This window comes from Ambystoma mexicanum, chromosome 2p, assembly GCF_040938575.1.
Source record: "Ambystoma mexicanum isolate Mex_15411 chromosome 2p, UKY_AmexF1_1, whole genome shotgun sequence".
Classification (NCBI taxonomy): domain Eukaryota; kingdom Metazoa; phylum Chordata; class Amphibia; order Caudata; family Ambystomatidae; genus Ambystoma; species Ambystoma mexicanum.
In genome coordinates this window covers 5463763-5535851 of record NC_090923.1, presented here as the reverse complement: position 1 = coordinate 5535851, position 72089 = coordinate 5463763, and positions in this window count along the sequence as shown.

Genomic DNA, 72089 nt, shown 5'->3' with positions numbered 1-72089 from the left:
CACTGAGAAATGCTCGCCATCAGACCAAGAGCCACTAAGACATGCATGCCATGAGACAAGGAGCCATTGAGACATGCCCAACATGAGACCAGGAGCCACTGAGACATGCACACCATGAGACCAGGAGCCACTGAGACATGCACGCCCTGAAACCAGGAGCCACTGAGACATTCACGCATGAGACCAGGAGCCACTAAGACATGCACGCCATGATACCAGGAGTCACTAAGACATGCATGCCATGAAACCAGGAGCCACTAAGACATGCACGCCATGAGACCAGGAGCCACTAAGACATGCACCCCATGAAACCAGGAGCCAACAAGACATGCATGCCGTGAAAAAAGGAGCAACTAAAACAGGTATGCCATGAGACAAGAAGCCACTAAGTCATACACTCCATGAGACCAGGAGTCACTGAGACATGCACGCCATGAGACCAGGAGCCACTGTGACATGCTCGCCATCAGACCGAGCGCCACTAAGACATGAATGCCATGAGTCCAGGAGCCACTAAGACATGCATGCCATGAGACTAGGAGTCATTGAGACATGCCCACCATGAGACCAGGAGCCACTGAGACATGCACGCCATGAGACCAGAAGCCACTGAGACATTCATGCCATGAGACCAGGAGCCACTAAGACATGCATGCCATGAGACCAGGAGCCACTAAGACATGCATGCCATGAGACCAGAAGCCACTAAGTCATGTATGCCACGAGACCAGGAGTCACAGAGACATGCACGCCATGAGACCAGGAGCCACTGGCACATGCTCGCCATCAGACCTAAAGCCAATAAGACATGCTTGCCGTGAGACCAGGAGTCATTGAGACATGCCCACCATGAAACCAGTAGCCACTGAGACATGCACGCCATGAGACCTGGAGCCGTTGAGACATGCATGCCATGAGACCAAGAGCCACTAAGACATGCACGCCATGAAACCAGGAGACACTAGGACATGCACGCCATGATACCAGGAGCCACTGAGACATTCACGCCATGAGAACAGGAGCCACTAAGACATGCACACCATGAGACCAGGAGCCACTGAGACATGCACACCATGAGATCAGGAGCCACTGAGACATGCACCCCATGAGACCAGGAGCCGACAAGTCATGCATGCCGTGAAACCAGGAGCCACTAAGACATGCACGCCATGAGACCAGAAGCCACTGAGTCATGCACGACATGAGACCAGGAGTCACTGAGAAATGCACGCCATGAGACCAGGAGCCACTGTGACATGCTCGCCATCAGGTCAAGAGCCACTAAGACATGCATGCCATGTGACCAGGAGTCATTGAGACATGCCCGCCATGAGAACAGGAGCCACTGAGACATGCACACGATGAGACCAGGAGCCACTGAGACATGCACGCCATGAGACCAGGAGCCACTGAGACTTGCACACCATGAGATCAGGAGCCACTGAGACATGCACGCCATGAGACCAGGTGCAGCTAAGACATGAATGACATGAAACCAGGAGCTACTAAGACATGCATGCCATGAGACCAGGAGCCACTGAGACATTCATGCCATGAGACCAGGAGCCACTAAGGCATGCACGCCATTAGACCAGGAGCCACCAAGACATGCACACCATGAGACCGAAAGCCACTAAAACATGTACGCCAGGAACCACTAAGACATGCACACTGTGAGACCATGAGCCACTAAGACATGCACGCCATGAGACCAGGAGCAACTAAGACATGCATGCCATGAGACCAGGAGCCACTAAGACATGCACGCCATGAGACCAGGGGCCACTAAGACATGCACTCCATGAGATCAGGAGCCACTAAGACATGCACGCCATGAGACCAGGAGCCACTAAGACATGCACCCCATTAGTCCAGGAGCCACTAAGACATGCACGCCATGAGACCAGGAGCCACTAAGACAAGCACGCCATGAGACCAGGAGCCACTAAGACTTGCATGCCATGAGACCAGGAGCCACTAAAACATGTACATCGTGAGAGCAGGAGCCACTGAGAAATGCACACCATGGGACCAGGAGCCACTGAGACATGCACACCATGAGACCAGGAGCCACTGAGACATGCGCGGCATGAGACCAGGAGCCACTGAGACATGTACGCCATGAGACCAGGCGCCACTTAGACATGCACACCATGAGACCAGGAGCCACTAAGACATGAACGCTGTGAGACCAGAGCCACTAAGACATGCATGCCATGAGACCAGGAGCCACTTGGACAAGCACGCCATGAGACCAGGAACCACTAAGACATGCACGCCATGGGACCAGGAGCCACTGAGACATGCGCACCATGAGACCAGGAGCCACTGAGACATGCACACCATGAGACCAGGAGCCACTGAGACATGCACGCCATGAAACCAGGAGCCACTAAGACATGCATACCATGAGAGCAGGAGCCACTGAGACATGCACACCATGAGACCAGGAGCCACTGAGACATGCACGCCATGAGACCAGGCGCCACTAAGATATGCACGCCATGAGACCAGGAGCCACTAAGACATGAACGCCAAGAGACCAGGAGCCACTAAGATATGCACGGCTTGAGACCAGGAGCCACTAGGACATGCACCCCATTAGACCAGGAGTCACTAAGACAAGCATGCCATGAGACCCAGAGTCACTAAGACATACACGCCATAGGACCAGGAGCCACTGAGACATGCGCACCATGAGACCAGGAGCCACTGAGAAATGCGCACCATGAGACCAGGAGCAACTGAGCATGCATGCCATGAGACCAGGCGCCACGAAGACATGCACACCATGAGACCAGGAGCCACTAAGACATGAATGCCATGAGACCAGGAGCCACTAAAACATGCACGGCTTGAGACCAGGAGCCACTAGGACATGCACCCCATTAGACCAAGAGCCACTAAGACAAGCATGCCATGAGACCCGGAGCCACTAAGACATACACGCCATAGGACCAGGAGCCACTGAGACATGCGCACCATGAGACCAGGAGCCAACAAGACATGCATGCCGTGAAACCAGGAGCAACTAAAACAGGTATGCCATGAGACAAGAAGCCACTAAGTCATGCACTGCATGAGACCAGGAGTCACTGAGACATGCACGCCATGAGACTAGGAGTCATTGAGACATGCCCACCATGAGACCAGGAGCCACTGAGACATGCACGCCATCAGACCGAGCGCCACTAAGACATGAATGCCATGAGTCCAGGAGCCACTAAGACATGCATGCCATGAGACTAGGAGTCATTGAGACATGCCCACCATGAGACCAGGAGCCACTGAGACATGCACGCCATGAGACCAGGAGCCACTGAGACATTCATGCCATGAGACCAGGAGCCACTAAGACATGCATGCCATGAGACCAGGAGCCACTAAGACATGCATGCCATGAGACCAGAAGCCACTAAGTCATGTATGCCATGAGACCAGGAGTCACAGAGACATGCATGCCATGAGACCAGGAGCCACTGGCACATGCTCGCCATCAGACCTAAAGCCACTAAGACATGCTTGCCGTGAGACCAGGAGTCATTGAGACATGCCCACCATGAAACCAGTAGCCACTGAGACATGCACGCCATGAGACCTGGAGCCACTGAGACATGCATGCCATGAGACCAAGAGCCACTAAGACATGCACGCCATGAAACCAGGAGACACTAGGACATGCACGCCATGATACCAGGAGCCACTGAGACATTCAAGCCATGAGAACAGGAGCCACTAAGACATGCACACCATGAGACCAGGAGCCACTGAGACATGCACACCATGAGATCAGGAGCCACTGAGACATGCACCCCATGAGACCAGGAGCCAACAAGTCATGCATGCCGTGAAACCAGGAGCCACTAAGACATGCACGCCACGAGACCAGAAGCCACTGAGTCATGCACGACATGAGACCAGGAGTCACTGAGAAATGCACGCCATGAGACCAGGATCCACTGTGACATGCACGCCATGAGACCAGGAGTCACTGAGAAATGCTCGCCATCAGACCAAGAGCCACTAAGACATGCATGCCATGAGACAAGGAGCCATTGAGACATGGCCAACATGAGACCAGGAGCCACTGAGACATGCACACCATGAGACCAGGAGCCACTGAGACATGCACGCCCTGAAACCAGGAGCCACTGAGACATTCACGCATGAGACCAGGAGCCACTAAGACATGCACGCCATGATACCAGGAGTCACTAAGACATGCATGCCATGAAACCAGGAGCCACTAAGACATGCACGCCATGAGACCAGGAGCCACTAAGACATGCACCCCATGAAACCAGGAGCCAACAAGACATGCATGCCATGAAAAAAGGAGCAACTAAAACAGGTATGCCATGAGACAAGAAGCCACTAAGTCATACACTCCATGAGACCAGGAGTCACTGAGACATGCACGCCATGAGACCAGGAGCCACTGTGACATGCTCGCCATCAGACCGAGCGCCACTAAGACATGAATGCCATGAGACCAGGAGCCACTAAGACATGCATGCCATGAGACCAGGAGCCACTAAGACATGCACGCCATGAGACCAGGAGCCACTGAGACATGCACGCCATGAGACCAGGAGCCACTGAGACATTCATGCCATGAGACCAGGAGCCACTAAGACATGCATGCCATGAGACCAGGAGCCTCTAAGACATGCATGCCATGAGACCAGAAGCCACTAAGTCATGTATGCCATGAGACCAGGAGTCACAGAGACATGCACGCCATGAGACCAGGAGCCACTGGCACATGCTCGCCATCAGACCTAAAGCCAATAAGACTTGCTTGCCGTGAGACCAGGAGTCATTGAGACATGCCCACCATGAAACCAGTAGCCACTGAGACATGCACGCCATGAGACCTGGAGCCGTTGAGACATGCATGCCATGAGACCAAGAGCCACTAAGACATGCACGCCATGAAACCAGGAGACACTAGGACATGCACGCCATGATACCAGGAGCCACTGAGACATTCACGCCATGAGAACAGGAGCCACTAAGACATGCACACCATGAGACCAGGAGCCACTATGGCATGCACACCATGAGATCAGGAGCCACTGAGACATGCACCCCATGAGACCAGGAGCCGACAAGTCATGCATGCCGTGAAACCAGGAGCCACTAAGACATGCACGCCATGAGACCAGAAGCCACTGAGTCATGCACGACATGAGACCAGGAGTCACTGAGAAATGCACGCCATGAGACCAGGAGCCACTGTGACATGCTCGCCATCAGGTCAAGAGCCACTAAGACATGCATGCCATGTGACCAGGAGTCATTGAGACATGCCCGGCATGAGAACAGGAGCCACTGAGACATGCACACCATGAGACCAGGAGCCACTGAGACATTCACGCCATGAGAACAGGAGCCACTTAGACATGCACACCATGAGACCAGGAGCCACTGAGACTTGCACACCATGAGATCAGGAGCCACTGAGACATGCACGCCATGAGACCAGGTGCAGCTAAGACATGAATGACATGAAACCAGGAGCTACTAAGACATGCATGCCATGAGACCAGGAGCCACTGAGACATTCATGCCATGAGACCAGGAGCCACTAAGGCATGCACGCCATTAGACCAGGAGCCACCAAGACATGCACACCATGAGACCGAAAGCCACTAAAACATGTACGCCAGGAACCACTAAGACATGCACACTGTGAGACCATGAGCCACTAAGACATGCACGCCATGAGACCAGGAGCAACTAAGACATGCATGCCATGAGACCAGGAGCCACTAAGACATGCACGCCATGAGACCAGGGGCCACTAAGACATGCACTCCATGAGATCAGGAGCCACTAAGACATGCACGCCATGAGACCAGGAGCCACTAAGACATGCACCCCATTAGTCCAGGAGCCACTAAGACATGCACGCCATGAGACCAGGAGCCACTAAGACAAGCACGCCATGAGACCAGGAGCCACTAAGACTTGCATGCCATGAGACCAGGAGCCACTAAAACATGCACACCGTGAGAGCAGGAGCCACTGAGAAATGCACACCATGGGACCAGGAGCCACTGAGACATGCACACCATGAGACCAGGAGCCACTGAGACATGCGCGCCATGAGACCAGGAGCCACTGAGACATGTACGCCATGAGACCAGGCGCCACTTAGACATGCACACCATGAGACCAGGAGCCACTAAGACATGAACGCTGTGAGACCAGAGCCACTAAGACATGCATGCCATGAGACCAGGAGCCACTTGGACAAGCACGCCATGAGACCAGGAACCACTAAGACATGCACGCCATGGGACCAGGAGCCACTGAGACATGCACACCATGAGACCAGGAGCCACTGAGACATGCACGCCATGAAACCAGGAGCCACTAAGACATGCATACCATGAGAGCAGGAGCCACTGAGACATGCACACCATGAGACCAGGAGCCACTGAAACATGCACGCCATGAGACCAGGCGCCACTAAGATATGCACGCCATGAGACCAGGAGCCACTAAGACATGAACGCCAAGAGACCAGGAGCCACTAAGATATGCACGGCTTGAGACCAGGAGCCACTAGGACATGCACCCCATTAGACCAGGAGTCACTAAGACAAGCATGCCATGAGACCCAGAGTCACTAAGACATACACGCCATAGGACCAGGAGCCACTGAGACATGCGCACCATGAGACCAGGAGCCACTGAGAAATGCGCACCATGAGACCAGGAGCAACTGAGCATGCATGCCATGAGACCAGGCGCCACGAAGACATGCACACCATGAGACCAGGAGCCACTAAGACATGAATGCCATGAGACCAGGAGCCACTAAGACATGCACGGCTTGAGACCAGGAGCCACTAGGACATGCACCCCATTAGACCAAGAGCCACTAAGACAAGCATGCCATGAGACCCGGAGCCACTAAGACATACACGCCATAGGACCAGGAGCCACTGAGACATGCGCACCATGAGACCAGGAGCCACGGAGACGTGCACACCATGAGACCAGGAGCCACTGAGCATGCATGCCATTAGACCAGGAGCCACTAAGACATGCTCGCCATGAGACCAGGAGCCACTGAGACATGCACACCATGAGACCAGGAGCCACTGAGGCATGCACACCATGAGACCAGGAGCCACTGAGACATGCACCCCATTAGACCAGGAGCCACTAAGACAAGCACACCATGAGACCAGGAGCCACTAAGACACGCACGCCATGAGACCAGGAGCCACTAAGACATGCACGCCATGAGACCAGGAGCCACTGAGACATGCACACCATGAGACCAGGAGCCACTGAGACATGCATGCCATGAGACCAGGAGTCATTGAGACATGCCCACCATGAGACCAGGAGCCACTGAGACATGCACGCCATGAGACAAGGAGCCACTTAGACATTCACGCCATTAGACCAGGAGCCACTAAGACATTCATGGCATGAGACCAGGAGCCACTGAGATATGCGCACCATGAGACCAGGAGCCACTAAGACATTCACGATATGAGACCAGGAGCCAGTAAGACATGCACGCCATGAGAGCAGGAGCCACTAAGAAATTCACGCAATGAGACCAGGAGCCACTAATACATGCACGCCATGAGACCAGGAGCCACTAAGACATGCACGCTATGAGACCAGGAGCCACTGAGACATGCACACCATGAGACCAGGAGCCACTGAGACATGCATGCCATGAGACCAGGAGTCATTTGGACATGCCCACCATGAGACCAGGAACCACTGAGACATGCACGCCATGAGACAAGGAGCCACTGAGACATTCACGCCATTAGACTAGGAACCACTAAGACATTCATGGCATGAGACCAGGAGCCACTGAGATGTGCGCACCATGAGACCAGGAGCTACTAAGACATTCACGCTATGAGACCAGGAGCCACTAAGACATGCACGCCATGAGAGCAGGAGCCACTAAGACATTCACGCAATGAGACCAGGAGCCACTAATACATGCACGCCATGAAACCAGGAGCCACTAAGACATGCACGCCATGAAAGCAGGAGCCACTAAGATATGCATGCCATGAAACCAGGAGCTACTAAGACATTCACGCCATGGGACCAGGAGCTACTAAGACATGCACGCCATGAGACCAGGAGCCACTGAGACATTCACGCATGAGACCAGGAGCCACTAAGACATGCACGCCATGAAACCAGTAGTCACTAAGACATGCACACCATGAGACCAGGAGCCAACAAGACATGCATGCCGTGAAACCAGGAGCAACTAAAACAGGTACGTCATGAGACAAGAAGCCACTAAGTCAAGCACGCCATGAGACCAGGAGTCACTGAGACATGCACGCCATGAGACCAGAAGCCACTGTGACATGCTCGCCATCAGACCGAGCGCCACTAAGACATGCATGCCATGAGACTAGGAGGCATTGAGACATGCCCACCATGAGACCAGGAGCCACTGAGACATGCACGCCATGAGACCAGGAGCCAATAAGACATTCATGCCATGAGACTAGGAGCCACTAAGACATGCATGCCATGAGGCCCGGAGCCACTAAGTCATGTATGCCATGAGACCAGGAGTCACAGAGACATGCACGCCATGAGACCAGGACCCACTGGGAAATGCTCGCCATCAGACCAAAAGCCACTAAGACATGCTTGCCGTGAGACCAGGAGTCATTGAGACATGCCCACCATGAGACCAGGAGCCACTGAGACATGCACGCCATGAGACCTGGAGCCACTGAGACATGCATGCCATGAGACCAGGAGCCACTAAGACATGCACGCCATGAAACCAGGAGCCACTAGGACATGCACGCCATGAGACCAGGAGCCACTGAGACATTCACGCCATGAGAACAGGAGCCACTTAGACATGCACACCATGAGACCAGGAGCCACTGAGACATGCACACCATGAGACCAGGAGCCACTGAGACATGCAACCCATGAGACCAGGAGCCAACAAGTCATGCATGCAGTGAAACCAGGAGCCACTAAGACATGCACGCCATGAGACCAGAAGCCACTAAGTCATGCACGACATGAGACCAGGAGTCACTGAGAAATGCACGCCATGAGACCAGGAGCCACTGTGACATGCTTGCCATCAGTTCAAGAGCCACTAAGACATGCATGCCATGAGACCAGGAGTCATTGAGACATGCCCGCCATGAGACCAGGAGCCACTGAGACATGCACACCATGAGACCAGGAGCCACTGAGACATGCACGCCATGACACCAGGAGCCACTGAGACATGCACACCATGAGACCAGGAGCCACTGAGACATGCATGCCATGAGACCAGGAGTCATTGAGACATGCCCACCATGAGACCAGGAGCCACTGAGACATGCACGCCATGAGACAAGGAGCCACTGAGACATTCACGCCATTAGACTAGGAACCACTAAGACATTCATGGCATGAGACCAGGAGCCACTGAGATGTGCGCACCATGAGACCAGGAGCCACTAAGACATTCACGCTATGAGACCAGGAGCCACTAAGACATGCACGCCATGAGAGCAGGAGCCACTAAGACATTCACGCAATGAGACCAGGAGCCATTTAGACATGCACACCATGAGACCAGGAGCCACTGAGACATGCACACCATGAGACCAGGAGCCACTGAGACATGCATGCCATGAGACCAGGAGCCACTAAGACATGCATGCCATGAGACCAGAAGCCACTAAGTCATGTATGCCATGAGACCAGGAGTCACAGAGACATGCACGCCATGAGACCAGGAGCCACTGGCACATGCTCGCCATCAGACCTAAAGCCAATAAAACATGCTTGCCGTGAGACCAGGAGTCATTGAGACATGCCCACCATGAAACCAGTAACCACTGAGACATGCACGCCATGAGACCTGGAGCCGTTGAGACATGCATGCCATGAGACCAAGAGCCACTAAGACATGCACGCCATGAAACCAGGAGACACTAGGACATGCACGCCATGATACCAGGAGCCACTGAGACATTCACACCATGAGAACAGGAGCCACTAAGACATGCACACCATGAGACCAGGAGCCACTGAGACATGCACACCATGAGATCAGGAGCCACTGAGACATGCACCCCATGAGACCAGGAGCCAACAAGTCATGCATGCCGTGAAACCAGGAGCCACTAAGACATGCATGCCATGAGACCAGAAGCCACTGAGTCATGCACGACATGAGACCAGGAGTCACTGAGAAATGCACGACATGAGACCAGGAGCCACTGTGACATGCTCGCCATCAGGTCAAGAGCCACTAAGACATGCATGCCATGTGACCAGGAGTCATTGAGACATGCCCGCCATGAGAACAGGAGCCACTGAGACATGCACACCATGAGACCAGGAGCCACTGAGACATGCACGCCATGAGACCAGGAGCCACTGAGACATTCACGCCATGAGAACAGGAGCCACTTAGACATGCACACCATGAGACCAGGAGCCACTGAGACATGCACACCATGAGACCAGGAGCCACTGAGACATGCATGCCATGAGACCAGGAGCCACTAAGACATGCATGCCATGAGACCAGAAGCCACTAAGTCATGTATGCCATGAGACCAGGAGTCACAGAGACATGCACGCCATGAGACCAGGAGCCACTGGGACATGCTCGCCATCAGACCTAAAGCCAATAAGACATGCTTGCCGTGAGACCAGGAGTCATTGAGACATGCCCACCATGAAACCAGTAGCCACTGAGACATGCACGCCATGAGACCTGGAGCCGTTGAGACATGCATGCCATGAGACCAAGAGCCACTAAGACATGCACGCCATGAAACCAGGAGACACTAGGACATGCACGCCATGATACCAGGAGCCACTGAGACATTCACGCCATGAGAACAGGAGCCACTAAGACATGCACACCATGAGACCAGGAGCCACTGAGACATGCACACCATGAGATCAGGAGCCACTGAGACATGCACCCCATGAGACCAGGAGCCAACAAGTCATGCATGCCGTGAAACCAGGAGCCACTAAGACATGCACGCCATGAGACCAGAAGCCACTGAGTCATGCACGACATGAGACCAGGAGTCACTGAGAAATGCACGCCAAGAGACCAGGAGCCACTGTGACATGCTCGCCATCAGGTCAAGAGCCACTAAGACATGCATGCCATGTGACCAGGAGTCATTGAGACATGCCCGCCATGAGAACAGGAGCCACTGAGACATGCACACCATGAGACCAGGAGCCACTGAGACATGCACGCCATGAGACCAGGAGCCACTGAGACTTGCACACCATGAGATCAGGAGCCACTGAGACATGCACGCCATGAGACCAGGTGCAGCTAAGACATGAATGACATGAAACCAGGAGCTACTAAGACATGCATGCCATGAGACCAGGAGCCACTGAGACATTCATGCCATGAGACCAGGAGCCACTAAGGCATGCACGCCATTAGACCAGGAGCCACCAAGACATGCACACCATGAGAGCGAAAGCCACTAAAACATGTACGCCAGGAACCACTAAGACATGCACACTGTGAGACCATGAGCCACTAAGACATGCACGCCATGAGACCAGGAGCAACTAAGACATGCATGCCATGAGACCAGGAGCCACTAAGACATGCACGCCATGAGACCAGGGGCCACTAAGACATGCACTCCATGAGATCAGGAGCCACTAAGACATGCACGCCATGAGACCAGGAGCCACTAAGACATGCACCCCATTAGTCCAGGAGCCACTAAGACATGCACGCCATGAGACCAGGAGCCACTAAGACAAGCACGCCATGAGACCAGGAGCCACTAAGACTTGCACGCCATGAGACCAGGAGCCACTAAAACATGCACACCATGAGAGCAAGAGCCACTGAGAAATGCACACCATGAGACCAGGAGCCACTGAGACATGCACACCATGAGACCAGGAGCCACTGAGACATGCGCGCCATGAGACCAGGAGCCACTGAGACATGTACGCCATGAGACCAGGCGCCACTTAGACATGCACACCATGAGACCAGGAGCCACTAAGACATGAACGCTGTGAGACCAGAGCCACTAAGACATGCATGCCATGAGACCAGGAGCCACTTGGACAAGCACGTCATGAGACCTGGAACCACTAAGACATGCACGCCATGGGACCAGGAGCCACTGAGACATGCGCACCATGAGACCAGGAGCCACTGAGACATGCACACCATGAGACCAGGAGCCACTGAGACATGCACGCCATGAAACCAGGAGCCACTAAGACATGCATACCATGAGAGCAGGAGCCACTGAGACATGCACACCATGAGACCAGGAGCCACTGAGACATGCACGCCATGAGACCAGGCGCCACTAAGATATGCACGCCATGAGACCAGGAGCCACTAAGACATGAACGCCAAGAGACCAGGAGCCACTAAGATATGCACGGCTTGAGACCAGGAGCCACTAGGACATGCACCCCATTAGACCAGGAGTCACTAAGACAAGCATGCCATGAGACCCAGAGTCATTAAGACATACACGCCATAGGACCAGGAGCCACTGAGACATGCGCACCATGAGACCAGGAGCCACTGAGAAATGCGCACCATGAGACCAGGAGCAACTGAGCATGCATGCCATGAGACCAGGCGCCACGAAGACATGCACACCATGAGACCAGGAGCCACTAAGACATGAATGCCATGAGACCAGGAGCCACTAAGACATGCACGGCTTGAGACCAGGAGCCACTAGGACATGCACCCCGTTAGACCAAGAGCCACTAAGACAAGCATGCCATGGGACCCGGAGCCACTAAGACATACACGCCATAGGACCAGGAGCCACTGAGACATGCGCACCATGAGACCAGGAGCCACGGAGACGTGCACACCATGAGACCAGGAGCCACTGAGCATGCATGCCATTAGACCAGGAGCCACTAAGACATGCTCGCCATGAGACCAGGAGCCACTGAGACATGCACAACATGAGACCAGGAGCCACTGAGGCATGCACACCATGAGACCAGGAGCCACTGAGACATGCACCCCATTAGACCAGGAGCCACTAAGACAAGCACACCATGAGACCAGGAGCCACTAAGACATGCACGCCATGAGACCAGGAGCCACTAAGACATGCACGTCATGAGACCATGAACCATTGAGACATGCACACCGTGAGACCAGGAGCCACTGAGACATGCATGCCATGAGACCAGGAGTCATTGAGACATGCCCACCATGAGACCAGGAGCCACTGAGACATGCACGCCATGAGACAAGGAGCCACTTAGACATTCACGCCATTAGACCAGGAGCCACTAAGACATTCATGGCATGAGACCAGGAGCCACTGAGATATGCGCACCATGAGACCAGGAGCCACTAAGACATTCACGCTATGAGACCAGGAGCCAGTAAGACATGCACGCCATGAGAGCAGGAGCCACTAAGACATTCACGCAATGAGACCAGGAGCCACTAATACATGCACGCCATGAGACCAGGAGCCACTAAGAGCTGCACGCTATGAGACCAGGAGCCACTGAGACATGCACACCATGAGACCAGGAGCCACTGAGACATGCATGCCATGAGACCAGGAGTCATTGAGACATGCCCACCATGAGACCAGGAGCCACTGAGACATGCACGCCATGAGACAAGGAGCCACTGACACATTCACGCCATTAGACTAGGAACCACTAAGACATTCATGGCATGAGACCAGGAGCCACTGAGATGTGCGCACCATGAGACCAGGAGCCACTAAGACATTCACGCTATGAGACCAGGAGCCACTAAGACATGCACGCCATGAGACCAGGAGCAACTAAGACATGCATGCCATGAGACCAGGAGCCACTAAGACATGCACGCCATGAGACCAGGGGCCACTAAGACATGCACTCCATGAGATCAGGAGCCACTAAGACATGCACGCCATGAGACCAGGAGCCACTAAGACATGCACCCCATTAGTCCAGGAGCCACTAAGACATGCACGCCATGAGACCAGGAGCCACTAAGACAAGCACGCCATGAGACCAGGAGCCACTAAGACTTGCACGCCATGAGACCAGGAGCCACTAAAACATGCACACCATGAGAGCAGGAGCCACTGAGAAATGCACACCATGAGACCAGGAGCCACTGAGACATGCACACCATGAGACCAGGAGCCACTGAGACATGCGCGCCATGAGACCAGGAGCCACTGAGACATGTACGCCATGAGACCAGGCGCCACTTAGACATGCACACCATGAGACCAGGAGCCACTAAGACATGAACGCTGTGAGACCAGAGCCACTAAGACATGCATGCCATGAGACCAGGAGCCACTTGGACAAGCACGCCATGAGACCTGGAACCACTAAGACATGCACGCCATGGGACCAGGAGCCACTGAGACATGCGCACCATGAGACCAGGAGCCACTGAGACATGCACACCATGAGACCAGGAGCCACTGAGACATGCACGCCATGAAACCAGGAGCCACTAAGACATGCATACCATGAGAGCAGGAGCCACTGAGACATGCACACCATGAGACCAGGAGCCACTGAGACATGCACGCCATGAGACCAGGCGCCACTAAGATATGCACGCCATGAGACCAGGAGCCACTAAGACATGAACGCCAAGAGACCAGGAGCCACTAAGATATGCACGGCTTGAGACCAGGAGCCACTAGGACATGCACCCCATTAGACCAGGAGTCACTAAGACAAGCATGCCATGAGACCCAGAGTCACTAAGACATACACGCCATAGGACCAGGAGCCACTGAGACATGCGCACCATGAGACCAGGAGCCACTGAGAAATGCGCACCATGAGACCAGGAGCAACTGAGCATGCATGCCATGAGACCAGGCGCCACGAAGACATGCACACCATGAGACCAGGAGCCACTAAGACATGAATGCCATGAGACCAGGAGCCACTAAGACATGCACGGCTTGAGACCAGGAGCCACTAGGACATGCACCCCGTTAGACCAAGAGCCACTAAGACAAGCATGCCATGAGACCCGGAGCCACTAAGACATACACGCCATAGGACCAGGAGCCACTGAGACATGCCCACCATGAGACCAGGAGCCACGGAGACGTGCACACCATGAGACCAGGAGCCACTGAGCATGCATGCCATTAGACCAGGAGCCACTAAGACATGCTCGCCATGAGACCAGGAGCCACTGAGACATGCACACCATGAGACCAGGAGCCACTGAGGCATGCACACCATGAGACCAGGAGCCACTGAGACATGCACCCCATTAGACCAGGAGCCACTAAGACAAGCACACCATGAGACCAGGAGCCACTAAGACATGCACGCCATGAGACCAGGAGCCACTAAGACATGCACGCCATGAGACCAGGAGCCACTGAGACATGCACACCATGAGACCAGGAGCCACTGAGACATGCATGCCATGAGACCAGGAGTCATTGAGACATGCCCACCATGAGACCAGGAGCCACTGAGACATGCACGCCATGAGACAAGGAGCCACTTAGACATTCACGCCATTAGACCAGGAGCCACTAAGACATTCATGGCATGAGACCAGGAGCCACTGAGATATGCGCACCATGAGACCAGGAGCCACTAAGACATTCACGCTATGAGACCAGGAGCCAGTAAGACATGCACGCCATGAGAGCAGGAGCCACTAAGACATTCACGCAATGAGACCAGGAGCCACTAATACATGCACGCCATGAGACCAGGAGCCACTAAGACATGCACGCTATGAGACCAGGAGCCACTGAGACATGCACACCATGAGACCAGGAGCCACTGAGACATGCATGCCATGAGACCAGGAGTCATTGAGACATGCCCACCATGAGACCAGGAGCCACTGAGACATGCATGCCATGAGACAAGGAGCCACTGAGACATTCACGCCATTAGACTAGGAACCACTAAGACATTTATGGCATGAGACCAGGAGCCACTGAGATGTGCGCACCATGAGACCAGGAGCCACTAAGACATTCACGCTATGAGACCAGGAGCCACTAAGACATGCACGCCATGAGAGCAGGAGCCACTAAGACATTCACGCAATGAGACCAGGAGCCACTAATACATGCACGCCATGAAACCAGGAGCCACTAAGACATGCACGCCATGAAAGCAGGAGCCACTAAGATATGCATGCCATGAAACCAGGAGCTACTAAGACATTCACGCCATGGGACCAGGAGCTACTAAGACATGCACGCCATGAGACCAGGAGCCACTGAGACATTCACGCATGAGACCAGGAGCCACTAAGACATGCACGCCATGAAACCAGTAGTCACTAAGACATGCACACCATGAGACCAGGAGCCAACAAGACATGCATGCCGTGAAACCAGGAGCAACTAAAACAGGTACGTCATGAGACAAGAAGCCACTAAGTCAAGCACGCCATGAGACCAGGAGTCACTGAGACATGCACGCCATGAGACCAGAAGCCACTGTGACATGCTCGCCATCAGACCGAGCGCCACTAAGACATGTACGCCATGAGTCCAGGAGCCACTAAGACATGCATGCCATGAGACTAGGAGGCATTGAGACATGCCCACCATGAGACCAGGAGCCACTGAGACATGCACGCCATGAGACCAGGAGCCAATAAGACATTCATGCCATGAGACTAGGAGCCACTAAGACATGCATGCCATGAGGCCAGGAGCCACTAAGTCATGTATGCCATGAGACCAGGAGTCACAGAGACATGCACGCCATGAGACCAGGAGCCACTGGGAAATGCTCGCCATCAGACCAAAAGCCACTAAGACATGCTTGCCGTGAGACCAGGAGTCATTGAGACATGCCCACCATGAGACCAGGAGCCACTGAGACATGCACGCCATGAGACCTGGAGCCACTGAGACATGCATGCCATGAGACCAGGAGCCACTAAGACATGCACGCCATGAAACCAGGAGCCACTAGGACATGCACGCCATGAGACCAGGAGCCACTGAGACATTCACGCCATGAGAACAGGAGCCACTTAGACATGCACATCATGAGACCAGGAGCCACTGAGACATGCACACCATGAGACCAGGAGCCACTGAGACATGCACCCCATGAGACCAGGAGCCAACAAGTCATGCATGCAGTGAAACCAGGAGCCACTAAGACATGCACGCCATGAGACCAGAAGCCACTAAGTCATGCACGACATGAGACCAGGAGTCACTGAGAAATGCACGCCATGAGACCAGGAGCCACTGTGACATGCTCGCCATCAGTTCAAGAGCCACTAAGACATGCATGCCATGAGACCAGGAGTCATTGAGACATGCCCGCCATGAGACCAGGAGCCACTGAGACATGCACACCATGAGACCACGAGCCACTGAGACATGCACGCCATGACACCAGGAGCCACTGAGACATGCACACCATGAGACCAGGAGCCACTGAGACATGCATGCCATGAGACCAGGAGTCATTGAGACATGCCCACCATGAGACCAGGAGCCACTGAGACATGCACGCCATGAGACAAGGAGCCACTGAGACATTCACGCCATTAGACTAGGAACCACTAAGACATTCATGGCATGAGACCAGGAGCCACTGAGATGTGCGCACCATGAGACCAGGAGCCACTAAGACATTCACGCTATGAGACCAGGAGCCACTAAGACATGCACGCCATGAGAGCAGGAGCCACTAAGACATTCACGCAATGAGACCAGGAGCCACTAATACATGCATGCCATGAAACCAGGAGCCACTAAGACATGCACGCCATGAAAGCAGGAGCCACTAAGATATGCATGCCATGAAACCAGGAGCTACTAAGACATTCACGCATGAGACCAGGAGCCACTAAGACATGCACGCCATGAAACCAGTAGTCACTAAGACATGCACACCATGAGACCAGGAGCCAACAAGACATGCATGCCGTGAAACCAGGAGCAACTAAAACAGGTACGTCATGAGACAAGAAGCCACTAAGTCAAGCACGCCATGAGACCAGGAGTCACTGAGACATGCACGCCATGAGACCAGAAGCCACTGTGACATGCTCGCCATCAGACCAAGCGCCACTAAGACATGTACGCCATGAGTCCAGGAGCCACTAAGACATGCATGCCATGAGACTAGGAGGCATTGAGACATGCCCACCATGAGACCAGGAGCCACTGAGACATGCATGCCATGAGACCAGGAGCCAATAAGACATTCATGCCATGAGACTAGGAGCCACTAAGACATGCATGCCATGAGGCCAGGAGCCACTAAGTCATGTATGCCATGAGACCAGGAGTCACAGAGACATGCACGCCATGAGACCAGGAGCCACTGGGAAATGCTCGCCATCAGACCAAAAGCCACTAAGACATGCTTGCCGTGAGACCAGGAGTCATTGAGACATGCCCACCATGAGACCAGGAGCCACTGAGACATGCACGCCATGAGACCTGGAGCCACTGAGACATGCATGCCATGAGACCAGGAGCCACTAAGACATGCACGCCATGAAACCAGGAGCCACTAGGACATGCACGCCATGAGACCAGGAGCCACTGAGACATTCACGCCATGAGAACAGGAGCCACTTAGACATGCACATCATGAGACCAGGAGCCACTGAGACATGCACACCATGAGACCAGGAGCCACTGAGACATGCACCCCATGAGACCAGGAGCCAACAAGTCATGCATGCAGTGAAACCAGGAGCCACTAAGACATGCAGGCCATGAGACCAGAAGCCACTAAGTCATGCACGACATGAGACCAGGAGTCACTGAGAAATGCACGCCATGAGACCAGGAGCCACTGTGACATGCTCGCCATCAGTTCAAGAGCCACTAAGACATGCATGCCATGAGACCAGGAGTCATTGAGACATGCCCGCCATGAGACCAGGAGCCACTGAGACATGCACACCATGAGACCACGAGCCACTGAGACATGCACGCCATGACACCAGGAGCCACTGAGACATGCACACCATGAGACCAGGAGCCACTGAGACATGCATGCCATGAGACCAGGAGTCATTGAGACATGCCCACCATGAGACCAGGAGCCACTGAGACATGCACGCCATGAGACAAGGAGCCACTGAGACATTCACGCCATTAGACTAGGAACCACTAAGACATTCATGGCATGAGACCAGGAGCCACTGAGATGTGCGCACCATGAGACCAGGAGCCACTAAGACATTCACGCTATGAGACCAGGAGCCACTAAGACATGCACGCCATGAGAGCAGGAGCCACTAAGACATTCACGCAATGAGACCAGGAGCCACTAATACATGCACGCCATGAAACCAGGAGCCACTAAGACATGCACGCCATGAAAGCAGGAGCCACTAAGATATGCATGCCATGAAACCAGGAGCTACTAAGACATTCACGCCATGGGACCAGGAGCTACTAAGACATGCACGCCATGAGACCAGGAGCCACTGAGACATTCACGCATGAGACCAGGAGCCACTAAGACATGCACGCCAAGAAACCAGTAGTCACTAAGACATGCACACCATGAGACCAGGAGCCAACAAGACATGCATGCCGTGAAACCAGGAGCAACTAAAACAGGTACGTCATGAGACAAGAAGCCACTAAGTCAAGCACGCCATGAGACCAGGAGTCACTGAGACATGCACGCCATGAGACCAGAAGCCACTGTGACATGCTCGCCATCAGACCGAGCGCCACTAAGACATGTACGCCATGAGTCCAGGAGCCACTAAGACATGCATGCCATGAGACTAGGAGGCATTGAGACATGCCCACCATGAGACCAGGAGCCACTGAGACATGCACGCCATGAGACCAGGAGCCAATAAGACATTCATGCCATGAGACTAGGAGCCACTAAGACATGCATGCCATGAGGCCAGGAGCCACTAAGTCATGTATGCCATGAGACCAGGAGTCACAGAGACATGCACGCCATGAGACCAGGAGCCACTGGGAAATGCTCGCCATCAGACCAAAAGCCACTAAGACATGCTTGCCGTGAGACCAGGAGTCATTGAGACATGCCCACCATGAGACCAGGAGCCACTGAGACATGCACGCCATGAGACCTGGAGCCACTGAGACATGCATGCCATGAGACCAGGAGCCACTAAGACATGCACGCCATGAAACCAGGAGCCACTAGGACATGCACGCCATGAGACCAGGAGCCACTGAGACATTCACGCCATGAGAACAGGAGCCACTTAGACATGCACACCATGAGACCAGGAGCCACTGAGACATGCACACCATGAGACCAGGAGCCACTGAGACATGCACCCCATGAGACCAGGAGCCAACAAGTCATGCATGCAGTGAAACCAGGAGCCACTAAGACATGCACGCCATGAGACCAAAAGCCACTAAGTCATGCACAACATGAGACCAGGAGTCACTGAGAAATGCACGCCATGAGACCAGGAACCACTGTGACATGCTCGCCATCAGTTCAAGAGCCACTAAGACATGCATGCCATGAGACCAGGAGTCATTGAGACATGCCCGCCATGAGACCAGGAGCCACTGAGACATGCACACCATGAGACCAGGAGCCACTGAGACATGCACGCCATGACACCAGGAGCCACTGAGACATGCACACCATGAGATCAGGAGCCACTGAGACATGCACGCCATGAGACCAGGAGCCGCTAAGACATGCATGCCATGAAACCAGGAGCTACAAAGACATGCATGCCATGAGACCAGGAGCCACTAAGGCATGCAAGCCATGAGACCAGGAGCCGCTAAGACATGCATGCCATGAAACCAGGAGCTACAAAGACATTCACGCCATGAGACCAGGAGCCACTAAGGCATGCAAGCCATTAGACCAGGAGCCACCAAGACATGCACGCCATGAGACCAGGAGCCACTGAGACATGCACGCCATGAGACCAGGAGCCGCTAAGACATGCATGCCATGAAACCAGGAGCTACAAAGACATTCACGCCATGAGACCAGGAGCCACTAAGGCATGCAAGCCATTAGACCAGGAGCCACCAAGACATGCACGCCATGAGACCAGGAGCCACTAAGACATGCACAGGATGAAACCAGGAGCCACTAAGACATGCACGCCATGAGACCAGGAGCCACTAAGAAATTCACACCATGAGACCAGAAGCAACTAAGACATGCACACCATGAGACCAGGAGCCACCAGGAGCAACTAAGACATGCACACCATGAGACCGAAAGCCACTAAAAAATGTACACCAGGAACCACTAAGACATGCACACCGTGAGACCATGAGCCACTAAGACATGCACGCCATGAGACCATGAGCAACTAAGACATTCATGCCATGAGACCAGGAGCCACTAAGACATGCACGCCATGAGACCAGGGGCCACTAAGACATGCACTCCATGAGATCAGGAGCCACTAAGACATGCACGCCATGAGACCAGGAGCCACTAAGACATGCACCCCATTAGACCAGGAGCCACTAAGACATGCACGCCATGAGACCAGGAGCCACTAAGACAAGCACGCCATGAGACCAGGAGCCACTAAGATTTGCACGCCATGAGACCAGGAGCCACTAGAACATGCACCCCATGAGAGCAGGAGCCACTGAGAAATGCACACCATGAGACCAGGAGCCACTGAGACATGCACACCATGAGACCAGGAGCCACTGAGACATGCGCGCCATGAGACCAGGAGCCACTGAGACATGTACGCCATGAGACCAGGCACCACTAAGACATGCACACCATGAGACCAGGAGCCACTAAGACATGAACGCTGTGAGACCAAGAGCCACTAAGACATGCATGCCATGAGAACAGGAGCCACTAGGACATGCACCCCATTAGACCAGGAGCCACTAAAACAAGCACGCCATAAGACCAGGAGCCATTGAGACATGCGCACCATGAGACCAGGAGCCACTGAGACATGCACACCATGAGACCAGGAGCCACTGGGCCTCATTACGACCCTGGCGGAAAGTGACTGACCGGACCGCCACAGCGTAAATAGCGTTTCCGCCATTGCACGAAGGAGCAAAGTGCGGCCCATTCCGACCCATCGGGCACGAGCACCACGGCATGGCGGAAGTGCAAAGTCCGCGATGGCGGAAATGACCCCAAAACGGCCCACACCGCCGCCGTACGGCGCCCTAGGTGCAATACCGCCACCCATCACAGCGGACACCGCAGTGTGCGCCTACCGGAAAGTACGGTGACCGTAAATATACGGAAACGGAAGCAAAAACATGGACCCGGAACGGGAAACATCCCGCCGTACACCTATAAAACCACAAAAACCACACAACCACTAAAAACACTACCCCGAGACACACCCCAACCCGTCATCCACCCTAGCGACACCAAGAAAAATGGGAAAAGTAGCGAAGAAAGCGTGCGACCGCAAGCGGCAGGTCCACTTCTCCCGTGAGGAACTCACCGTGCTAACAGAGACCCTCCAGGAGAATGCTGCCGTCGTCTTCTCCACGCAAATGACCAGGACGGCACTTGCGAACAAGAAGGCCATATGGGCTCTGGTGGCACAGCGGGTAAGTGCGGTGGGGACCGCACCCCGCAACCCACAGCATTGCAGAAAGCGATGGGACGACCTGCGGATACGCGTCCGCAGCATACTCTCTGCCAACCGCAACATTGCCACAGCCACCGGGGGAGGTCCTGAATCACCCATCAAGTTGACCCCCTGGGAAGAAATCTGTGCCTCCACCATCGGAATGGAGAGCATAGAGGGAGTCGGAGGGATGGAGAAAGGAGTGCAGACATCCGAAGATTCAGGTAGGTGGGCCAGATAAAACAATGCTAAATCCACAATGTCCAATCATGTGAAGTACCATGTGTCCACATAGTGCAACAGAAACACATGTCCAGGAGAACGTCCACACACATCGCCCTGATAGCGCACTTTAAAACTCACAATAAATACATAAATAATTAAAAACACCTAAAACAACCACTACACGTGCAGCAGGCACACCCTAACTGCAGGCTGCCAAACAACTGCACCCTCACTCCACACACAAATGAAAGCACCTCCAAGGCCCCGACCCAAATCACACTCAGGTACCACCCCAATGCATGTGATACAATGCCATTCCAATACCCTCAGACCCATTAATAACCCTCGCCCTCCTTTACTCCACCACAGGGTCCGATCCAAACGACGAGCATCAGGACACCCCTACCAGCACACCTGCAAAGAGGGCCAAGACCAACGGCCAAAGACCCTCCACCTCAGCTGCACGCATCAAGACACGGCAGCAGCACAAATCAGGTGGCAGCACAGAGGAGGGAACATCAACAGGCACCCCAGCAGCCAGCATGCCCACACCACCACCACCACAGGTCCCCCCAATGGATGCCACAGAAGGCACTGCCTCTGGTGGCAGCAGCACCATAGGTGACACCCCATTGATGGCAGCATGCTCCGACACAGAAGACGGGGATGTCGAAGTCAGATCCATCCATGACCTGTCTCAATCCCCCTGTCTGTTCCATCCCGTACACCATGAGGATACCACGCAGGGGCACCCACAAGACGACGACTGGCCATCCCCCAGAAGCCCTGTGGCAAGGCAACATGAGGTCACCAGCCCCTCTGTGACACCCCCGCAAATGGCCATGGCCCAGCAGAGGCAACAGTCCCTCGACCAGTTAATCGTGCAACAGCAGCAACTGGCCACGCTCCTCAAGGACCATGCCGATGAATGTGGGGGCACTAAGGCAGACATAGAAACATCAACTGAGACACTTAGGGCAGAAATGGAGAGAAGTACAGAGACACTAAGGGCACAAATGGAGAGTAGCACCGAGAGCCTGAGAGTCCAAATGGAGAGAAGCACCGAGAGCCTGAGGGGGGAACTGCATGCGACGTCCAAAGACGTATGTGCCGAACTTGCCGCAGTGCGCCGTGTGCTCACTGAGCTCTCACAAACCCTTAGGGACATGCATGGACGTGAGCAGGCAGAGACATCATCCGTTGCAAGTTCCGTCCAGGGCAGCCCCCAACGTAGATCTTGGAGGAACCTGCGCTCCACAGGCAGGGGTGCCCCTGATACCCGCAGAGGGGGCTTGCAATAGCGACAGCCCACTGACAATGAGCATCTTTGGACACTGGTGTTCGGGGGGGAGATAGGAGGGTGGAGGGGGTGTGTTGGGCTCACTTGGGTGGCGGGTCGATAGGGTGTTCAACATGATATCACATATGCCATAAACAGTGCACGATCAACCAATGAGATGTGTGGACAATGATCTTTGTGTACTAGGCCATCATAGGCGTACAGTCCATATTGTGCATGTACCAGACACACACAGTGCCACGAGTCCCGTGTCCATGTATCATCCACCAGGCGTGAGTGCTAGAAGCATGCATCAATGAGATGCTGACGAATGTCACGGCCCTCCGGTGCCTCGCAGACTCCATGAGGTGCTGCCACATCCCCACCCTCATCATGACCATCATCAGGTGCTAGCAGTTCTGCGTCAGGGGGCATGGGCACATTTCTACGTACACACATGTTGTGGAGCATGACACATGCCATGACCATCTTTGCAACCTTCTCATGGCGGTACAGGAGTGCCCCGCCAGACCTGCTGAGGCAGCGGAAACGAGTCTTCAGTAGGCCGAATGCCTGTTCAATGACTACACGGGTACGTGAGTGGGCATGGTTGTAGTCCTCCTCATGCTGGTCCCGTGGGTTCCGGACTGGTGTGAGGAGCCATCTCTTCAGTGGATACCCAGCATCACCTGTATGTGGACGATAAACGTATGATGTGGAATGCCATTGCTACGTACGCACACCCCCCCCCTTCCTGCCAGGTCATTGCCGCATCACATACCCCACATCATCATGCATGAAATGAGACTCACCGAGTAGCCAGGATCTGTTCCCTGCGTGTCGCTCCATGTAGCGTGGTATAGTGGAGTTCCTCAAGACCATAGAATCATGGGTTGATCCAGGGAATCTGGCACAACAATGTGTAATGATCCTGTTGGAGTCACACACCATTTGTACATTCAGGGAATGGAATTGTTTTCGGTTGCGGTACTGGGCCTCCATGGCATGTGGGACGACCAATTCCACATGGGTGCAGTCGATGGCACCAATGCAACCCGGTATGCCGGCAAGTGCATGGAATCCCACTTTTGTGTTGGTAATTTCCTGCTCCGAGCGTGGTAGAGAGATGTAGTCGTCTGCGTGCTGCAGGAGGGCATCGAGCACTTGCAATAGTGTCCGTGAGAACAGTGGCTGAGAAATGCCATGCAACTGTCCGACTGTGTGCTGGTAGGTGCCTGTGGTCAGGAAGTGTAGTACAGACACCACCTTCAGTAGGGGTGGGATGGCGGTTGGGCTATCTATCATGCTGACAAGGTCAGCCTGTGTCATGTCCACAATGGCGGCTATGGTGTCCCGGTCCAAACGGTAGAGGGTGTGGATCTGCTCATCAGTGAGTTTGAACGGATGTGCTCGGAGGCGTGGGATTGCGGGCTGCCTGCGTGGTGGTAGTGGCTGTGCTGTCGGCCCTTGCTGGCCCTGCCTTGGCCTCCTCCTCCTCCTGCGTCTCCTCCGTGCGGCCGGTTGTAGTTGGTGTTCGTCTTCTTCTTGGAGTTGGAGTACTTGCAGTGCTATCAGGTCCCCCAGGGCCAACATCGCGAGTCCTGCCGGTAGCATTTCGGTGTGGTTGTGGGAGGAGACCGGGTGTGCAATTCATGTGTTTTCAGGCTGTATGGCCTCCACCTGTGGTGATTCATTCCACCTGTGCAAGCAGCTCTCCCCTTTGGGCGAGCACGTCCCGCACACAACGCTGCAAATCGAGGAATGGCATCTTGCAAATGCAATCATGTATTTGTACCCGATGGCCGTGTAACATTTGTTGATATGTACAATCGGCTATGGTCCCATTGTTTCACATACAATCTTTGCAGTCGCGAACAGACTTGTGATGGGTCAGTGGAACGTAGTACTCGAGTAACGGTGGGCCCTCATGCATCACTGTACCGAGTTGCAACGACGGGCGGGGCGTCCCATTAGTGGGTGAAGGCAGTTGCCATTTTCACACACAGCCGCACTAGATGGATTAATTTGTGATTTCAAACGGCCACAGATGCCTTTTCGACGTGATGTTGCAAATGAGGAATTCGAAGGGCGGCGCTTTCGGTTTTCAGCTAGCGGCGAGGAGATGCCCACAGGTCTGACTGCAAATATAACGTTCTATTGTTCAATATCCTTGAGACAGGGGCCATGGCGAGGAAGCAATGATTGATATGAATAGTTTGGGATGCGCAATAGCGACGTGGGCGATGAGGCCGGACGTTTCCAAATACATGTTACTTCACATCACTGGATTTACGGGCTGGGGCACTGTGGATTTTGCAGGCTGCATGACGCACAGACTCAATGGAAATTTCTAATGTTATGTGAGTAAATATTCAGGCGTTTTTATACCGGGATGAGGGAATGATGAATGGATGCATGGGCAGGTGATTTGATACAGGGTTTGCCATGTACAGGGCTTGTTGGAATCTATCCGCCTCCCCTGCGCTATGTGATGCAGGGCTGCCATAGTGGGACCATCGTCTATCTGGCCTTGTTGAGCCCTCCCTGTCTCGACGCGCCTTCAGACACTTGTGTCCATGCACGTTGACATTCCCATCTGATGGAATCTGTTTTGACTGACGCATGCACAGGTACACTCGTTTGTGATGGTGTTTACACCTCGATATAGATGGTTATGAGTCGCAAGTGGTTTTGGGGTGGTGATGATCCTTTGGAGTGGGCTAGCATGCATATGGCTGTGGATTTAGTGTGATCATTGAAGTGAGTTTTTCGAATGTAGTTCTGATGGCCATTCTGTTCTTTTTCTTTTCTTTTGGTTGACAGGTATCTCCTCCCCTTTTGCCGCTGCCATCTGTATGCCACTCCTGCAGATGGCTTTTACTCCCGACACCTGCTGCTTCGTGTTAATCAGTGGAGCAGCATTACGATCTTATGGGACGATCGCCAATGGGCCACATGCCCTTACGCAGTACTAGTGGCTCGGAGCAACATTTCGGCCTTTCAGCTGGACTAGTGCCTCCCCATTGGGACGGCCCTGCGGTTCTGTGCGCTTCCATGTTGCCTTTTCGTACGTGAATGTGGCTCTGTGTACCATGATGGAACAGGGCGTCTCACAAGTAGTAGCTGGTCATTCCTTGCGGATGCAGCCCACAATGGTGATATGTGTTTTGGAGTTCATGGACTAATGGCTGTATGGGCTTGGTGATTTTGTTGTGCATTAAATTTCTATTCTGATATGGGCCGTGTAGCGTTCTTCTTTGCGAGTGATGTGGCATATTCCTATTTGGGGAGCGATGTATTGTGAGGAGATCTGCATTGGGTTCCAGCTTCGGAGTTTAGTTGCGTGGTACTGTGCTGGGCGCGTTTGCCTACGGAGCCCAGTGAGGTCAGGGATGGGGGCTGCCAATATGACTGTTTGAATGTTGTCATGCTCAGGGGCGGGGGATTGGGTTTTGTGTAACAGATGCCGGTCAGCCAGGTGGACTGGTGGAATGTTGTGCTTTTCGGAATATTGCTGGTCACAGGTGCCTGTGTTTGCGTGCGTTTCGGGGGGGGGGACTGTGGTCATGTCCATTGGAATGGCTTCTGTATTCGTGCCATCTGTGCCCTGCAGCTCCCATTGGCCCCTCTTGTGATTCTTTTGTTCGTTGGCATGCATGGGTGACTTGTACATTTCACTGGTTGCATTGTGACTTCATTGCACCTACGGGGAGTTGTACTTTGTGGGCAGGGAGCGGTGTACAGGCACTCAGTGGGGCCGTTTACGGTTTATTCGCGATGCCGTACTTCTCACCATGGCGGAATGGTACTTTCCGCCATGCTTGATGGCGTTAGGTACATGTCCGCTAGGGTCGGAATTCGCGTACCCTTGCGCCATGGTGGTATTTACGGTTTGGCATGGCGCGCGCGCGCGTACTTGGTGCAGTTAGCGTTGGCGTTCACTACGGTGTCGCTAATGGATTCGTACTTTGCGGTGACGGGTCATAGTCGCACCGAGCGCTATTCGATGGCGGTATTGCATTTCCGCCATCGTTTTCCGATTTCCGTCAGGGTCGTAATGAGGCCCACTGAGACATGCACACCATGAAACCAGGAGCCACTAAGACATGCATACCATGAGACCAGGAGCCACTGAGACATGCGCACCATGAGACCAGGAGCCACTTAGACATGCACGCCATGAGACCAGGCGCCACTAAGACATGCACGGCTTGAGACCAGGAGCCACTAGGACATGCACCCCATTAGACCAGGAGCCACTAAAACAAGCACGCCATGAGACCAGGAGCCACTAAGACATGCACGTCATAAGACCAGGAGCCACTGAGACATGCGCACCATGAGACCAGGAGCCACTGAGACATGCACACCATTAGACCAGGAGCCACTGAGACATGAACACCATGAAACCAGGAGCCACTAAGACATGCATACCATGAGACCAGGAGCCACTGAGACATGCGCACCATGAGACCAGGAGCCACTGAGACATGCACGCCATGAGACCAGGCGCCACTAAGACATGCACACCAGGAGACCAGGCGCCACTAAGACATTCACACCATGAGACCAGGAGCCACTAAGACATGCACGGCTTGAGACCAGGAGAAACTAGGATATGCACCCCATTAGACCAGGATCCACTAAGACAAGCATGCCATGAGACCCAGAGTCACTAAGACATACACGCCATAGGACCAGGAGCCACTGAGACATGCGCACCATGAGACCAGGAGCCACTGAGACATGCACACCATGACACCAGGAGCCACTGAGACATGCGCACCATGAGACCAGGAGCAACTGAGCATGCATGCCATGAGACCAGGAGCCACTAAGACATGCATGCCATGAGACCAGGAGCTACTGAGACATTTACACCATGAGACCTGGAGCCACTGAGACATGCACGCAATGAAACCAGGAGCCACTAAGACATGCATGCAATGAGACCAGGAGCTACTGAGACATTCACGCCATGAGACCTGGAGCCACTGAGACTTGCACGCCATGAGACCAGGAGCCACTAAGACATGCATGCCATGAGACCAGGAGCCACTAAGACATGCACGCCATGAGACCAGGAGTCACTGAGACATGCACGGCATGAGACCAGGTGCCACTGTGACATGCTCGCCATCAGACCAAGCGCCACTGTGACATGTACGCCATGAGTCCAGGACCCTCTAAGACATGCATGCCATGAGACCAGGAGTCACTGAGAAATGCACGCCATGAGATCAGGAGCCACTGTGACATGCTCGCCATCAGACCAAGAGCTATTAAGAAATGCACTCCATGAGTCCAGGAGCCACTAAGACATGCATGCCATGAGACCAGGAGTCATTGAGACATGCACACCATGAGACCAGGAGCCACTGAGACATGCACACTATGAGACCAGGTGCCACTGAGACATGCACGTCATGAGACCAGGAGCCACTGAGACATGCACGCCATGAAACCAGGAGCCACTAAGACATGCATGCCATGAAACCAGGAGCCACTAAGACATGTATGCCATGAGACTAGGAGCCACTGAGACATTCACGCCATGAGACCAGGAGCCACTAAGGCATGCATGCCATTAGACCAGGAGCCACCAAGAGATGCACGCCATGAGACCAGGAGCCACTAAGACATGCACACCATGAAACCAGGAGCCACTAAAACATGTACGCCAGGAACCACTAAGACATGCATATCATGAGACCATGAGCCACACATGAACGCCATGAGACCAGGAGCCACTAAGACATCCACGCCATGAAACCAGGAGCCACTAAGAAATGCACACCATGAGACCAGGAGCAACTAAGACATGCACACCATGAGACCAGGAGCCACTACAACATGTACGCCAAGAACCACTAAGACATGCACACCATGAGACCATGAGCCTCTAAGGCATGAAAGCCAGGAACCACTGAGACATGCACACCAGGAGACCAGGGGCCACTGAGACATGCACCCCATTACACCAGGAGCCACTAAGACAAGCATGCCTTGAGACCAGGAGCCACTAAGGCACTCACCCCATTAGACCAGGAGCCACTAATACAAGCACGCCATGAGACCAGGAGCCACTGAGACATGCACGCCATGAGACATGAACGCATGAGACCAGGAGCCACTGAGACATGCACACCATGAGACCAGGAGCCACTGAGACATGTACACCATGAGACCAGGAGCCACTGAGACATTCACGCCATGAGACCAGGAGCCTCTAAGACATGCACGCCATGAAACCAGAAGCCACTAAGACATGCATGCCATGAAACCAGGAGCCACTAAGACATGCATGCCATGAGACCAGGAGCCACTAAAACATGCACCCCATGAGACCAGGAGCCAACAAGACATGCATGCAATGAAACCAGGAGCCACTAAAACAGGCACGCCATGAGACAAGAAGCCACTAAGTTATGCACACCATGAGACCAGGAGTCACTGAGACATGCATGCTATGAAACTAGGAGCCACTACGACATGCCCGCCATGAGACTAGGAGCCACTATGAAATGCACGCCATGAGACCAGGATCCATTGAGACATGCACGCCATGAGAGCAGGAGCCACTATGACAATGCCGCTATGAGACCAGGAGCCACTAATACATACACGCCTTGAGACCAGGAGCCAATAAGACATGCACCCCATTGGACCAGGAGCCAATAAGACAAGCACGACATGAGACCAGGAGCCACTAAGAAATGCACGCCATGAGAACAGGAGCCACTAGGACATGCACCCCATTAGACCAGGAGCCACTAAGACAAGCACGCCATGAGACCAGGAGCCACTAAGACATGCACGCCATGAGACCAGGAGCCACTAAGATATGCATGCCATGAGACCAGGAGCCACAGAGACATGCACAGCATGAGACCAGGAGCCACTGAGACATGGACACCATGAGACCAGGAGCCATTGAGACATGTGCACCATGAGACTAGGAGCCACTGAGACATGCACGCCATGAGACCAGGATCCACTAAGACATGCACGCCATGAGACCAGGAGCCACAGAGACATGCACACCATGAGACCAGGAGCCACAGAGACATGCGCACCATGAGACTAGGAGCCACTATGACATGCACGCGATGAGACCAGGAGCCATTGAGACATGCACGCCATGAGACCAGGGGCCACTATGACATGCACGCCATGAGACCAGGAGCCACTAATACATGCACGCCATGAGAACAGGAGCCACTGAGACATTCACGCCATGAGACCTGAGCCACTAAGGCATGCTTGCTATGAGACCAGGAGCCACTAAAGACATACACGCCATGAGACCAGGAGCCACTGAGACATTCACGCAATGAGACCAGGAGCCACTAAGGCATGCACGCCATTAGACCAGGAGCAACCAAGACATGAACGCCATGAGACCAGGAGCCACTAAGACATGCACGCCATGAAACCAGGAGCCACTAAGAAATGCACACCATGAGACCAGGAGCAACTAAGACATGCACACCATGAGACCAGGAGCCACTAAAACATGTACGCCAAGAACCACTAAGACATGCACACCATGAGACCATGAGCCTCTAAGACATGAAAGCCAGGAGCCACTGAGTCATGCACCCCATTACACCAGGAGCCACTAAGACAAGCATGCCTTGAGACCAGGAGCCACTAAGACACTCACCCCATTAGACCAGGAGCCACTAATACAAGCACACCATGAGACCAGGAGCCACTGAGACATGCACGCATGAGACCAGGAGCCACTGAGACATGCACACCATGAGACCAGCAGCCACTGAAACATGTACACCATGAGACCAAGAGCCACTGAGACATTCACGCCATGAGACCAGGAGCCTCTAATACATGCACGCCATGAAACCAGAAGCCACTAAGACATGCATGCCATGAAACCAGGAGCCACAGAGACATGCACACCATGAGACCAGGAACCACTGAGACATGCACACCATGAGATCAGGAGCCATTGAGACATGTGCACCATGAGACCAGGAGCCACTGAGACATGCACACCATGAGACCAAGATCCACTAAGACATGCACGCCATGAGACCAGGAGCCACTGAGACATGCACACCATGAGACCAGGAGCCACTGAGACATGCACGCCATGAGACAAGAAGCCACTAAGTCATGCACACCATGAGACCAGGAGTCACTGAGATATGCACGCCATGAGACCAGGAGCCACTGTGACATGCTCGCCATCAGACCAAGCGCCGCTAAGACATTTTCGCCATGAGTCCAGGAGCCACTAAGACGTGCATGCCATGAGACCAGGAGTCATTGAGACATGCCCACCATGAGACCAGGAGCCACTGAGACATGCACGCCATGAGACCAGGAGCCACTGAGACATTCACGCCATGAGACCAGGAGCCACTAAGACATTCATGCCATGAGACCAGGAGCCACTAATACAAGCACACCATGAGACCAGGAGCCACTGAGACATGCACGCATGAGACCAGGAGCCACTGAGACATGCACACCATGAGACCAGCAGCCACTGAAACATGTACACCATGAGACCAAGAGCCACTGAGACATTCACGCCATGAGACCAGGAGCCTCTAATACATGCACGCCATGAAACCAGAAGCCACTAAGACATGCATGCCATGAAACCAGGAGCCACAGAGACATGCACACCATGAGACCAGGAACCACTGAGACATGCACACCATGAGATCAGGAGCCATTGAGACATGTGCACCATGAGACCAGGAGCCACTGAGACATGCACGCCATGAGACCAAGATCCACTAAGACATGCACGCCATGAGACCAGGAGCCACTGAGACATGCACACCATGAGACCAGGAGCCACTGAGACATGCACGCCATGAGACAAGAAGCCACTAAGTCATGCACACCATGAGACCAGGAGTCACTGAGATATGCACGCCATGAGACCAGGAGCCACTGTGACATGCTCGCCATCAGACCAAGCGCCGCTAAGACATGTACGCCATGAGTCCAGGAGCCACTAAGACGTGCATGCCATGAGACCAGGAGTCATTGAGACATGCCCACCATGAGACCAGGAGCCACTGAGACATGCACGCCATGAGACCAGGAGCCACTGAGACATTCACGCCATGAGACCAGGAGCCACTAAGACATTCATGCCATGAGACCAGGAGCCACTAAGACATGCATGCCATGAGACCAGAAGCCACTAAGTCATGCACGCCATGAGGCCAGGATTCACAGAGACATGCACGCCAAGAGACCAGGAGCCACTGTGACATGCTCGCCATCAGACCAAGAGCCACTAAGACATGCTTGCCATGAGACCATGAGTCATTGAGACATGCCCACCATGAGACCAGGAGCCACTGAGACATGCACGCCATGAGACCTGGAGCCACTGAGACATGCACGCCATGAGAACAGGAGCCACTGAGGCATGCACGCCATGAAACCAGGAGCCACTAAGACATGCACGCCATGAGACCAGGAGCACCTAAGACATGCACGCCATGAGAACAGGAGCCACTAAGAAATGCACGCCATGAGAACAGGAGCCATTAAGAAATGCATGCCATGAGACAAGGAGCCACTAAGAAATGCACACCATGAGACCAGGAGGAACTAAGACATTCATGCCATGAGACCAGGAGCCACTAAGACATGCATGACATGAGACCAGAAGCCACTAAGTCATGCACGCCATGAGGCCAGGATTCACAGAGACATGCACGCCAAGAGACCAGGAGCCACTGTGACATGCTCGCCATCAGACCAAGAGCCACTAAGACATGCTTGCCATGAGACCATGAGTCATTGAGACATGCCCACCATGAGACCAGGAGCCACTGAGAAATGCACGCCATGAGACCTGGAGCCACTGAGACATGCACGCCATGAGACCAGGAGCCACTGAGACATGCACGCCATGAAACCAGGAGCCACTAAGACATGCACGCCATGAGACCAGGAGCCACTAAGACATGCACGCCATGAGAACAGGAGCCACTAAGAAATGCACGCCATGAGAACAGGAGCCATTAAGAAATGCACGCCATGAGACAAGGAGCCACAAAGAAATGCACACCATGAGACCAGGAGGAACTAAGACATGCACACCATGAGACCAGGAACCACTAAAACATGTACGCCAGGAGCCACTAAGACATGCACACCATGAAACCAGGAGCCACTAAGACATGCACGCCATGAAACCAGGAGCCACTAAGACATGCATGCCATAAGACCAGGAGCAACTAAGACATGCATGCCATGAGACCAGGAGCCACTAAGACATGCACGCCATGAGACCAGGAGCCACTAAAACATGCACTCCATGAGACCAGGAGCCACTAAGACATGCACGCCATGAGAACAGGAGCCACTAAGACATTCACCCCATTAGAACAGGAGCCACTAAAACATGCATGAAATGAGACCAGGAGCCACTAAGACATGCACACCATGAGACCAGGAGCCACTAAAACATGCACACCATGAGAGCAGGAGCCACTGAGAAATGCACGCCATGAGACCAGGAGCCACTGAGACATGTACACCATGAGACCAGGAGCCACTGAGACATGTGCACCCTGAGACCAGGAGCCACTGAGACATGCATACCATGAGGCCAGGAGCCACTGAGACATGCGCACCATGAGACCAGGAGCCACTGAGACATGCACGCCATGAGACCAGGCGCCACTAAGACATGCGCACCATGAGACCAGGAGCCACTAAGACATGAATGACATGAGACCAGGAGCCACTAAGTCATGCACGCCATGAGGACAGGAGCCACTAAGACATGCACGCCATGAAACCAGGAGCAACTAAGACATGCACGCCATGAGACCAGGAGCAACTAAGACATGCATGTCATGAGACCAGAAGCCACTAAGTCATGAACGCCATGAGGCCAGGAGTCACAGAGACATGCCCATCATGAGACCAGGAGCCACTAAGACATGCACCCCATGAGACCAGGAGCCAACAAGACATGCATGCAGTGAAACCAGGAGCCACTAAAACAGGCACGCCATGAGACAAGAACCCACTAAGTCATGCACGTCATGAGACCAGGAGTCACTGAGACATGCACGCCATGAGACGAGGAGCCACTGTGACATGCTCGCCATCAGACCAAGCGCCACTAAGACATGTACGCCTTGAGTCCAGGAGCCACTAAGACATGCATGCCATAAGACCAGGAGTCATTGAGACATGCCCACCATGAGACCAGGAGCCACTGAGACATGCACGCCATGAGACCAGGCGCCACTAAGACCTGCGCACCATGAGACCAGGAGCCACTAAGACATGAATGACATGAGACCAGGAGCCACTAAGTCATGCACGCCATGAGGACAGGAGCCACTAAGACATGCACGCCATGAAACCAGGAGCAACTAAGACATGCACGCCATGAGACCAGGAGCAACTAAGACATGCATGTCATGAGACCAGAAGCCACTAAGTCATGAACGCCATGAGGCCAGGAGTCACAGAGACATGCCCATCATGAGACCAGGAGCCACTAAGACATGCACCCCATGAGACCAGGAGCCAACAAGACATGCATGCAGTGAAACCAGGAGCCACTAAAACAGGCACGCCATGAGACAAGAACCCACTAAGTCATGCACGTCATGAGACCAGGAGTCACTGAGACATGCACGCCATGAGACGAGGAGCCACTGTGACATGCTCGCCATCAGACCAAGCGCCACTAAGACATGTACGCCTTGAGTCCAGGAGCCACTAAGACATGCATGCCATAAGACCAGGAGTCATTGAGACATGCACAACATGAGACCAGGAGTCACTGTGACATGCTCGCCATCAGACCAAGAGCCACTAAGACATGCTTGCCATGAGACCAGGAGTCATTGAGACATGCCCACCATGAGACCAGGAGCCACTGAGACATGCACGACATGAGAACTGGAGCCACTGAGACATGCATGCCATGAGACCAGGAGCCACTAAGACATGCACGCCATGAGACCAGGAGTCACTGAGACATGCACGCCATGAGACCAGGAGCCACTGAGACATGCACGCCATGAGACCAGGAGCCACTGAGACATTCATGCCATGAGACCAGGAGCCACTAAAACATTCATGCCATGAGACCAGGAGCCACTAAGACATGCATGCCATGAGACCAGAAGCCACTAAGTCATGCACGCCATGAGACCAGGAGTCACAGAGACATGCACGCCATGAGACCAGGAGCCACTGTGACATGCTCACCATCAGACCTAGAGCCACTAAGACATGCTTGCCATGAGACCAGGAGTCATTGAGACATGCCCACCATGAGACCAGGAGCCACTGAGAAATGCACGACATGAGACCTGGAGCCACTGAGACATGCATGCCATGATACCTGGAGCCACTAAGACATTCACGCCATGAGACCAGGAGCCACTAAGATATGCACACCATGAGACCAGGAGCCACTGAGACATGCATGCCATGAGACCAGAAGCCACTGAGTCATGAACGCCATGAGGCCAGGAGTCACAGAGACATGCCCACCATGAGACCAGGAGCCACTGAGACAAGCACGCCATGAGACCAGGAGCCACTGAGACATGCACACCATGAGACCCGGAGCCACTAAGACATTCATGCCATGAGACCAGGAGCCACTAAGACATGCACGCCATGAGACCAGGAGCCACTAAGACATTCACACCATGAGACCAGGTGCCACTAAGACATGCACCCCATGAAACCAGGAGCCACTAAGAGATGCATGCCATGTAACCAGAAGCCACTAAGACATGCATGCCATGAGACCAGGAGCCACTAAGACATGCACCCCATGAGACCAGGAGCCAACAAGACATGCATGCAGTGAAACCAGGAGCCACTAAAACAGGCACTCCATGAGACAAGAACCCACTAAGTCATGCACGTCATGAGACCAGGAGTCACTGAGACATGCACGCCATGAGACGAGGAGCCACTGTGACATGCTCGCCATCAGACCAAGCGCCACTAAGACATGTACGCCATGAGTCCAGGAGCCACTAAGACATGCATGCCATAAGACCAGGAGTCATTGAGACATGCCCACCATGAGACCAGGAGCCACTGAGACATGCACGCCATGAGACCAGGAGCCACTGAGACATTCACGCCATGAGACCAGCAGCCACTAAGACATTCATGCCATGAGACCAGGAGCCACTAAGACATGCATGCAATGAGACCAGAAACCACCAAGTCATGCACGCCATGAGGCCAGGAGTCACAGAGACATGCACGACATGAGACCAGGAGTCACTGTGACATGCTCGCCATCAGACCAAGAGCCACTAAGACATGCTTGCCATGAGACCAGGCGTCATTGAGACATGCCCACCATTAGACCAGTAGCCACTGAGACATGCACGACATGAGAACTGGAGCCACTGAGACGTGCATGCCATGAGACCAGGAGCCACTAAGACATGCACGCCATGAGACCAGGAGTCACTGAGACATGCACGCCATGAGACCAGGAGCCACTGAGACATGCACGCCATGAGACCAGGAGACACTGAGACATTCACGCCATGAGACCAGGAGCCACTAAAACATTCATGCCATGAGACCAGGAGCCACTAAAACATGCATGCCATGAGACCAGAAGCCACTAAGTCATGCACGCCATGAGACCAGGAGTCACAGAGACATGCACGCCATGAGACCAGGAGCCACTGTGACATGCTCACCATCAGACCTAGAGCCACTAAGACATGCTTGCCATGAGACCAGGAGTCATTGAGACATGCCCACCATGAGACCAGGAGCCACTGAGAAATGCACGACATGAGACCTGGAGCCACTGAGACATGCACGCCATGAAACCAGGAGCCACTAAGACATGCATGCCATGAGACCTGGAGCCACTAAGACATGCACGCCATGAGACCAGGAGCCACTAAGACATGCACGCCATGAAACCAGGAGCCACTAGGACATGCACGCCATGAGACCAGGAGCCACTGAGACATTCACGCCATGAGACCAGGAGCCACTAAGACATGCACACCATGAGACCAGGAGCCACTGAGACATGCACGCCATGAGATCAGGAGCCACTGAGACATGCAGCCAATGAGACCAGGAGCCAACAAGACATGCACACCGTGAAACCAGGAGCCACTAAGACATGCACGCCATGAGACTAGAAGCCACTAAGTCATGCGCGCCGTGAAACCAGGAGCCACTAAGACATGCACGCCATGAGACCAGAAGCCACTAAGTCATGCACACCATGAGACCAGGAGTCACTGAGACATGCATGCCATGAGACCAGGAGCCACTTAGACATTCACGCCATGAGACCAGGAGCAACTAAGATATGCACACCATGAGACCAGGAGCCACTGAGACATGCATGCCATGAGACCAGAAGCCACTGAGACATGCACCCCATGAGACCAGGAGCCAACAAGACATGCACGCTGTGGAACCAGGAGCCACTAAGACATGCACGCCATGAGACCAGAAGCCACTAAGTCATGCTCGCCATGAGACCAGGAGTCACTGAAAAATGCACGCCATGAGACCAGGAGCCACTAAGACATCCATGCCATGAGACAAGGAGCCACTGAGACATACACACCATGAGACCAGGAGCCACTGAGACATGCACGCCATGAGACCAGGAGCCACTGAGACATGCACACCATGAGACCAAGAGCCACTGAGACATGCACGCCATGATACCAGGAGCCACTAAAACATGCATGCCATGAAACCAGGAGCCACAAGACATGCATGCCATGAGACCAGGAGCCACTAAAACATGCACCCCATGAGACCAGGAGCCAACAAGACATGCATGCAGTGAAACCAGGAGCCACTAAAACAGGCACGCCATGAGACAAGAAGCCACTAAGTCATGCACACCATGAGACCAGGCGTCACTGAGATATGCACGCCATGAGACCAGGAGCCACTGTGACATGCTCGCCATCAGACCAAGCGCCGCTAAGACATGTACGCCATGAGTCCAGGAGCCACTAAGACGTGCATGCCATGAGACCAGGAGTCATTGAGACATGCCCACCATGAGACCAGGAGCCACTGAGACATGCACGCCATGAGACCAGGAGCCACTGAGACATTCACGCCATGAGACCAGGAGCCACTAAGACATTCATGCCATGAGACCAGGAGCCACTAAGACATGCATGCCATGAGACCAGAAGCCACTAAGTCATGCACGCTATGAGGCCAGGATTGACAGAGACATGCACGCCAAAAGACCAGGAGCCACTGTGACATGCTCGCCATCAGACCAAGAGCCACTAAGACATGCTTGCCATGAGACCATGAGTCATTGAGACATGCCCACCATGAGACCAGGAGCCACTGAGACATGCACGCCATGAGACCTGGAGCCACTGAGACATGCACGCCATGAGAACAGGAGCCACTGAGACATGCACGCCATGAAACCAGGAGCCACTAAGACATGCACGCCATGAGACCCGGAGCAACTAAGACATGCACGCCATGAGAACAGGAGCCACTAAGAAATGCACGCCATGAGAACAGGAGCCATTAAGAAATGCACTCCATGAGACAAGGAGCCACTAAGAAATGCACACCATGAGACCAGGAGGAACTAAGACATGCACACCATGAGACCAGGAACCACTAAAACATGTACGCCAGGAGCCACTAAGACATGCACACCATGAAACCAGGAGCCACTGAGACATTCACACCATGAGACCAGGAGCCACTAAGACATTCATGCCATGAGACCAGGAGCCACTAAGACATGCATGCCATGAGACCAGAAGCCACTAAGTCATGCACGTCATGAGGCCAGGAGTCACAGAGACATGCACAACATGAGACCAGGAGTCACAGAGACATGCACGCCAAGAGACCAGGAGCCACTGTGACATGCTCGCCATCAGACCAAGAGCTACTAAGACATGCTTGCCATGAGACCATGAGTCATTGAGACATGCCCACCATGAGACCAGGAGCCACTGAGACATGCATGCCATGAGACCTGGAGCCACTGTGACATGCTCACCATCAGACCTAGAGCCACTAAGACATGCTTGCCATGAGACCAGGAGTCATTGAGACATGCCCACCATGAGACCAGGAGCCACTGAGAAATGCACGACATGAGACCTGTAGCCACTGAGACATGCACGCCATGAAACCAGGAGCCACTAAGACATGCATGCCATGAGACCTGGAGCCACTAAGACATGCACGCCATGAGACCAGGAGCCACTAAGACATGCACGCCATGAAACCAGGAGCCACTAGGACATGCACGCCATGAGACCAGGAGCCACTGAGACATTCACGCCATGAGACCAGGAGCCACTAAGACATGCACACCATGAGACCAGGAGCCACTGAGACATGCACGCCATGAGATCAGGAGCCACTGAGACATGCAGCCAATGAGACCAGGAGCCAACAAGACATGCACACCGTGAAACCAGGAGCCACTAAGACATGCACGCCATGAGACTAGAAGCCACTAAGTCATGCGCGCCGTGAAACCAGGAGCCACTAAGACATGCACGCCATGAGACCAGAAGCCACTAAGTCATGCACACCATGAGACCAGGAGTCACTGAGACATGCATGCCATGAGACCAGGAGCCACTTAGACATTCACGCCATGAGACCAGGAGCAACTAAGATATGCACACCATGAGACCAGGAGCCACTGAGACATGCATGCCATGAGACCAGAAGCCACTGAGACATGCACCCCATGAGACCAGGAGCCAACAAGACATGCACGCTGTGGAACCAGGAGCCACTAAGACATGCACGCCATGAGACCAGAAGCCACTAAGTCATGCTCGCCATGAGACCAGGAGTCACTGAAAAATGCACGCCATGAGACCAGGAGCCACTAAGACATCCATGCCATGAGACAAGGAGCCACTGAGACATACACACCATGAGACCAGGAGCCACTGAGACATGCACGCCATGAGACCAGGAGCCACTGAGACATGCACACCATGAGACCAAGAGCCACTGAGACATGCACGCCATGATACCAGGAGCCACTAAAACATGCATGCCATGAAACCAGGAGCCACAAGACATGCATGCCATGAGACCAGGAGCCACTAAAACATGCACCCCATGAGACCAGGAGCCAACAAGACATGCATGCAGTGAAACCAGGAGCCACTAAAACAGGCACGCCATGAGACAAGAAGCCACTAAGTCATGCACACCATGAGACCAGGCGTCACTGAGATATGCACGCCATGAGACCAGGAGCCACTGTGACATGCTCGCCATCAGACCAAGCGCCGCTAAGACATGTACGCCATGAGTCCAGGAGCCACTAAGACGTGCATGCCATGAGACCAGGAGTCATTGAGACATGCCCACCATGAGACCAGGAGCCACTGAGACATGCACGCCATGAGACCAGGAGCCACTGAGACATTCACGCCATGAGACCAGGAGCCACTAAGACATTCATGCCATGAGACCAGGAGCCACTAAGACATGCATGCCATGAGACCAGAAGCCACTAAGTCATGCACGCTATGAGGCCAGGATTGACAGAGACATGCACGCCAAAAGACCAGGAGCCACTGTGACATGCTCGCCATCAGACCAAGAGCCACTAAGACATGCTTGCCATGAGACCATGAGTCATTGAGACATGCCCACCATGAGACCAGGAGCCACTGAGACATGCACGCCATGAGACCTGGAGCCACTGAGACATGCACGCCATGAGAACAGGAGCCACTGAGACATGCACGCCATGAAACCAGGAGCCACTAAGACATGCACGCCATGAGACCCGGAGCAACTAAGACATGCACGCCATGAGAACAGGAGCCACTAAGAAATGCACGCCATGAGAACAGGAGCCATTAAGAAATGCACTCCATGAGACAAGGAGCCACTAAGAAATGCACACCATGAGACCAGGAGGAACTAAGACATGCACACCATGAGACCAGGAACCACTAAAACATGTACGCCAGGAGCCACTAAGACATGCACACCATGAAACCAGGAGCCACTGAGACATTCACACCATGAGACCAGGAGCCACTAAGACATTCATGCCATGAGACCAGGAGCCACTAAGACATGCATGCCATGAGACCAGAAGCCACTAAGTCATGCACGTCATGAGGCCAGGAGTCACAGAGACATGCACAACATGAGACCAGGAGTCACAGAGACATGCACGCCAAGAGACCAGGAGCCACTGTGACATGCTCGCCATCAGACCAAGAGCTACTAAGACATGCTTGCCATGAGACCATGAGTCATTGAGACATGCCCACCATGAGACCAGGAGCCACTGAGACATGCATGCCATGAGACCTGGAGCCACTGAGACATGCACGCCATTAGACCAGGAGCCACTGAGACATGCATGCCATGAAACCAGGAGCCACTAAGACATGCACGCCATGAGACCAGGAGCCACTAAGACATGCACGCCATGAGAACAGGAGCCACTTAGAAATGCACGCCATGAGAACAGGAGCCATTAAGAAATGCACGCCATGAGACGAGGAGCCACTAAGAAATGCACACCATGAGACCAGGAGGAACTAAGACATGCACACCATGAGACCAGGAACCACTAAAACATGTACGCCATGAAACCAGGAGCCACTAAGACATGCATGCCATAAGATCACGAGCCACTAAGACATGCACACCATGAAACCAGGAGCCACTAAGACATGCACGCCATGAAACCAGGAGCCACTAAGACATGCATGCCATAAGACCAGGAGCAACTAAGACATGCATGCCATGAGACCAGGAGCCACTAAGACATGCACGCCATGAGACCAGGAGCCACTAAAACATGCACTCCATGAGACCAGGAGCCACTAAGACATGCACGCCATGAGAACAGGAGCCACTAAGACATTCACCCCATTAGAACAGGAGCCACTAAAACATGCATGAAATGAGACCAGGAGCCACTAAGACATGCACACCATGAGACCAGGAGCCACTGAGACATGCACACCATGAGACCAGGAGCCACTTAGACATGTGCACCCTGAGACCAGGAGCCACTGAGACATGCGCACCATGAGACCAGGAGCCACTGAGACATGCACGCCATGAGACCAGGCGCCACTAAGACATGCGCACCATGAGACCAGGAGCGACTAAGCCATGAATGACATGAGATCAGGAGCCACTAAGACATGCACGCCATGAGGACAGGAGCCACTAAGACATTCACGCCATGAAACCAGGAGCAACTAAGACATGCACGCCATGAGACCAGGAGCAACAAAGACATGCATGCCATGAGACCAGAAGCCACTAAGTCATGAACGCCATGAGGCCAGGAGTCACAGAGACATGCCCACCATGAGACCAGGAGCCACTGAGACAAGCACGCCATGAGACCAGGAGCCACTGAGACATGCACACCATGAGACCAGGAGCCACTAAGACATTCATGCCATGAGACCAGGAGCCACTAAGACATGCACGCCATGAGACCAGGAGCCACTAAGACATTCACACCATGAGACCAGGTGCCACTAAGACATGCACGCCATGAAACCAGGAGCCACTAAGACATGCATGCCCTGTAACCAGGAGCCACTAAGACATGCATGCCATGAGACCAGGAGCCACTAAGACATGCACCCCATGAGACCAGGAGCCAACAAGACATACATGCAGTGAAACCAGGAGCCACTAAAACAGGCACGCCATGAGACAAGAACCCACTAAGTCATGCACGTCATGAGACCAGGAGTCACTGAGACATGCACGCCATGAGACGAGGAGCCACTGTGACATGCTCGCCATCAGACCAAGCACCACTAAGACATGTACGCCATGACTCCAGGAGCCACTAAGACATGCATGCCATAAGACCAGGAGTCATTGAGACATGCCCACCATGAGACCAGGAGCCACTGAGACATGCACGCCATGAGACCAGGAGCCACTGAGACATTCACGCCATGAGACCAGGAGCCACTAAGACATTCATGCCATGAGACCAGGAGCCACTAAGACATGCATGCCATGAGACCAGAAGCCACTAAGTCATGCACGCCATGAGGCCAGGAGTCACAGAGACATGCACAACATGAGACCAGGAGTCACTGTGACATGCTCACCATCAGACCAAGAGCCACTAAGACATGCTTGCCATGAGACCAGGAGTCATTGAGACATGCCCACCATGAGACCAGGAGCCACTGAGACATGCACGACATGAGAACTGGAGCCACTGAGACATGCATGCCATGAGACCAGAAGCCACTAAGACATGCACGCCATGAGACCAGGAGTCACTGAGACATGCACGCCATGAGACCAGGAGCCACTGAGACATGCACGCCATGAGACCAGGAGCCACTGAGACATTCACGCCATGAGACCAGGAGCCACTAAAACATTCATGCCATGAGACCAGGAGCCACTAAGACATGCATGCCATGAGACCAGAAGCCACTAAGTCATGCACGCCATGAGACCAGGAGTCACAGAGACATGCACGCCATAAGACCAGGAGCCACTGTGACATGCTCACCATCAGACCTAGAGCCACTAAGACATGCTTGCCATGAGACCAGGAGTCATTGAGACATGCCCACCATGAGACCAGGAGCCACTGAGAAATGCACGACATGAGACCTGGAGCCACTGAGACATGCACGCCATGAAACCAGGAGCCACTAAGACATGCATGCATGAGACCTGGAGCCACTAAGACATTCACGCCATGAGACCAGAAGCCACTAAGATATGCACACCATGAGACCAGGAGCCACTGAGACATGCATGCCATGAGACCAGAAGCCACTGAGTCATGAACGCCATGAGGCCAGGAGTCACAGAGACATGCCCACCATGAGACCAGGAGCCACTGAGACAAGCACGCCATGAGACCAGGAGCCACTGAGACATGCACACCATGAGACCAGGAGCCACTAAGACATTCATGCCATGAGACCAGGAGCCACTAAAACATGCACGCCATGAGACCAGGAGCCACTAAGACATTCACACCATGAGACCAGGTGCCACTAAGACATGCACCCCATGAAACCAGGAGCCACTAAGTCATGCATGCCATGTAACCAGGAGCCACTAAGACATGCATGCCATGAGACCAGGAGCCACTAAGACATGCACCCCATGAGACCAGGAGCTAACAAGACATGCATGCAGTGAAACCAGGAGCCACTAAAACAGGCACTCCATGAGACAAGAACCCACTAAGTCATGCACACCATGAGACCAGGCGTCACTGAGATATGCACGCCATGAGACCAGGTGCCACTAAGACATGCACCCCATGAAACCAGGAGCCACTAAGTCATGCATGCCATGTAACCAGGAGCCACTAAGACATGCATGCCATGAGACCAGGAGCCACTAAAACATGCACCCCATGAGACCAGGAGCCAACAAGACATGCATGCAGTGAAACCAGGAGCCACTAAAACAGGCACGCCATGAGACAAGAAGCCACTAAGTCATGCACACCATGAGACCAGGCGTCACTGAGATATGCACGCCATGAGACCAGGAGCCACTGTGACATGCTCGCCATCAGACCAAGCGCCGCTAAGACATGTACGCCATGAGTCCAGGAGCCACTAAGACGTGCATGCCATGAGACCAGGAGTCATTGAGACATGCCCACCATGAGACCAGGAGCCACTGAGACATGCACGCCATGAGACCAGGAGCCACTGAGACATTCACGCCATGAGACCAGGAGCCACTAAGACATTCATGCCATGAGACCAGGAGCCACTAAGACATGCATGCCATGAGACCAGAAGCCACTAAGTCATGCACGCTATGAGGCCAGGATTGACAGAGACATGCACGCCAAAAGACCAGGAGCCACTGTGACATGCTCGCCATCAGACCAAGAGCCACTAAGACATGCTTGCCATGAGACCATGAGTCATTGAGACATGCCCACCATGAGACCAGGAGCCACTGAGACATGCACGCCATGAGACCTGGAGCCACTGAGACATGCACGCCATGAGAACAGGAGCCACTGAGACATGCACACCATGAAACCAGGAGCCACTAAGACATGCACGCCATGAGACCCGGAGCAACTAAGACATGCACGCCATGAGAACAGGAGCCACTAAGAAATGCACGCCATGAGAACAGGAGCCATTAAGAAATGCACTCCATGAGACAAGGAGCCACTAAGAAATGCACACCATGAGACCAGGAGGAACTAAGACATGCACACCATGAGACCAGGAACCACTAAAACATGTATGCCAGGAGCCACTAAGACATGCACACCATGAAACCAGGAGCCACTGAGACATTCACACCATGAGACCAGGAGCCACTAAGACATTCATGCCATGAGACCAGGAGCCACTAAGACATGCATGCCATGAGACCAGAAGCCACTAAGTCATGCACGTCATGAGGCCAGGAGTCACAGAGACATGCACAACATGAGACCAGGAGTCACAGAGACATGCACGCCAAGAGACCAGGAGCCACTGTGACATGCTCGCCATCAGACCAAGAGCTACTAAGACATGCTTGCCATGAGACCATGAGTCATTGAGACATGCCCACCATGAGACCAGGAGCCACTGAGACATGCACGCCATGAGACCTGGAGCCACTGAGACATGCACGCCATTAGACCAGGAGCCACTGAGACATGCATGCCATGAAACCAGGAGCCACTAAGACATGCACGCCATGAGACCAGGAGCCACTAAGACATGCACGCCATGAGAACAGGAGCCACTTAGAAATGCACGCCATGAGAACAGGAGCCATTAAGAAATGCACGCCATGAGACGAGGAGCCACTAAGAAATGCACACCATGAGACCAGGAGGAACTAAGACATGCACACCATGAGACCAGGAACCACTAAAACATGTACGCCATGAAACCAGGAGCCACTAAGACATGCATGCAATAAGATCACGAGCCACTAAGACATGCACACCATGAAACCAGGAGCCACTAAGACATGCACGCCATGAAACCAGGAGCCACTAAGACATGCATGCCATAAGACCAGGAGCAACTAAGACATGCATGCCATGAGACCAGGAGCCACTAAGACATGCACGCCATGAGACCAGGAGCCACTAAAACATGCACTCCATGAGACCAGGAGCCATTAAGACATGCACGCCATGAGAACAGGAGCCACTAAGACATTCACCCCATTAGAACAGGAGCCACTAAAACATGCATGAAATGAGACCAGGAGCCACTAAGACATGCACACCATGAGACCAGGAGCCACTGAGACATGCACACCATGAGACCAGGAGCCACTTAGACATGTGCACCCTGAGACCAGGAGCCACTGAGACATGCGCACCATGAGACCAGGAGCCACTGAGACATGCACGCCATGAGACCAGGCGCCACTAAGACATGCGCACCATGAGACCAGGAGCCACTAAGCCATGAATGACATGAGATCAGGAGCCACTAAGACATGCACGCCATGAGGACAGGAGCCACTAAGACATGCACGCCATGAAACCAGGAGCAACTAAGACATGCACGCCATGAGACCAGGAGCAACAAAGACATGCATGCCATGAGACCAGAAGCCACTAAGTCATGAACGCCATGAGGCCAGGAGTCACAGAGACATACCCACCATGAGACCAGGAGCCACTGAGACAAGCACGCCATGAGACCAGGAGCCACTGAGACATGCACACCATGAGACCAGGAGCCACTAAGACATTCATGCCATGAGACCAGGAGCCACTAAGACATGCACGCCATGAGACCAGGAGCCACTAAGACATTCACACCATGAGACCAGGTGCCACTAAGACATGCACGCCATGAAACCAGGAGCCACTAAGACATGCATGCCCTGTAACCAGGAGCCACTAAGACATGCATGCCATGAGACCAGGAGCCACTAAGACATGCACCCCATGAGACCAGGAGCCAACAAGACATGCATGCAGTGAAACCAGGAGCCACTAAAACAGGCACGCCATGAGACAAGAACCCACTAAGTCATGCACGTCATGAGACCAGGAGTCACTGAGACATGCACGCCATGAGACGAGGAGCCACTGTGACATGCTCGCCATCAGACCAAGCGCCACTAAGACATGTACGCCATGAGTCCAGGAGCCACTAAGACATGCATGCCATAAGACCAGGAGTCATTGAGACATGCCCACCATGAGACCAGGAGCCACTGAGACATGCACGCCATGAGACCAGGAGCCACTGAGACATTCACGCCATGAGACCAGGAGCCACTAAGACATTCATGCCATGAGACCAGGAGCCACTAAGACATGCATGCCATGAGACCAGAAGCCACTAAGTCATGCACGCCATGAGGCCAGGAGTCACAGAGACATGCACAACATGAGACCAGGAGTCACTGTGACATGCTCGCCATCAGACCAAGAGCCACTAAGACATGCTTGCCATGAGACCAGGAGTCATTGAGACATGCCCACCATGAGACCAGGAGCCACTGAGACATGCACGACATGAGAACTGGAGCCACTGAGACATGCATGCCATGAGACCAGGAGCCACTAAGACATGCACGCCATGAGACCAGGAGTCACTGAGACATGCACGCCATGAGACCAGGAGCCACTGAGACATGCACGCCATGAGACCAGGAGCCACTGAGACATTCACGCCATGAGACCAGGAGCCACTAAAACATTCATGCCATGAGACCAGGAGCCACTAAGACATGCATGCCATGAGACCAGAAGCCACTAAGTCATGCACGCCATGAGACCAGGAGTCACAGAGACATGCACGCCATAAGACCAGGAGCCACTGTGACATGCTCACCATCAGACCTAGAGCCACTAAGACATGCTTGCCATGAGACCAGGAGTCATTGAGACATGCCCACCATGAGACCAGGAGCCACTGAGAAATGCACGACATGAGACCTGGAGCCACTGAGACATGCACGCCATGAAACCAGGAGCCACTAAGACATGCATGCATGAGACCTGGAGCCACTAAGACATTCACGCCATGAGACCAGAAGCCACTAAGATATGCACACCATGAGACCAGGAGCCACTGAGACATGCATGCCATGAGACCAGAAGCCACTGAGTCATGAACGCCATGAGGCCAGGAGTCACAGAGACATGCCCACCATGAGACCAGGAGCCACTGAGACAAGCACGCCATGAGACCAGGAGCCACTGAGACATGCACACCATGAGACCAGGAGCCACTAAGACATTCATGCCATGAGACCAGGAGCCACTAAAACATGCACGCCATGAGACCAGGAGCCACTAAGACATTCACACCATGAGACCAGGTGCCACTAAGACATGCACCCCATGAAACCAGGAGCCACTAAGTCATGCATGCCATGTAACCAGGAGCCACTAAGACATGCATGCCATGAGACCAGGAGCCACTAAGACATGCACCCCATGAGACCAGGAGCCAACAAGACATGCATGCAGTGAAACCAGGAGCCACTAAAACAGGCACTCCATGAGACAAGAACCCACTAAGTCATGCACGTCATGAGACCAGGAGTCACTGAGACATGCACGCCATGAGACGAGGAGCCACTGTGACATGCTCGCCATCAGACCAAGCACCACTAAGACATGTACGCCATGAGTCCAGGAGCCACTAAGACATGCATGCCATAAGACCAGGAGTCATTGAGACATGCCCACCATGAGACCAGGAGCCACTGAGACATGCAAGCCATGAGACCAGGAGCCACTGAGACATTCACGCCATGAGACCAGCAGCCACTAAGACATGCACGCCATGAGACCAGGAGCCACTGTGACATGCTCACCATTAGACCTAGAGCCACTAAGACATGCTTGCCATGAGACCAGGAGTCATTGAGACATGCCCACCATGAGACCAGGAGCCACTGAGAAATGCACGACATGAGACCTGGAGCCACTGAGACATGCACGCCATGAAACCAGGAGCCACTAAGACATGCATGCCATGAGACCTGGAGCCACTAAGACATTCACGCCATGAGAACAGGAGCCACTGAGATAGGCACACCATGAGACCAGGAGCCACTGAGACATGCATGCCATGAGACCAGAAGCCACTGAGTCATGAACGCCATGAGGCCAGGAGTCACAGAGACATGCCCACCATGAGACCAGGAGCCACTGAGACAAGCACGCCATGAGACCAGGAGCCACTGAGACATGCACACCATGAGACCAGGAGCCACTAAGACATTCATGCCATGAGACCAGGAGCCACTAAGACATGTACGCCATGAGACCAGGAGCCACTAAGACATTCACACCATGAGACCAGGTGCCACTAAGACATGCACCCCATGAAACCAGGAGCCACTAAGTCATGCATGCCATGTAACCAGGAGCCACTAAGACATGCATGCCATGAGACCAGGAGCCACTAAGACATGCACCCCATGAGACCAGGAGCCAACAAGACATGCATGCAGTGAAACCAGGAGCCACTAAAACAGGCACTCCATGAGACAAGAACCCACTAAGTCATGCACGTCATGAGACCAGGAGTCACTGAGACATGCACGCCATGAGACGAGGAGCCACTGTGACATGCTCGCCATCAGACCAAGCGCCACTAAGAAATGTACGCCATGAGTCCAGGAGCCACTAAGACATGCATGCCATAAGACCAGGAGTCATTGAGACATGCCCACCATGAGACCAGGAGGCACTGAGACATGCACGCCATGAGACCAGGAGCCACTGAGACATTCACGCCATGAGACCAGCAGCCACTAAGACATTCATGCCATGAGACCAGGAGCCACTAAGACATGCATGCCATGAGACCAGAAGCCACTAAGTCATGCACGCCATGAGGCCAGGAGTCACAGAGACATGCACGACATGAGACCAGGAGTCACTGTGGCATGCTCGCCATCAGACCAAGAGCCACTAAGACATGCTTGCCATGAGACCAGGCGTCATTGAGACATGCCCACCATTAGACCAGGAGCCACTGAGACATGCACGACATGAGAACTGGAGCCACTGAGACATGCATGCCATGAGACCAGGAGCCACTAAGACATGCACGCCATGAGACCAGGAGTCATTGAGACATGCACGACATGAGAACTGGAGCCACTGAGACATGTACGCCATGAGTCCAGGAGCCACTAAGACATGCATGCCATAAGACCAGGAGTCATTGAGACATGCCCACCATGAGACCAGGAGCCACTGAGACATGCACGCCATGAGACCAGGAGCCACTAAGACATTCATGCCATGAGACCAGGAGCCACTAAGACATGCATGCCATGAGACCAGAAGCCACTAAGTCATGCACGCCATGAGGCCAGGAGTCACAGAGACATGCACGACATGAGACCAGGAGTCACTGTGGCATGCTCGCCATCAGACCAAGAGCCACTAAGACATGCTTGCCATGAGACCAGGCGTCATTGAGACATGCCCACCATTAGACCAGGAGCCACTGAGACATGCACGACATGAGAACTGGAGCCACTGAGACATGCATGCCATGAGACCAGGAGCCACTAAGACATGCACGCCATGAGACCAGGAGTCACTGAGACATGCACGCCATGAGACCAGGAGCCACTGAGACATGCACGCCATGAGACCAGGAGCCACTGAGACATTCACGCCATGAGACCAGGAGCCACTAAAACATTCATGCCATGAGACCAGGAGCCACTAAGACATGCATGCCATGAGACCAGAATCCACTAAGTCATGCACGCCATGAGACCAGGAGTCACAGAGACATGCACGCCATGAGACCAGGAGCCACTGTGACATGCTCACCATCAGACCTAGAGCCACTAAGACATGCTTGCCATGAGACCAGGAGTCATTGAGACATGCCCACCATGAGACCAGGAGCCACTGAGAAATGCACGACATGAGACCTGGAGCCACTGAGACATGCACGCCATGAAACCAGGAGCCACTAAGACATGCATGCCATGAGACCTGGAGCCACTAAGACATTCACGCCATGAGACCAGGAGCCACTAAGATATGCACACCATGAGACCAGGAGCCACTGAGACATGCATGCCATGAGACCAGAAGCCACTGAGTCATGAACGCCATGAGGCCAGGAGTCACTGAGACATGCCCACCATGAGACCAGGAGCCACTGAGACAAGCACGCCATGAGACCAGGAGCCACTGAGACATGCACACCATGAGACCAGGAGCCACTAAGACATTCATGCCATGAGACCAGGAGCCACTAAGACATGCACGCCATGAGACCAGGAGCCACTAAGACATTCACACCATGAGACCAGGTGCCACTAAGACATGCACCCCATGAAACCAGGAGCCACTAAGTCATGCCTGCCATGTAACCAGGAGCCACTAAGACATGCATGCCATGAGACCAGGAGCCACTAAGACATGCACCCCATGAGACCAGGAGCCAACAAGACATGCATGCAGTGAAACCAGGAGCCACTAAAACAGGCACTCCATGAGACAAGAACCCACTAAGTCATGCACGTCATGAGACCAGGAGTCACTGAGACATGCACGCCATGAGACGAGGAGCCACTAAGACATGCTCGCCATCAGACCAAGCGCCACTAAGACATGTACGCCATGAGTCCAGGAGCCACTAAGACATGCATGCCATAAGACCAGGAGTCATTGAGACATGCCCACATGCCCACCATGAGACCAGGAGCCACTGAGACATGCACGCCATGAGACCAGGAGCCACTGAGACATTCACGCCATGAGACCAGCAGCCACTAAGACATACACGCCATGAGACCAGGAGCCACTGTGACATGCTCACCATCAGACCTAGAGCCACTAAGACATGCTTGCCATGAGACCAGGAGTCATTGAGACATGCCCACCATGAGACCAGGAGCCACTGAGAAATGCATGACATGAGACCTGGAGCTACTGAGACATGCACGCCATGAAACCAGGAGCCACTAAGACATGCATGCCATGAGACCTGGAGCCACTAAGACATTCACGCCATGAGACCAGGAGCCACTAAGATATGCACACCATTAGACCAGGAGCCACTGAGACATGCATGCCATGAGACCAGAAGCCACTGAGTCATGAACGCCATGAGGCCAGGAGTCAGGAGCCACTGAGACAAGCACGCCATGAGACCAGGAGCCACTGAGACATGCACACCATGAGACCAGGAGCCACTAAGACATTCATGCCATGAGACCAGGAGCCACTAAGACATGCACGACATGAGACCAGGAGCCACTAAGACATTCACACCATGAGACCAGGTGCCACTAAGACATGCACCCCATGAAACCAGGAGCCACTAAGTCATGCATGCCATGTAACCAGGAGCCACTAAGACATGCATGCCATGAGACCAGGAGCCACTAAGACATGCACCCCATGAGACCAGGAGCCAACAAGACATGCATGCAGTGAAACCAGGAGCCACTAAAACAGGCACTCCATGAGACAAGAACCCACTAAGTCATGCACGTCATGAGACCAGGAGTCACTGAGACATGCACGCCATGAGACGAGGAGCCACTGTGACATGCTCGCCATCAGACCAAGCGCCACTAAGACATGTACGCCATGAGGACAGGAGCCACTAAGACATGCACGCCATGAAACCAGGAGCAACTAAGACATGCACGCCATGAGACCAGGAGCAACAAAGACATGCATGCCATAAGACCAGAAGCCACTAAGTCATGAACGCCATGAGGCCAGGAGTCACAGAGACATGCCCACCATGAGACCAGGAGCCACTGAGACAAGCACGCCATGAGACCAGGAGCCACTGAGACATGCACACCATGAGACCAGGAGCCACTAAGACATTCATGCCATGAGACCAGGAGCCACTAAGACATGCACGCCATGAGACCAGGAGCCACTAAGACATTCACACCATGAGACCAGGTGCCACTAAGACATGCACGCCATGAAACCAGGAGCCACTAAGACATGCATGCCCTGTAACCAGGAGCCTCTAAGACATGCATGCCATGAGACCAGGAGCCACTAAGACATGCACCCCATGAGACCAGGAGCCAACAAGACATGCATGCAGTGAAACCAGGAGCCACTAAAACAGGCACGCCATGAGACAAGAACCCACTAAGTCATGCACGTCATGAGACCAGGAGTCACTGAGACATGCACGCCATGAGACGAGGAGCCACTGTGACATGCTCGCCATCAGACCAAGCGCCACTAAGACATGTACGCCATGAGTCCAGGAGCCACTAAGACATGCATGCCATAAGACCAGGAGTCATTGAGACATGCCCACCATGAGACCAGGAGCCACTGAGACATGCACGCCATGAGACCAGGAGCCACTGAGACATTCACGCCATGAGACCAGGAGCCACTAAGACATTCATGCCATGAGACCAGGAGCCACTAAGACATGCATGCCATGAGACCAGAAGCCACTAAGTCATGCACGCCATGAGGCCAGGAGTCACAGAGACATGCACAACATGAGACCAGGAGTCACTGTGACATGCTCGCCATCAGACCAAGAGCCACTAAGACATGCTTGCCATGAGACCAGGAGTCATTGAGACATGCCCACCATGAGACCAGGAGCCACTGAGACATGCACGACATGAGAACTGGAGCCACTGAGACATGCATGCCATGAGACCAGGAGCCACTAAGACATGCACGCCATGAGACCAGGAGTCACTGAGACATGCACGCCATGAGACCAGGAGCCACTGAGACATGCACGCCATGAGACCAGGAGCCACTGAGACATTCACGCCATGAGACCAGGAGCCACTAAAACATTCATGCCATGAGACCAGGAGCCACTAAGACATGCATGCCATGAGACCAGAAGCCACTAAGTCATGCACGCCATGAGACCAGGAGTCACAGAGACATGCACGCCATAAGACCAGGAGCCACTGTGACATGCTCACCATCAGACCTAGAGCCACTAAGACATGCTTGCCATGAGACCAGGAGTCATTGAGACATGCCCACCATGAGACCAGGAGCCACTGAGAAATGCACGACATGAGACCTGGAGCCACTGAGACATGCACGCCATGAAACCAGGAGCCACTGAGACATGCATGCCATGAGACCAGAAGCCACTGAGTCATGAACGCCATGAGGCCAGGAGTCACAGAGACATGCCCACCATGAGACCAGGAGCCACTGAGACAAGCACGCCATGAGACCAGGAGCCACTGAGACATGCACACCATGAGACCAGGAGCCACTAAGACATTCATGCCATGAGACCAGGAGCCACTAAAACATGCACGCCATGAGACCAGGAGCCACTAAGACATTCACACCATGAGACCAGGTGCCACTAAGACATGCACCCCATGAAACCAGGAGCCACTAAGTCATGCATGCCATGTAACCAGGAGCCACTAAGACATGCATGCCATGAGACCAGGAGCCACTAAGACATGCACCCCATGAGACCAGGAGCCAACAAGACATGCATGCAGTGAAACCAGGAGCCACTAAAACAGGCACTCCATGAGACAAGAACCCACTAAGTCATGCACGTCATGAGACCAGGAGTCACTGAGACATGCACGCCATGAGACGAGGAGCCACTGTGACATGCTCGCCATCAGACCAAGCGCCACTAAGACATGTACGCCATGAGTCCAGGAGCCACTAAGACATGCATGCCATAAGACCAGGAGTCATTGAGACATGCCCACCATGAGACCAGGAGCCACTGAGACATGCACGCCATGAGACCAGGAGCCACTGAGACATTCACGCCATGAGACCAGCAGCCACTAAGACATGCACGCCATGAGACCAGGAGCCACTGTGACATGCTCACCATTAGACCTAGAGCCACTAAGGCATGCTTGCCATGAGACCAGGAGTCATTGAGACATGCCCACCATGAGACCAGGAGCCACTGAGAAATGCACGACATGAGACCTGGAGCCACTGAGACATGCACGCCATGAAACCAGGAGCCACTAAGACATGCATGCCATGAGACCTGGAGCCACTAAGACATTCACGCCATGAGACCAGGAGCCACTGAGATAGGCACACCATGAGACCAGGAGCCACTGAGACATGCATGCCATGAGACCAGAAGCCACTGAGTCATGAACGCCATGAGGCCAGGAGTCACAGAGACATGCCCACCATGAGACCAGGAGCCACTGAGACAAGCACGCCATGAGACCAGGAGCCACTGAGACATGCACACCATGAGACCAGGAGCCACTAAGACATTCATGCCATGAGACCAGGAGCCACTAAGACATGTACGCCATGAGACCAGGAGCCACTAAGACATTCACACCATGAGACCAGGTGCCACTAAGACATGCACCCCATGAAACCAGGAGCCACTAAGTCATGCATGCCATGTAACCAGGAGCCACTAAGACATGCATGCCATGAGACCAGGAGCCACTAAGACATGCACCCCATGAGACCAGGAGCCAACAAGACATGCATGCAGTGAAACCAGGAGCCACTAAAACAGGCACTCCATGAGACAAGAACCCACTAAGTCATGCACGTCATGAGACCAGGAGTCACTGAGACATGCACGCCATGAGACGAGGAGCCACTGTGACATGCTCGCCATCAGACCAAGCGCCACTAAGAAATGTACGCCATGAGTCCAGGAGCCACTAAGACATGCATGCCATAAGACCAGGAGTCATTGAGACATGCCCACCATGAGACCAGGAGCCACTGAGACATGCACGCCATGAGACCAGGAGCCACTGAGACATTCACGCCATGAGACCAGCAGCCACTAAGACATTCATGCCATGAGACCAGGAGCCACTAAGACATGCATGCCATGAGACCAGAAGCCACTAAGTCATGCACGCCATGAGGCCAGGAGTCACAGAGACATGCACGACATGAGACCAGGAGTCACTGTGGCATGCTCGCCATCAGACCAAGAGCCACTAAGACATGCTTGCCATGAGACCAGGCGTCATTGAGACATGCCCACCATTAGACCAGGAGCCACTGAGACATGCACGACATGAGAACTGGAGCCACTGAGACATGCATGCCATGAGACCAGGAGCCACTAAGACATGCACGCCATGAGACCAGGAGTCATTGAGACATGCACGACATGAGAACTGGAGCCACTGAGACATGTACGCCATGAGTCCAGGAGCCACTAAGACATGCATGCCATAGGACCAGGAGTCATTGAGACATGCCCACCATGAGACCAGGAGCCACTGAGACATGCACGCCATGAGACCAGGAGCCACTAAGACATTCATGCCATGAGACCAGGAGCCACTAAGACATGCATGCCATGAGACCAGAAGCCACTAAGTCATGCACGCCATGAGGCCAGGAGTCACAGAGACATGCACGACATGAGACCAGGAGTCACTGTGGCATGCTCGCCATCAGACCAAGAGCCACTAAGACATGCTTGCCATGAGACCAGGCGTCATTGAGACATGCCCACCATTAGACCAGGAGCCACTGAGACATGCACGACATGAGAACTGGAGCCACTGAAACATGCATGCCATGAGACCAGGAGCCACTAAGACATGCACGCCATGAGACCAGGAGTCACTGAGACATGCACGCCATGAGACCAGGAGCCACTGAGACATGCACGCCATGAGACCAGGAGCCACTGAGACATTCACGCCATGAGACCAGGAGCCACTAAAACATTCATGCCATGAGACCAGGAGCCACTAAGACATGCATGCCATGAGACCAGAAGCCACTAAGTCATGCACGCCATGAGACCAGGAGTCACAGAGACATGCACGCCATGAGACCAGGAGCCACTGTGACATGCTCACCATCAGACCTAGAGCCACTAAGACATGCTTGCCATGAGACCAGGAGTCATTGAGACATGCCCACCATGAGACCAGGAGCCACTGAGAAATGCACGACATGAGACCTGGAGCCACTGAGACATGCACGCCATGAAACCAGGAGCCACTAAGACATGCATGCCATGAGACCTGGAGCCACTAAGACATTCACGCCATGAGACCAGGAGCCACTAAGATATGCACACCATGAGACCAGGAGCCACTGAGACATGCATGCCATGAGACCAGAAGCCAATGAGTCATGAACGCCATGAGGCCAGGAGTCACTGAGACATGCCCACCATGAGACCAGGAGCCACTGAGACAAGCACGCCATGGGACCAGGAGCCACTGAGACATGCACACCATGAGACCAGGAGCCACTAAGACATTCATGCCATGAGACCAGGAGCCACTAAGACATGCACGCCATGAGACCAGGAGCCACTAAGACATTCACACCATGAGACCAGGTGCCACTAAGACATGCACCCCATGAAACCAGGAGCCACTAAGTCATGCCTGCCATGTAACCAGGAGCCACTAAGACATGCATGCCATGAGACCAGGAGCCACTTAGACATGCACCCCATGAGACCAGGAGCCAACAAGACATGCATGCAGTGAAACCAGGAGCCACTAAAACAGGCACTCCATGAGACAAGAACCCACTAAGTCATGCACGTCATGAGACCAGGAGTCACTGAGACATGCACGCCATGAGACGAGGAGCCACTGTGACATGCTCGCCATCAGACCAAGCGCCACTAAGACATGTACGCCATGAGTCCAGGAGCCACTAAGACATGCATGCCATAAGACCAGGAGTCATTGAGACATGCCCACCATGAGACCAGGAGCCACTGAGACATGCACGCCATGAGACCAGGAGCCACTGAGACATTCACGCCATGAGACCAGCAGCCACTAAGACATGCACGCCATGAGACCAGGAGCCACTGTGACATGCTCATCATCAGACCTAGAGCCACTAAGACATGCTTGCCATGAGACCAGGAGTCATTGAGACATGCCCACCATGAGACCAGGAGCCACTGAGAAATGCATGACATGAGACCTGGAGCTACTGAGACATGCACGCCATGAAACCAGGAGCCACTAAGACATGCATGCCATGAGACCTGGAGCCACTAAGACATTCACGCCATGAGACCAGGAGCCACTAAGATATGCACACCATTAGACCAGGAGCCACTGAGACATGCATGCCATGAGACCAGAAGCCACTGAGTCATGAACGCCATGAGGCCAGGAGTCAGGAGCCACTGAGACAAGCACGCCATGAGACCAGGAGCCACTGAGACATGCACACCATGAGACCAGGAGCCACTAAGACATTCATGCCATGAGACCAGGAGCCACTAAGACATGCACGACATGAGACCAGGAGCCACTAAGACATTCACACCATGAGACCAGGTGCCACTAAGACATGCACCCCATGAAACCAGGAGCCACTAAGTCATGCATGCCATGTAACCAGGAGCCACTAAGACATGCATGCCATGAGACCAGGAGCCACTAAGACATGCACCCCATGAGACCAGGAGCCAACAAGACATGCATGCAGTGAAACCAGGAGCCACTAAAACAGGCACTCCATGAGACAAGAACCCACTAAGTCATGCACGTCATGAGACCAGGAGTCACTGAGACATGCACGCCATGAGACGAGGAGCCACTGTGACATGCTCGCCATCAGACCAAGCGCCACTAAGACATGTACGCCATGAGTCCAGGAGCCACTAAAACATGCATGCCATAAGACCAGGAGTCATTGAGACATGCCCACCATGAGACCAGGAGCCACTGAGACATGCACGCCATGAGACCAGGAGCCACTGAGACATTCACGCCATGAGACCAGCAGCCACTAAGACATTCATGCCATGAGACCAGGAGCCACTAAGACATGCATGCCATGAGACCAGAAGCCACTAAGTCATGCACGCCATGAGGCCAGGAGTCACAGAGACATGCACGACATGAGACCAGGAGTCACTGTGGCATGCTCGCCATCAGACCAAGAGCCACTAAGACATGCTTGCCATGAGACCAGGCGTCATTGAGACATGCCCACCATTAGACCAGGAGCCACTGAGACATGCACGACATGAGAACTGGAGCCACTGAGACATGCATGCCATGAGACCAGGAGCCACTAAGACATGCACGCCATGAGACCAGGAGTCATTGAGACATGCACGACATGAGAACTGGAGCCACTGAGACATGTACGCCATGAGTCCAGGAGCCACTAAGACATGCATGCCATAAAACCAGGAGTCATTGAGACATGCCCACCATGAGACCAGGAGCCACTGAGACATGCACGCCATGAGACCAGGAGCCACTGAGACATTCACGCCATGAGACCAGCAGCCACTAAGACATTCATGCCATGAGACCAGGAGCCACTAAGACATGCATGCCATGAGACCAGAAGCCACTAAGTCATGCACGCCATGAGGCCAGGAGTCACAGAGACATGCACGACATGAGACCAGGAGTCACTGTGGCATGCTCGCCATCAGACCAAGAGCCACTAAGACATGCTTGCCATGAGACCAGGCGTCATTGAGACATGCCCACCATTAGACCAGGAGCCACTGAGACATGCACGACATGAGAACTGGAGCCACTGAGACATGCATGCCATGAGACCAGGAGCCACTAAGACATGCACGCCATGAGACCAGGAGTCACTGAGACATGCACGCCTTGAGACCAGGAGCCACTGAGACATGCACGCCATGAGACCAGGAGCCACTGAGACATTCACGCCATGAGACCAGGAGCCACTAAAACATTCATGCCATGAGACCAGGAGCCACTAAGACATGCATGCCATGAGACCAGAAGCCACTAAGTCATGCACGCCATGAGACCAGGAGTCAGAGAGACATGCACGCCATGAGACCAGGAGCCACTGTGACATGCTCACCATCAGACCTAGAGCCACTAAGACATGCTTGCCATGAGACCAGGAGTCATTGAGACATGCCCACCATGAGACCAGGAGCCACTGAGAAATGCACGACATGAGACCTGGAGCCACTGAGACATGCACGCCATGAAACCAGGAGCCACTAAGACATGCATGCCATGAGACCTGGAGCCACTAAGACATGCATGCCATGAGACCAGGAGCCACTAAGACATGCACGCCATGAAACCAGGAGCCACTAGGACATGCACGCCATGAGACCAGGAGCCACTAAGACCTGCACACCATGAGACCAGGAGCCACTGAGACATGCACGCCATGAGACCAGGAGCCACTGAGACATGCACCCCATGAGACCAGGAGCCAACAAGACATGCACGCCGTGAAACCAGGAGCCACTAAGACATGCACGCCATGAGACCAGAAGCCACTAAGTCATGCACACCATGAGACCAGGAGTCACTGAGACATGCATGCCATGAGACCAGGAGCCACTTAGACATTCACGCCATGAGACCAGGAGCAACTAAGATATGCACACCATGAGACCAGGAGCCACTGAGACATGCATGCCATGAGACCAGAAGCCACTGAGACATGCACCCCATGAGACCAGGAGCCAACAAGACATGCACGCTGTGGAACCAGGAGCCACTAAGACATGCACGCCATGAGACCAGAAGCCACTAAGTCATGCTCGCCATGAGACCAGGAGTCACTGAGAAATGCACGCCATGAGACCAGGAGCCACTGTGACATGCTCGCCATCAGACCAAGTGCCACTAAGACATGCACGCCATGAGTCTAGGAGCCACTAAGACATCCATGCCATGAGACCAGGAGCCACTGAGACATGCACACCATGAGACCAAGAGCCACTGAGACATGCACGCCATGAGACCATGAGCCACTGAGACATGCACACCATGAGACCAAGAGCCACTGAGACATGCACGCCATGAAACCAGGAGCCACTAAAACATGCATGCCATGAAACCAGGAGCCACTGAGACATGCACGCCATGAAATCAGGAGCCACTAAGACATGTATGCCATGAAACCAGGAGCCACTGAGACATGCATGCCATGAGACCACGAGCCACTGAGACATTCACGCCATGAGACCAGGAGCCACTAAGGCATGCAAGCCATTAGACCAGGAGCCACCAAGACATGCACGCCATGAGACCAGGAGCCACTAAGACATGCACACGATGAAACCAGGAGCCACTAAGACATGCACGCCATGAGACCAGGAGCCACTAAGAAATTCACACCATGAGACCAGGGGCCACTGTGACATGCTCGCCATCAGACCAAGTGCCACTAAGACATGCACGCCATGAGTCTAGGAGCCACTAAGACATCCATGCCATGAGACCAGGAGCCACTGAGACATGCACACCATGAGACCAGGAGCCACTGAGACATGCACGCCATGAGACCAGGAGCCACTGAGACATGCACACCATGAGACCAAGAGCCACTGAGACATGCACGCCATGAAACCAGGAGCCACTAAAACATGCATGCCATGAAACCAGGAGCCACTGAGACATGCACGCCATGAAATCAGGAGCCACTAAGACATGTATGCCATGAAACCAGGAGCCACTGAGACATGCATGCCATGAGACCACGAGCCACTGAGACATTCACGCCATGAGACCAGGAGCCACTAAGGCATGCACGCCATTAGACTAGGAGCCACCAAGACATGCACGCCAGGACACCCGAGGCTCATATCTGTATGATGTGCCCGTCTGCAGAGAGTGTGAAATTGAGGTGTTAAAACAGACTTGCGGTTACTTGTGTTTTAGGCTTTCCCCTTGGCGCCCAGGTAGGTGCACCCACACATGTGATGTACCGTCTTCATCGGGACACCTGTGGGAACGCAGGACGGTAGGCCATGTGTTGTTGGCGGCGTATTTCGATGGGTGAGCTGAGTGAAAGGTGCGGAAAATATTTCTTTTCCCACATTTCGGACTTTGCAGGGGTGTCTGGGTAACAAATTCTGGGCCGATTTGCGCAAATCACAAATCTTCCTTTCCTGGTTCAACTCCAGAACTTTTTGCTTTTCTAGTGGGATATTTTTCATTAATACCTCAGTGAGTTCGAACCTTTTTCCACACTCACCTGTCTTTTACTCTTTTCATGGGTGTCATTTTTAAGACACTCCATAGAGCCTTTTTAAAGGTATCATGTCAAACAACTTATTGGCAATAAGTGCCTGTTGTTGCTGTGTTGCCCTACGGGCTCCCCATTTAACTTTCTTGTGCTAACCTTGAGTGAACTACAGTTCCCAAGAGTAGAAAGGATCTTTGGATCCCTTTTACATTTTATTCTGTGAAACCAGCAAACCCCACCTTATGTGGAGTGCTGGGGAGATACAATGTATCCCCTTTCACATTAAAACTGTAACACTTCTGTTACAGTGACAAGCTTACCTTTAATGGCTGGTGGCAATGATACCTTTTACTAATTTGGTGCACCTTTACCGGGGGCTGTAATCACAGCTGCAGTAAAGGCACCTAAGGACGCTCATTTTACCAAAATGGCCACTGTCTTCTTTTTCTGCCATTTTAGTGTTTCTTGTCGTTTCTTGTTCCTTCCCCTGACATCCAGGGTGGGAAATTCCTTTGTTTGAGTTTTGTCTTTGGCGGGAGTCCCCTGGACACCCCTCCCAGGCTCCAGTCAGTCTGTAAGAACAGGAAGTGGGGGAGGAGTCCAAAACTTCCCCCTCCTTTGTCTTAGGCCTTCCTTCAACTGGGACAAATCCCAGTGGTGGGTTGGCTGTCCTGATTGGACAGGCAGACGCCCCTTTCTTGTAAAATGCGGGGAGAGAATGCAGAGGTTGTGTTGCAGTTCCTGATAAATACTGGAAACCTGGAAGCTGAAGTCATGTCGACCACTGGAACAGAAAACCAAAGAGGATGATGAAGGAAAAGCGGCAGGAATGATTTCCAGCGACCGGAGAGCCTGCTGTGTAACTGGAGCCTGCTGCAGCCCTTCCTTCCCATCGACCTGCGGTCTCTGAAAATGACGACCCGAACCCGGAGCCTGGTGAGACCCACTAGACTCAAGCAAGAAGACCTGCATTTTGAGCCATCCTACAGGTTTCTGCGACCTTGCGTTGTTGCAATACCCCAATACCCTGGGACCTCCAGCTACTGTGCGGTGCACGCTCTTCCGGATTCCGAATCTCGCTGAAACTTCGTGGGCATCCAGGTGTTTCTCCAGAGACACGAATCTAGTCCAAAAAGTCCCCTCACAAGAGTGCTGGACCTTTTAAACGATGAGAATTCAACCACGATTTCTGTCTTCTTCTGTGCTCCTTGAAAAGGCGCCAAACCCGCAGAACCACATTCAGCCATGAGAGAAATCTTGCCTAGAGCCTTCTTCATTGATCCCTGCTGCAAAGTCCCTTCTGAGGTCTTGTGTTCAGTCTCCAGGACAAGGGATCCACTGACCGGTTATTTGGCTGCAGTTCCTGAAGTTCTGCAATCTCTTCTTCATTGCTGAGGTACTGTGTTGGCTTGGGTACATACTTACCTTAAGCCAGTTGGGATTTCTGTGTAGCTTTGGGGTGTCTTCTGTGATTGGGAGGTCCCTCGTCCAGTACACCCATTCCCACTGCTAGAATCCTGCTGGGGTGTCTTCTGTGAAGCCCTGGACCCTCATCTAACCCTAGAAGTAAAGTACTCACCTGTTTGCTAGTTTACCTAAGGAAACTCTGACTTTTGCTACTAAAGAACTTATTCTAACACTGCCTGTTGGTCACTAGTCCTAGTGACCCCCTCTTCTGCTACTGAGAACACTCATGTTCTAAGGGAAAGACTTTGAAGGGATTGGGACTTCTGCCTAGAAAATAAATCAAGTGTTTTACTTACTTATAAAGAGTTGGTGGGTAACTGTAATTCTCAGAGTGAACAATTCTTACTGATCTTGAATGTGTGATGCACTATTCTTAAAAGTATGGTTAACATCTTTTCTTCCTTAGCCTTTGTTTTACCAATCTAAAAGAAAGTAGATGTAAAGGTATTTTACTCTCCTGTGATTAGGTTGTGCCTTTTTACAAAAGTAATGTGTTGGTTTCACCAGATTATTCCTGAAGGGTAATTGTATGAGTGTCCTTCAACTGTTGGTATCACCAGGTTAGTCCTGTTAGGATAACTGTATGAGTGTCTGTGGGTCTTGCTTCCCCTGACTTGCTGCTAGCCTGTCCTTAATAAGTCTACATTAGGTTGTTGCCTACCTAGAATAATTATTCAGTAAAGTGTGACATTGGGTTTTACTCTCCCCTTCATTGGGAAGTTAAAGTAAGTGGGTTTTACTTACCTTGTGTTAGCTGTGTGCCATCCAAAACAAGTTACCAGAGTTATTGCTTACCTCAATCTGGGGTTCCCTGATTTCTAAAGCATCTGCAATTGCATATTACATCCTTAGGCTTTAGTCACCTTGTATAACTGTGTGTTATGACAAAAGTAGTTATAGGTTTTTACTGAACCTAGAATAAATGTTTCACTATTCACCAAAGTATATTGTCCAATTGACCGTTTAGGTGATTTGTTCCAAGAGTCATTGTACAACTGGAAGGGCCTACTGTCCTTGTATTACCACAAGTAATCTAAAAGTAACCATTGGCCTTTTACTCCCAAAGAATAGGCTTGACCTATACTAAATGTGTATAACAAGGTTTTGACTTCCCTAGAACTACTGTTAGGTGTTCCAAATAAGGTCTATACTTGGGTCTGTGTACTTTAAAGTATGGTGTTGTGTTTTATATTGTGATTTCATATAATGTGTTAGTACTTACTTAACCCCTAGATGTATCTGGGCCTACCTGTATTTAAATAAATCCTTTATTTTTTACAATACATAGTGTTTCAGTGTTTCTTTGGATCATTTGTATTACAATTTTCACTTGTACTGTATCTACTGCCCTCTCCCCCTCCTAAGATAAGCCTGGCTGCTCTGTCTACGCTACCCCGAACTCAGGTGGTACAGCCTTATACTAGGAGTGGCGTCTTGTACTGCCTCAGTAGAATGGTTTTACTAAGCCCTTAGTTGTACTTCAGAAAAACGGTCCTAACACTGTTGGCATGCGCTGGGATCAAGGTGGATTGCATTACATTGACTATTGATATACTTTGTGTCAAAAGGAAACCATCCAGTAGGTTTGGTTTAGCCAAGGTAAAATGTTCTTATTGTAGTTAACACAAGAACCAACACCATGGCCTGCTTTAGGCCTGAAGACTACTCTTATGCTGCAATGGAAAACGTGGTCACAATGTGTATAGAGAAGGGCCTCGATTGTGAAGGAAGTAAGCTTGACGTACTACAAAGGTTAGGGGACCATATGCATGGTTTCAGTGAACCTGTGTCCACTTCTAACAATATAGCTGGGAGTGAGGAGGATGAGGGTTCAGACAGCTGTCCAAACTCTGAGAGGAGGAATATGAGGGTTCTGATGAGGAGGATGTTAATTCACCCCCCTCTCCTTCTCTTGCCTCTACCTTACTGCCTACCATGTGCTCTGAAATATCTAAGGAACTGGATATAAGAAAATTCCTGTGGGAAAACAATATGAAGATGGGGGACTATGAGAAAAAGCGAAGGGTTTAGATAGAAGTGCACACCTATAGTAAGTAAGATTAGTAAAGAGATTCGAGGATTATGTTGTATAAACTTTTAGGTGCGGGGGGGAAAACTGAGGTCATGGCACAAGACCCCAACAATAAACAGTAAACAGAAAGAGGATTCAACTTGGGAACCCTCCCGTCCCCTGCACACTTTCAAATGTTTGGATTAATCCAATACAGTTGTTTAAACTACGTTATATGCATTGTACATACATTTGTTTCTAACACATATGGTCAGACACAGGAGTGATTTGAATTTGACAATAAGGAATGATTGATCTTCAACATAAAATTGAGGGTCACATTGCTATTCCTGTGTCTGACTGTGATCTAAGGCACTACTTTGTTGAGACTAGTAGATGGTTGCCATAAAAATAATTGCCTGTAAACACAGTGTAAAAATTGTTCTTATTCTTAATTTTCATTTTTTGCCATTCTGTTATACTTATCACATTTAATTTTGATTTTTTGTAAAATAAATGCATTTACCCCATTGAGATTGTTATATTGCACTATGTTGTCCATGCAATGAGAGAGAGATTAAAGGTTTTTTTTCCCTCTTCCTGCATAATGTGAATCCATGTGATCCACCTATTTTGGACTGATAGGTTACACATGGTCATTAAATGACCTTAGCCAGATAATCTGAACATTATATTCATTTTTTCCGTGCTATTTTTTTCCCTTTTAAGATCCGAGCGTTTCGTTCGATTCAAGACCCTTTGTCATTGCTAATTTCGACTCTATCTCACATGGTACACTATTTTTCTCAACTTTCCTCTCCCCGTTCTACGATGTGCGGACTAGTATTTGTAATGTCCGATTTACATCGCACAATAGGTTTCTGTACTGTATGAATTTTTTCCTTTTAATTTATTTAGTTACGCACCTTTACGCTTCCCGATTTAAGTTACTTCTTGTCATTGAATGCCTAGAGATCTACACCTCCATTACAATATAACCTCGTTCCAAGATGGCCGACCTTGAGGCCCATTTACTTCTTAGTCCTTCTTCTTCACCTATTACTTCAGTCCTCTATTTATCTCCATGGTCACATGTAGTCTCCATGGTTTGTGAACAACAAGCCACTCGGCTGAACAGACTCTGTTCAGGATTGCCCCCCTATGCTCCAGGTAAGCGTGAATGCATGTGCATTTATCTATCTAGGGACCAGGGAAATAGTTCCTTAGTCTCATGATTCTCTCTTTTTTTTCTGTTTTCCTTACATTTTCTTTAGTTGATACTCTAACTGACCTATTACTGCCGGATTCTTCAGCTGTTGACCGGCCACACAATTTTGACATCAGTTGCACATCAGCTTTGAGAATTGTGCCATTTGCACATTCTTACCACGGTAATTCTCTACATTTTTTGCCTTGATTAAACACCATATTATGTTTCCATTACTTCATATCAGATTGCTAGGTATATTATACTAATCAGGACTTCATTCCTGTTCAGCTTGGCTATTCGTATGACAGAATTCCCACATACTGAGGCACCTCTGTAGTGACGGCGGATTACTTAAGCTCTACATCCTTATGTGGGCCGCTGTATTGATTATTTTCCGCCCTTCATATTTTGGTTAGGTATGTTACTCAAAAAATTTTTTTTATCTCACACCTATGACTGTTACGTTTGAACATTGAGCTTGGCATTGATCAGGCTTTGTTTTCTTTAGATTCCTGGTATCTTTTTGGGAATTAGCCGTGTTTTAAGGAACTAACTGATGTACGAAGACTGTCTATCTATTTTCACCGCTTCGTCCGGTTCTCTGTTTCCGGCACTTTCTACTCACAGAGGTAACGATTTTTGTATTTCTTCCATATTAGATTGATATAGCCTAAGAATTATCTGAGTGTTTTTTTACCTACATATTTAATTTTCTTTAGCTTATGTTTCACCATCCACGTGATAGATCCCATTAGAGGTATTACTCTACTAAATTACAATATGATGGACGTTATACAGTTAATTTTGCAGGAAGAGATGCTTCAGTAGACCTTCAGCCCCTCTCTCGAGTAGGGGCAACCTAGTTAACCTTATAATGTTGCATGAATTACAATACATATTAGAACATGTTACATTGTTTCAATTCCCTATTTTTTAGGGACAGATTAATGTTCTAAATACAATTAATGCCATTTATTCTTTTAACTGTATACATTTAATATGACATGAACAGTCTATGCATTGTGCTTACAAATTTTCTTCACTGAATTTATGTTTTCCTTTTACATTAAGAGTCCAAGTGTGGCCTTATGAAGAAGAGGAGAACTTCCTCGAAACGCGTCGCTAATCAATTTGGACTCCATTTTTTCTTCAATTTGAGCTTTATCTATTGATACTGTTTCTATGCACTGTAAATAATCTTTGTCTGAACTATAATTCTTGCTGAAAATAATACAGCCTGACTATAAAGATATATATTTTTTTATCTCACACTCCTGTGTCTGACCATATGTGTTAGAAACAAATGTATGTACAATGCATATAACGTAGTTTAAACAACTGTATTGGATTAATCCAAACATTTGAAAGTGTGCAGGGGACGGGAGGGTTCTCAAGTTGAATCCTCTTTCTGTTTACGGACTATGAGAAAAAGTATAACAGGTCTGTAGAAGACAGTTTTCTGCACCCCTCCTCTTTTTCCAGGTCTTCGGTGTCTACAGCTTCCAGGTTCCCAGAATTGGCGAGTCAGTATGATATGAAGTGTGACATTGTTGTATGGCTGAAAACTTTTGACCTCACTTGTAAAAGTTTGGTCTGTGTGAGAGTGACAGAATACCCTGGGTTCTTTTTAGACTTCCCAAGAGAGACTTCCAAGCGCTTTTGGATTTACATGAAGTAGAAAGAGGTAAATAGGATAGAGTAAAAACAGCTCTCATGGATAAATATAAGAAGAAAGCTTCTCCATATCTAAACCTCTTAAGGGACTCTAAGAATAGATGTAGTTCAAAAAGTGCTGTCTCCTCATCCCTTAAGAAATCTGTCAATACTAAGTATAGCGAAAAACTGTGGTCTTAGACTCAGCTGAACTCCCTTGTAAAAAGGCTAAGGTTCTTAACCTTGAAGTAAGAGAGGTCCCCTTAGGAGACCCCTCCTTAGAGATAAAAGGCATTAACTGCCACTCTGAAGGACACTTGGGCGTAGCACCCATAACTTCAAATAAGGACAAAGCCCCTAGGCCCGCAAAGCTAGAAGTCACTCATGTGACCCCACCTTTAGCTGCTGCTAATGTGATAGAGCCTCATTGAAAAACCACTTGTAGTGGAAGTGGTTCAACTAGTTCCCAGAAACTTAAAAACTTCTGTCCTAGTACCAATATGGTGTAATACCATTAACCAGGTCACTGTTGTGACCCCACCTTCAGTTAACACTGAGTTGAAAGAACCTCTTCAAAACCCACCTAGAGTGGAAGGGGTTCACCCTGTAGATAGACACTTATATATTCCTGTCCAATCTATAACACTGTGTTAAAACTTTGTTGAACCTGACAAGAACCTTAGTTTTCATGTCACACACCCTGTGTGGTGTATGTCCTTTAGAATAAAGGCCCCTTCCGTTAAACCTCTAGTGGCTGAACCATTTGGAAACCCACTTACAGTGGAAGTGGTTCCTAAAACTCTAAACATGGATACACCTGAAAACCCACTTACAGTGGAGGTGATCCCGATGGATGAACAAAGCTTAGGTGTTTTAACAACCCTGAGAGGGCAAGGAGTTACCTTGACCCCAAGGTAGGAATTGAGTTTTCTCCTTTTGTTCAGAGTGCCCAGAATGTAACCTCTAGGCCTGAAAAACTGAAAACCAAAAAGAGTTATAAGAAACCTAAGAATAGCTTTCTTACTAGGCCTTCTAATAAAAAGCCTGTGACTCCAACTACTCCTACAGGAGAGATGGATAGGTGTTCTGACAAGGCTAGGGTCTGTTTCAAGAGACCACTCTAAACCGTGGGATCCTCTATAGTGAATCCCACTGTAAGTCCTAATATTAGCAGAGCAACCTCTAACAAAGGCAAATCAAAATCTAGTATATTAGGGAAATGGGAGCCCAAACCATGGTCTACCATTTCAGTTCCAATTCTAAAGTCTTTGACCCACACTGCTTCTGAGGAAGGGGTGGATAGACAAGTTGGAAACCTAACTAGGCCTTTGAGGACTGGTAAACCTCAAAGCTGGTGGAAATCCAGAAAAGATATGTCTAAGACTAAACCCCTTGACATTGAGGGCTCTTCTGCTGAAGACCCCCTTGTAAATCCTAGAGTTAGAAGGGAAAACCCTAACCAAGGTAAAAACAGATCTAAGAGGAAGTGGAAGGATGTACAATGCTTTGCCACAACCCCTCCAACTAGAACACCTGAGACCCAACCTGCTCACGTGAGAGCGGTGGTGAGGAATCATGGAGACCCCTCTAGGTCTAAGGGACACCCCTCCAACTAGGACACCTGAGACCCAACCTGCTCATGTGAGGGAGGTGGTGAGGAATCATGGAGACCCCTCTAGGTCTAAGGGACACCCCTTAGGACACCTGAGACCCAACCTGCTCATGTGAGAGAGGTGGTGAGGAATCATGGAGCCCCCTCTAGGTCTAAGGGACACCCCTCCAACTAGGACACCTGAGACCCAACCTGCTCATGTGAGGGAGGTGGTGAGGAATCATGGAGACCACTCTAGGTCTAAGGGACACCCCTTAGGACACCTGAGACCCAACCTGCTCATGTGAGAGAGGTGGTGAGGAATCATGGAGCCCCCTCTAGGTCTAAGGGACACCCCTCCAACTAGGACACCTGAGACCCAACCTGCTCATGTGAGGGAGGTGGTGAGGAATCATGGAGACCCCTCTAGGTCTAAGGGACGCCCCTTAGGACACCTGAGACCCAACCTGCTCATGTGAGAGAGGTGGTGAGGAATCATGGAGCGGAGCCCCCTCTAGGTCTAAGGGTCACCCCTCCAACTAGGACACCTGAGACCCAACCTGCTCATGTGAGGGAGGTGGTGAGGAATCATGGAGACCCCTCTAGGTCTAAGGGACACCCCTTAGGACACCTGAGACCCAACCTGCTCATGTGAGGGAGGTGGTGAGGAATCATGAAGACCCCTCTAGGTCTAATGGACAACCCTCCAACTAGGACACCTGAGACCCAACCTGCTCATGTGAGAGAGGTGCTGAGGAATCATGGAGACCCCTCTAGGTCTAAGGGACACCCCTCCAACTAGGATACCTGAGACCCAACCTGCCCATGTGAGAGAGGTGGTGAGGAATCATGGAGACCCCTCTAGGTCTAAGGGACACCCCTCCAACTAGGACACCTGAGACCCAACCTGCTCATGTGAGGGAGGTGGTGAGGAATCATGGAGACCCCTCTAGGTCTAAGGGACACCCCTCCAACTAGGACACCTGAGACCCAACCTGCTCATGTGAGAGAGGTGGTGAGGAATCATGGAGACCCCTCTAGGTCTAATGGACACCCCTCCAACTAGGACACCTGAGACCCAACCTGCTCATGTGAGAGAGGTGGTGAGGAATCATGGAGACCCCTCTAGGTCTAATGGACACCCCTCCAACTAGGACACCTGAGACCCAACCTGCTCATGTGAGGGAGGT